This window comes from Chenopodium album, chromosome 14, assembly GCF_948465745.1.
Source record: "Chenopodium album chromosome 14, dcCheAlbu1.1, whole genome shotgun sequence".
In the NCBI taxonomy this organism is placed as follows: Eukaryota; Viridiplantae; Streptophyta; class Magnoliopsida; order Caryophyllales; family Amaranthaceae; genus Chenopodium; species Chenopodium album.
Genome location: NC_137847.1, coordinates 1,729,802 through 1,794,704, shown reverse-complemented (window position 1 = coordinate 1,794,704; position 64,903 = coordinate 1,729,802). Strand labels below are relative to the sequence as shown.

General features: G+C 34.1%; 9 protein-coding genes and 1 non-coding gene across 12 annotated transcripts in view; 2 read left to right on the top strand and 8 right to left on the bottom strand.

Moving 5' to 3' along the window:
• The window catches only part of LOC145578496 (uncharacterized), a 2,461-nt gene extending 284 nt beyond the window's left edge, over positions 1-2,177 (bottom strand). Inside the window, exons 1-8 of the mRNA XM_081635805.1 lie at positions 2,023-2,177; positions 1,559-1,692; positions 1,197-1,278; positions 879-961; positions 654-692; positions 471-541; positions 287-401; positions 1-44 (exon numbers count right to left, since the gene is read on the bottom strand). The exon at positions 1-44 is cut by the window's left edge and continues 284 nt beyond it. Coding sequence (XP_081491931.1) covers positions 1-44; positions 287-401; positions 471-541; positions 654-692; positions 879-961; positions 1,197-1,278; positions 1,559-1,692; positions 2,023-2,071 — 617 coding nt within the window. The 5' untranslated portion in view covers positions 2,072-2,177. The remainder of the gene's footprint in view (positions 45-286; positions 402-470; positions 542-653; positions 693-878; positions 962-1,196; positions 1,279-1,558; positions 1,693-2,022) is intronic.
• Positions 2,178-4,366: 2,189 nt separating this feature from the next.
• Positions 4,367-6,909, top strand: LOC145578494 (protein BUNDLE SHEATH DEFECTIVE 2, chloroplastic-like). The gene is made up of 5 exons (XM_081635804.1): positions 4,367-4,522; positions 4,625-4,713; positions 5,701-5,779; positions 6,423-6,519; positions 6,624-6,909. Exons 1-5 carry the CDS (start codon positions 4,462-4,464, stop codon positions 6,709-6,711), a joined length of 414 nt encoding a protein of 137 aa, XP_081491930.1. The 5' UTR covers positions 4,367-4,461; the 3' UTR covers positions 6,712-6,909.
• A 149-nt stretch (positions 6,910-7,058) lies between these two features.
• On the bottom strand, positions 7,059-7,131 carry TRNAR-CCU (transfer RNA arginine (anticodon CCU)). Its single transcript has one exon. It is a non-coding gene; the product is annotated as a tRNA-Arg (tRNA).
• Positions 7,132-7,721: 590 nt separating this feature from the next.
• LOC145578493 (embryo-specific protein ATS3A-like) lies at positions 7,722-11,022 on the bottom strand. Its single transcript, XM_081635803.1, has 4 exons — positions 10,800-11,022; positions 10,539-10,649; positions 9,831-10,071; positions 7,722-8,010 (listed from the first exon to the last, which is right to left on the bottom strand). Exons 1-4 carry the CDS (start codon positions 10,923-10,925, stop codon positions 7,913-7,915), a joined length of 576 nt encoding a protein of 191 aa, XP_081491929.1. The 5' UTR covers positions 10,926-11,022; the 3' UTR covers positions 7,722-7,912.
• Positions 11,023-12,231: 1,209 nt separating this feature from the next.
• On the bottom strand, positions 12,232-16,820 carry LOC145579808 (heme oxygenase 1, chloroplastic-like). Of its 2 annotated transcripts, XM_081637065.1 has the most exons (5): positions 15,802-16,820; positions 13,727-13,950; positions 12,766-12,873; positions 12,371-12,495; positions 12,232-12,283 (listed from the first exon to the last, which is right to left on the bottom strand). In XM_081637065.1, exons 1-4 carry the CDS (start codon positions 16,217-16,219, stop codon positions 12,403-12,405), a joined length of 843 nt encoding a protein of 280 aa, XP_081493191.1. In that variant the 5' UTR covers positions 16,220-16,820; the 3' UTR covers positions 12,232-12,283; positions 12,371-12,402. The 2 variants fall into 2 exon arrangements, with proteins under 2 accessions (XP_081493191.1, XP_081493190.1); XM_081637064.1 differs by having other exon boundaries at positions 12,232-12,495.
• A 3,505-nt stretch (positions 16,821-20,325) lies between these two features.
• On the bottom strand, positions 20,326-24,241 carry LOC145579807 (carbonic anhydrase, chloroplastic-like). The gene is made up of 9 exons (XM_081637063.1): positions 23,889-24,241; positions 23,287-23,339; positions 22,496-22,642; positions 22,352-22,400; positions 22,146-22,262; positions 21,726-21,865; positions 21,482-21,587; positions 20,956-21,114; positions 20,326-20,638 (listed from the first exon to the last, which is right to left on the bottom strand). The coding sequence occupies exons 1-9, from the start codon at positions 24,081-24,083 to the stop codon at positions 20,597-20,599; spliced, it is 1,008 nt and encodes a 335-aa protein (XP_081493189.1). The 5' UTR covers positions 24,084-24,241; the 3' UTR covers positions 20,326-20,596.
• A 3,697-nt stretch (positions 24,242-27,938) lies between these two features.
• LOC145579805 (peroxidase 25-like) lies at positions 27,939-30,054 on the bottom strand. The gene is made up of 4 exons (XM_081637060.1): positions 29,742-30,054; positions 29,311-29,490; positions 29,027-29,189; positions 27,939-28,473 (listed from the first exon to the last, which is right to left on the bottom strand). The coding sequence occupies exons 1-4, from the start codon at positions 29,946-29,948 to the stop codon at positions 28,052-28,054; spliced, it is 972 nt and encodes a 323-aa protein (XP_081493186.1). The 5' UTR covers positions 29,949-30,054; the 3' UTR covers positions 27,939-28,051.
• A 2,563-nt stretch (positions 30,055-32,617) lies between these two features.
• LOC145579806 (SPX domain-containing protein 1-like) lies at positions 32,618-36,970 on the bottom strand. The gene is made up of 3 exons (XM_081637062.1): positions 36,509-36,970; positions 35,806-35,935; positions 32,618-33,366 (listed from the first exon to the last, which is right to left on the bottom strand). The coding sequence occupies exons 1-3, from the start codon at positions 36,824-36,826 to the stop codon at positions 32,921-32,923; spliced, it is 894 nt and encodes a 297-aa protein (XP_081493188.1). The 5' UTR covers positions 36,827-36,970; the 3' UTR covers positions 32,618-32,920.
• Positions 36,971-53,166: 16,196 nt separating this feature from the next.
• On the bottom strand, positions 53,167-54,841 carry LOC145578492 (ethylene-responsive transcription factor WIN1-like). Its single transcript, XM_081635802.1, has 2 exons — positions 54,680-54,841; positions 53,167-54,092 (listed from the first exon to the last, which is right to left on the bottom strand). Exons 1-2 carry the CDS (start codon positions 54,757-54,759, stop codon positions 53,495-53,497), a joined length of 678 nt encoding a protein of 225 aa, XP_081491928.1. The 5' UTR covers positions 54,760-54,841; the 3' UTR covers positions 53,167-53,494.
• Positions 54,842-58,231: 3,390 nt separating this feature from the next.
• LOC145578491 (uncharacterized) lies at positions 58,232-64,098 on the top strand. Of its 2 annotated transcripts, XM_081635801.1 has the most exons (10): positions 58,232-58,668; positions 59,031-59,123; positions 59,928-60,032; positions 60,144-60,278; positions 60,363-60,452; positions 60,586-60,714; positions 61,747-61,929; positions 62,084-62,200; positions 62,420-62,509; positions 62,601-62,721. In XM_081635801.1, exons 1-9 carry the CDS (start codon positions 58,393-58,395, stop codon positions 62,483-62,485), a joined length of 1,194 nt encoding a protein of 397 aa, XP_081491927.1. In that variant the 5' UTR covers positions 58,232-58,392; the 3' UTR covers positions 62,486-62,509; positions 62,601-62,721. The 2 variants fall into 2 exon arrangements, with proteins under 2 accessions (XP_081491927.1, XP_081491926.1); XM_081635800.1 differs by lacking the exon at positions 62,420-62,509 and having other exon boundaries at positions 62,601-64,098.
• Positions 64,099-64,903: the final 805 nt, after the last annotated feature.

Here is a 64,903-nt window from a genome sequence, read left to right as displayed (position 1 = left end):
GGACCTGCTCGCTCTACCATGACATCATAGAGTTGTTTTCCGTTCTGTTTATCAGGGGGAAAAAAAAATCATATCAACATTTACATCTAAATTTGTTCTGCACAAAGGAGAATTTCTCATTTATTATGACTCGGACAAAAGGGCTTCCTGGGATAAAAATGCAAACACAACATATGAAGTAAGAACAACTGAAAACAAGATCTTCCTGTCACTTTTCTTCAGCATACTTTTTTCTACTCATTCAAAAGAAAGACAAAACTAAGTGAAATTAGAGATTGTTACATACAAATATTATAGGGAAGAAGTGAATTTGCCCTTCAGGCTTGGTTTGTGTTTCTTTGAAATACACCAAGATAGGGAAACTAGGCCACCAGAACTCCCAATTTACGAATGTGGAGTACCTACAACATGTCTCAGTGGTTAACTTGCTAGCTATGGATTTCATCGATTGTTAGTGTAGATGTACTTACTTCCAACGATTCTTGCCGCCCACAAACACATTTTCTCCAGATTCTTGAAGCTCAGAACCCACTTTCACCTCCTACAATCATGCATTCATACAATCAGGAAAAAGTAGAATATCAATGTTTTATTGCAATGTAACAGATGAAATAGAGAACCACATTATATTGGGGAGCTTATTGCAGACTAACCAGAGCTTCATCATCAAAGACAAATCTAACCCTTGTAGCCTGGAATTTGAGGAATTGAACACAGTTAACTGCTTAAGTCAATGTTATACATTGCAACACAATCTTTCAGAAGAAGAAAAAGATTCGATATACTAGGCTTCCGAAATAAACTGACACATTAGGAAGAAATCAATGATCAACAGTGCCTTCATATTCACCTATGAAATGTGATAATCCTTATGATACCTGAACAAGGAGAAGTAAACCAAGAAGACCAACTGGTACTGCTGCTACTAGATTGTCAGTATAAACTAAAGCACCTGTTGCACCTGTTACCATAGAAAAATCAAAAGAAAAGAAATTCAAAAACAAATGATGGCAGGCAGAAAATACATGTATAACATGAAATTCTAATGCTCAAGATATGATATGCTTCAAAATGTACCAAGGGAAAAGTTATAATGCTACTAAAACAGTATCAAATGTACAAGCACTTATTAGTACATAGGAGCACAGACAAAGCAATACATCAATGAAATGCAAGGAAAAGGCAGAATAACCCACCAAGTAGAACTATAGGTATCCGATAATCTGGTTCCGGTACCACAGTTTCCCTCTTGGTCTTAGCTTTCACTTTCCTTCCAAACTGCAAAAATGTCACCTCACTTTCATTACTTGGCTGATTTTTGTATAAGCACAAATTCTTCTATATACCAATCAAGCTATCCTGAAGCAACTCTCATATTTCATTCCTATAAGGCTAGAAATTGATGCTATTAGTATGGCCTAAATGAAGCACCCCTCAACTTCCATCGTAAAACCAATTGGCAATAGGAGGAGTTGCCCACTATACTTTTACAGGTCGAGTTGAATAAAATAATGCATCACAATAATACATCAACATGAAAAGACAATATATTCTGTACCAATGAAGTAATGGAGATACTCTTATTTTTGTAGCTCTGATTAATTCCTTTGTGAACAAGTCTTGGTTGCCTAACCAATTCCCCAAAAATTGAGCTATTGAATTTACATATAGCTTTTCCACTTACTTCTCTATCTGCATAAAACAACACATAATCAAACCCCCATTTTCAACTGTCAAAATGTTGTCAAAAGATTTCAAATTTTGTTGTCATTCCAAATCGTCAATTGGGACATGAAATTAAGCAAAAGATAATGTTTTTTTACCCATAATTCCAAATTTTGATTACATAAAAACATGTACAGAGTTAAACAAAGATGACATTTTTAAAGCTGTAATCACAAAAGGATGGGGTCGACCACATAAACAATATAATACAACTATATTACAGAAATTAAAATTATAAAAATAATAACAAAAAAGAAATTCTGTATTATAAACAGAAAAAAGGGGAAAATGACATACTCTGAGAAGGTTGGAAAAGTGGAGTGGCCAAGAAGAGAGCACTGGCCATTTTCTCTCTTCTTTGGCTTGTGATGAAACTGAGGTTTACACTCTTTGATTTTTGTGCCCAAAATATAAATGGAAGGTTGTTGTTTTCCTGATAAAAAACAGTTAGCTTGAGGGATAGGAATTTACAAATTTGCCCTCAGTTTTACTTCATAATATCAACAAAGCAAGCTTAAATCTTGCAGATTACTGAAGTTTGATGAACACTACTATGGTAAAACTCCATAAACACCCAGGTAACTTACCTCATTACCTGAGGTAAGGTTCTTTCTTTGTCTGTAAAATAAATTGAATTTTCTGGTAATTTGTCTTAAAGTTGAGCTGTCCATTTCTTGACCAATTGTCTATGTTCAGAATACACTGTGTTCCATTTTGTGAATAATAATCTTCTAATATTACCCTCGGAGAACCGTTTCAGACTTAACGAGCTGAGATTAGGCAATTACAAAACCTTGGGATGCTAAGTTGGTGATTGAAATTACCTCTTGATGAGGTTAGACCTTAGACATTGAGGTGCTTCTCGTTCTCTTAAATTACTATAGAACCTCGATATGCCAAGTTTATAATTGGAATTGAACCACACCTTATTCTTATAGTCTTGACTACTAATGTAACATAATTGTAAATAATCACGTATTTTCACCAGACTCATTCTTGAGACTTTATATCTATTGAAAGGTCTATTATGATTTTAAACAAATTTGCATGACCTTAGAAGATACCCATCACGTTTACTTCATCTTCGGCAAAAATATTCTTGAAATTGGTATGAAAGCGTGAAATTTAGACTTACAATTTTTTACTTATTTGAGTTTGAGCAAGGAATAAAAGATGTCGTGGTATTTTCCACGGGTCCATAAGACCTCGAAGGGCTGGAGGACCTCTTATGTGATTAGAACCATCCACACCTAAAAAATATTAATTTAGTTATTTATATACACACTTTCTTTCATTAACTCAAGCCCACCATGGGCTTTTATGTGATTGATTGTGGTCATAATCGGTTCCAAAATCATTATATGACCTAGATGCCTCACTTACTACCCTACCAATGTTACCATGTATTACTTGAGTTTTTGATTAATAGTCCAATTTTATGAATTGTAGCTTTTTAATTTTGCCTTCAGAGAACATTTTCGAACCCAATGAGGCTAAGCATCAAGGTGCTTCCCTAATCCCAACACCTTATTATAGAACCTCAGGATACTAAATTAGTGAGTGCAACCACCCCCTCTTGCAACTTTCGACTATCATGAGAACATAATTTCGAAACAGCCACGTATTCGAACCAATCTCATTCATGAGACTTTATAGAGTTATTAATAGGCCTATTGTGGTTCAAACACAAAAATGTATGCCCTTGGGAGACCCTCCATACATTCACTGTATTCTATTTTTTTTTAAATTCCAAAATCGGTCCAAAAGCATAGATTATAACCTTCAAATTTCAGATAATTTTATACTATTTCAGGCCTAATAAGGAAAGAGGTTGGGGTGCTTTCCATAGTCCCCAAGAGGCCTTGATAGATTATTTGGGTGGTTGGAATTATCCCATTTGCCTTTAAACTATCACTTTAATCGATTATGTATGCGCCTATATTATATGATTCTGTGATGTCTCCCTGCCATCATCTGAGATTTCTACACAAGGTTTCAAAATCCTTAAAAATGGTCTAATTTCGTACTCCAAACATTTTTAGAGTTAACAAAATGATAAGGTTAGGCATATCGAGGTACTTTCTTTGGAAACTTATTATAGAATCCCAATGTGACAAGTTGATGATTGGAACCATCTCTTACAACTTTTGACTACCAAAATAACAAAAATTTAGAAACAACCACATTTTTTTCACCAACCTTATTTTGGAGACTTTGTACAATTGTACATCAATTGAAAGGCTTGGGGGACACTGGGCACCTAAGACTACATTCGATCACTAGTCTCTTACCATTGATGAAGGATTTTCACTACCACTCAAGTATGAAATGATAATTTCACAGTTTATCGAAAAAGTACAAGTTTGAAGATGGAGTTAACATAAACCTATACCATCATTTATTATCCATAACTATAAGTCTTACTACATAATAATATCTAACTATTTTTTTTTTTTTTTTTAGAAAATACTACAAGTATCTAAGCATCTATTATTCCCTTGAAAAGGAAATTTGAGAAAGGCAAGTAGGCAACAAAAAAATAAAATAAAAAGGTGAATATCTAGATATTTGAGGTGATCTTGAAATTCAGATACCACCTTACCTTATCTTAGCTCCTTTATTTTCCCTTGCAACCACCAAACTACTCTACACTCAACACACTCTCTTTCTCTTTCTCTTCCTCTTCCTCTTCCTCTTCCTCTTTTTATTTCTCTCTCTTTCTCTCTCTACAATTCAATGGCGCAATCTCTATGTTTCACTCCCTTAACTGCAGTTAGCAGCACCCCATCAAAACCAGGTTCATAATTCATCAATCAAAGTTATTAAAATTGCTGAATTTTGTCATAAAGTTGACTACTTTTTATTAACATTTCTTTTTGTTTTATCACTGTTGTTGTAGGGGTTTTGATTGGTAATTCTAATATTGTAACGTTTGTTAAAGGACAACCCCAATTGGGTTCTGAGAGATTTCAGTCTCTTGAGGTTAAGGTGAGATACCCTCCTCAATAATTTTGGAAGTTCACTTCATTTTCAGTCATGGGTCAATTTGAGTACTAGGCATATGGCAAAATCTGTGTATATACGAGTTTATCGTATACAACATGTTCTATTACGCGTGTCACTTAAAAGTTAGTGTTGCAACGGATTGACTTATGTGCGATTAATTAGATATAACTGGTGTATTGTATACAATATGTTTTGTTGCCAAATTGATTAAATGTTAATTTCACATAGGATTGAATTGTATGTGACTTGGAGTGACATAAGACACATAACTTGTATGCAATATACTAGCTCGTTAATGGAGATAGTTGTGTACTGTGGAGTTGCCTAAGATAATTCTTTGACATATGATGTCTTTTAATGTTAAATTAATTTGTATAGTATGTTAGTTGTTTGATTAAGACCTTCATGATGTAAATTTTTGCTAATTGTGGAAATGGTAATCAAATTAGCACTAAATTGGATGAAGAGAATGCCAACAGGAAATTCAATGAACAAGGAAGCTTCAATTTTGTTTAAAGATTATCTTTTTCCTTAATTTGGGAATTTGAAGCAGCCTTTATCTAATCCTATCCAAAAATCTTGGTATAATGTGTTAATTATTGCACAATACTCTAAGATGAAGCCATTTATAATGAAAGTCACTTTATGAAATTAATCTACTAATATTTCACTTTTGCCTTATGTTTTGTTCTTTCATTCATCCAAATGAATGTCTTTACTCCTAGGATCAACCAAAATTTTTCTAATGATTTGAACAGCTGTCAAATTTATTTATTTTTTTTTATTTAAGGATGGCATTTTGTCTAGGAATAATAGAAAAGCTAGGTAGTCTTGACTATTGAGAATCATATGTATGTTGAGCTTGTAAAGATTGGTAGATCTTGGTTTCTTTTTCGCTTCATAAATACTCAGTATGTAATTATATGCTTAGTTTTTCACAGTATTAACCATATTTTCTGGGTTGAACAGGCAGCAGATCAAAAGTCTTACAGAGGCAGTGCAGGTACCAAGGTGAATAGCATAGTGTGTGCTGCATGTGATGGAAATGGTATGTTGAATATATTATTACAAACCACACTTATTTTGCTCTTTTGTAATCATACCTTCAAATTTCGGCAGTGTGTAGCATCCACTCCTTAGTGATTATCATTTGACAACTCTTAGTTCCCATATTATTTGCTAAAAATTAGGAGCTAAAATCTCTGAATTCTTACCCATCTCGAAATTCATTCTTTTTGTTTTTTGGCCGGAGATAAGATAGAAACAAGGCTTAGACTGCTTCCTGGCAATAGTAGCACCTACACTAGGAAGTCTTTTACAGGAACACAAGACTTGTATTATCCACCCATTGTTTTAAGTTCTGTTCTAAAAATTGTCTATGACCTGTTTGCTACGAGGGAATGTTAAATATGATCCCTTAGGAACGGAGACATTATAGGCAGTCAAATCCGGAAATCTGTTTTGCTCTAGTCCTGAACTGATAGGGGATATAAAGTATAGGCTCATTTGGGGGGGGGAAAGGCTGATAAACCATTGTTCATTGTGATGTTTAATATTTTTGGACAGATATCAAAACTACAGCTTTTTTGTTCCCTGCTTCTATTCAATGCATGTCCTTTGAAAATGCGATGAAATGATGGGACTAATAATCTTCTAAGTTCTAACATCAACCATTTTCTTTAAACTGCTAGGTGCTAAGGTATGTTCACAGTGTGAAGGAGCTGGTGTGAACTCCCAAGATCATTTTAATGGACAGTTTAAGGCCGGTGCATTATGCTGGCTTTGCAGGTATGCTATCAACCAATATTACTATGTGTAGACGTGTTTATGCATGGAAGTACTTACCAATACTTTTCACCCAAAAACTTAAGCAAATATTTTCTCGTTTTCAGAGGTAAAAAGGAGATTCTGTGTGGAGACTGCAATGGAGCTGGCTTTATCGGTGGATTCATGAGTACCTTCGATGAAGGAGGTCTTTGAAAGGATTAAGCCTACACATTTGAAGCAGGGGTATAGAATCACTACAGATCCCTAGATAGTATTTTCATCGTATCATTTGATAGTTGCTTGATGTCTTTCTTTACTAAGCTAGTATTCCGTTGTAACTCTGTATGTTGTAGCAATGTACAACAGTTTTGCAAATTGTTATCGTGTTATTGATTAGTGTTTTTTCACTAAGCTAGTATCGCGCTTTAATGCAAAGTACAAATGTTTAGCTTGTTAATGCAAAGTACAAATGTTTAGCTTGTTAATGCAAGAACATTAAAGTTCATTTGATCATTGATCATAAACGTTAAACAAGTGGCAAAAAAATAATAAAACTTATACGCGTCAGGTAGGGGTCGAACCTACGACCTTCTGCTTAGGAAACAGACGCTCTATCCACTGAGCTACAGACGCTAATGATATTAGTAAATAGCAACTAAAAAATTGAATACCAAAGAATGGAAATCTATGGATATCATTTAATCCAATGAAGGTAATCCTCAATGTTAACTAACCTTTAGAATTGTACAATCATTAAAGGGCCATTTTTCATGAGTTTTGAGGAAGGTCACAAGTCACCATGTTATTTTAGCGAAGTACATACATATGATACATTAGACAGTACTGCTACTGAACTTACCAGTACCTCATTCTTTATAGTCGGTTGTGATATTTACAACCTTCAAATTTGCATCAACATTGTTAATGTGTAAATTAAGATTGCGGATCAAGTTTTCATTTTGAGCTATGATTTGTCGTGAAATAGTAGCATCCTTGTGTTTAGTTTGGTATCCGAAAGGTTTGAATTTGCTAGATGTTTGAGTCTAGTTTTTATAGTCCACTCATTGTTTGGTTCTGTGAGGATTATTTGGGCAAATTTTGCTACACTTGGTAGATATTAACATATAGAGTACCTATTATACATGTCCGATAAGTACAAAATACATGAGCTCCAAAAACAACCTTCTCCAAGACACATCTTAGAATTATTTACAAAGTTTACCCGAATGTAACTATAGCAGCAAAGTAGACATACAGAAAGAACAAGGTGTCAAAATCTAGAGTAGAACCACTTGTAACCTAGTAAAACACAAAGCACACACCACATTATCCTATTTTGTGGTTTAATATCTAGCAGCATAAGGCAATAAAAGAACGCCTTCTGCTCTAATAAGTAATAACCAATTCTAAAGTTTCAAAACAAGCACCATTCGAGCACAAAAAACAGCAGAGCTACAATGATCATGATAAGGGTGCTTAACTGAGGTTTATTATACCCTCGAGAGGATGATCCTGCAGTCACCAAGAATAATAGTGGGTCAGATCATGTATAAACTATAGCTGAAATTATGGTGACTTTAAGCTAAGCTGAATGTGGGATTACTGGATTCATAGAGGACATAGAAACGAGCATAACCAAACCTCCTTGGCTTGGCTCATGTTATCTGAGTGCCTTGATTTTCAGATCATCAAATGTTAAAGCGCTCAGCCAAGAGGTTTGGCTGGACCCTCTTCTGAAGACCTCTACTCAGATGTTATCAAATCAGAACATATATATTCCAACATGGTAAATATAGGAAAATGACTAAAATAAGATGCTAATGTGCTTCATTATGAGGTAATCCAGAATCCAGTAACTGAAATTTGTTGGATGTGTCATGGGGTGGGATCATAACCAATGTTCCACTTACTTTATACAGTAATTTACTTATCTATCTAACAAGCTAAGAGAGGAAAGGGTGAAGAGGATTCTCTTTCCTCTTGCTATTCAATAATTTGCCCCGAAGTTTACTTGAAAAGGAACTTAAGGAAGGTGAGAGCATGAAAACAATTGAGAAAAAAATGACAAGATGCTTTCTTTCTTAAACCCTTCCATTTCAATGAGGTAGTAGGGACAAGAGAGTAGGGAAGGAAAAGGCAAGGTACTCTCTTTCTTGCTCCTATTTAGATAATTTGGCCATTTCAAGACAAATGAAACCTATATCTCACGTGATAACATGATACAAGGGATCAGCTAGCAACACGGGCCACTGTGTTTGTCGACTCTTTACTCTCCTCTTGCTTAATGCTCACTATACTCTATATACAAACAAAACAGTAGCTTCTTGAGGAATGAATTTGAAGTTTGGATCTTTCTGCAGAGACCAGCCATGCCAATTCAAAGGTTTTCTTTGTCGGGCATCATAGTTCATTCTAACAATGAATCGTTCTATCCACTCATTGCTATGAAGGTTATCATTGTAGGTTGAACCTCAAGAGACCAGTCTTTACAACCCTACCTCTCACAAACTAGAAACAGATTTTTGAAACCTTAGCAAATTGATGAGACAATATTTCCTTCTTTTTTCGCACTCCAAAAGAAAAGAGATCATAACACCATAACACTAGGGGGAAGAATAATTTCTCATGCAATTCCTACACAAGATCTTATGTCCAAATGCCTCACAACTTACAAAAATATGACCAATAATGGATCCAGAATCCCTATAACAGCACGTCAGCACAGATAAATATAGATGCTTATTGCAATACTAAAAGATATGGTCTTACGAAGTTATCAATTACTAACAAAGATCAGATAAGAAGCTTAAAAAAGAAGCTAAGTAGGACATCACGTGCCACATGAAAAGTAATCCGAATAGATTTAGCATGAACTAACACCAGGCCACTTAGCACAGGTATTGAGATATAAGTCATCTAACAAAGTCTAATTTTACCACAAGTATTAGCTTTGTGTGGTAGAGTCAACATAGAGATAAGAAGTCCATGGCATCAGTACTTCAAATTATTCTACTCCGTAGCTAAAAAACATGGAGGTAACAATTTACAGGCATAAAAATAGAAGAGGCACAGAGCAATGTGTAAACAGACAAATCATCAACAAAACACAAATATCCAAGATGAAATCTCAATCTGAGCATATCACAATATAAAATCTTAAGAGCAGCATTATGTTAACTGATCAAAGGTGCAGAATGATCTCAAATACACAACTGTCAAAAAACATAATAGTACTAGAAAGATAATTAAGCAAGAATTTGGTTTTATAGTATATCATGACAGCTCAATTACGCATCATCTCTTGATCTACATTAACGAAGAGGCAGACGCACCATTGCAATAGTTGAACCCGAACCAAACATCGTTTGGTATCCATGTGTTGTATTTGAAAGTCACAGTCCTTATATAAGGGCTGGAAATTTGCACATTCTGTACCTTCCAGCCATCACGTCCCCTCCGGTATAAGTACACATAGCATACATCATATGTACATGGTCCGTTTACATCATATGTATCCGTGGAGCACGCCTCGAAAGCACGAGCCGATGGATTATCAATCCTCGGCACATACACCTATTATTTTACCAGAATGTACCAATCATTAATACATATAACATACCCTCTAACCACATTTCAATGTTTCTTTATGGGTTTTGTTAGAGATATGATATCATTAGTATCGGAAAATATATATCTGATTTCCTCAGTTTTCATCTTATTCTACTTATCTGCTCCAAATTTTCTGCAATTTAAGGTATTCCTTATTCATTCATCATTAATCAATCATACTAAAATCTGCAAAATACTCACTAAACAAAATCTGATTTTCTCCTCTTTCCAATTGCAGGGTATCAATCTGATTATTACCAAATAACAATCACTAATTAAGTCAACAACTAAAAGGGCAAAACCCCATCATCCCAAATTTGACTTTGCAATTTTGCATAATTAGGTGGGCATTTAATCCAGAAAACAAATAAAAATCAACAATTTATCATAAAAATTGAACAAATGTAACATCAAAAATTAGAGTAAAATACCTGATTTCCATAAGCATCACCAAAAGAAAGACTAATTTGATCTCTAGTGTATGATACAGAACTGCAGCTTGTTGTAATTCGAACTCTAAATGTGCATGTTGAAGCAGTAGTCTAAAATTTAGATAATAAAGAACAATCAAATAATTAATCACAAAATTAATGCACAAAAAAGCTAGAATCTTGTAAAAGTGATTAGATCATACTTTAATCAAAAAAATTAAAATTAAAAAATAAATATAATCAAAGATAGTAATCAATCACCTGATTGGGCTTAATCCTGAGAGAAAAAAGAGGGAGTGTTGATTCAGTAGCAGGAATGGGTGAGGATGATGAAGCGTGGATGAAAATGATGGAAAAAATGGCCAAGAAAATGTGAAGTCTGACCATTTTTTCAAAGAAAAAAAAAAGGAATATACTTTTTTTGGTAAAATTTTTCAGGAAATTTGTGGGAGAAAACTGGGGATTTTAATGTGAATTAAAAGCAGGAAGACAGTTCTTATTTATACATAAACATAACAGATGTTAGCAGTCAGCTTCAGCTACACGTTTTTGTAATAAATCCCACATAAATCCTGAGTCAAGTACCATTTTTTTTTTTTTTTTTTTTTTTTTTTTTAATCAAGGTTTCAAGGGGTGAATTAATTATATAAGTACAAAAAATTTCAAAAAAAAATAAAAAAAAAAATGGCATATACTTGTATTCTTTGTAAGATCTTTTAAAATGACTAAATGTCTAATGAGCAAACTTTTCATAAGTCATAGGGAGTTGGTTGTAATCATTGATATAATAGACAATTTTATTCATTATAATTCGAAGTAATCACATGAATTTTACGGAATATTATTTTTAGTTAAACAGAATACCATCTTAACATGTTAAGAGATATGAGATTTAATCAATATCGAAATTATATATACTACATAATAATATGGTTCATATATTAAAATAAAATAATGATCATAATTTATTACAAGTATGATTTTAAACTTTGGAGAACTTGAATATTATTACGAGTTATTCATAAGCGTATCGACTCATTGACATCCTAACCACAATAACCGGTACTCGGGTAAAACTTTTGTTCGAGCTGGTTTGTTTACTCTATTGGGCTACAGCCTACAGGGTAGTCACTTGTTAACACATCATAAAAGCTCGTGTTGCGCGTGGCACTCCAGGGATTTCACGTGAGGTTACTTAAAATAACATTTTTATTCCTCTTTTACACGAGGAACAATGTTGTCTTCATCAATCCCAAAGATTTATCACCAACTACAGTACTATTTTTTACGAGTACTATGGTAGGAATAGAATTTTTAAACTTCAGTAATTTTGTAAAATACTTAAATTTGTTTGTGATTTCATATTATTATTATTACAATATTACTTATTACTGTATCTATTAATGAGTTATGAATTATATTAATACATTGTCAGAATGGTATAGAGATTAATGAATTGCATCTTATTTGTTTATACATCCAAAGTTTCATTAAAACTGCAATACTACAGCTAAAACACAAGTTTATAGCTTGGACAAAAGGATTATATTTGCGGCTGATATTTGAGCATGCTTGTGTGCGAAGCCGTTGTTACACCAATGGTAGCTTAGCTTTAGTAGCTTTCAAAGTGGAACTTAATGTCGAGACTCGAGAGTATAGGCAAAATTCTCAACCAGACCAAAGCAACTAAACATATTGAAACAGCTTCCTGAAACTTGAATTTTGATATATGCACATTTGTGAACCTGAGTTTTCATACAGAATATTGGAAAAACAAATTCAACAAAGAAAACATATGTTGAGTGATATAAACAAGTGATTGAAGGACCTACGAGAAAACCCAGAGATGAGGCAGCTTCACATTTCATGTGAATATAAGACGCAGGATTTGCCCTGAGTACATGAATGACTTCTCAGTTTCTTCTAAACAATGATTCTTTTCTTCTCTTGTCCAGCTCTGCAAAACCAATTAACATGAATTTAATAGAGCTTTCTATATTCGAGTTGTTGAACTTTCATATCAACTCTTTTTCTCCAAAAGGGAGTTAATTACGAGTAATACACTAAACATCTGGGGTTAGCTAGATTAATACTCAACTAACTAGCAAGATAGGATTATCCCAAAAGTTGCCCAAATCGTTGTACAAGTTATTTGAAGAAAGGGAAAATACTGAAATAATTGAAAACAAAGTTTTCCAAATATGGAAGGTAAGAAAACGAGACATACTTCAGCAACTTTATTTAGCTTCACCCTCACACTCTGGAGCAACTGAGAAAGGTCACCATCCCACTTGTAGAATTCCAAGTCCTTTTTGTTCAGTATCTTCTCCGAAACCTAATACAGAAGGGATGATAAATTAATGGAGCTGCGATCCTCAAAAGTAGACAAGTCTACCTCATCTTATGATATCTTGTCCAGAATTTTTTATGACGACTACCAGTCTACCACCATTAAATTAGGTAGCAAAATGATTTACCTAGTTAGAAATCCATTATTTGAATAAAAAAACAGTAAAATGAAAACCCATATGCTTATTTACTTATTAGTCTCACTATTACAACCCATGGGTGCAACAGCATTCAGACGACAACTTTTACATTTTACAGATCAAACAAACAATTAACATAAAGCATGAGAGATGTATCCCATGAGAAGTAGAAAAGCAACGAATATCCAAAGACAGTTGCATTAGTAATGACCCTAGTCATAAGTCACAGTTGATTGATGATCATAAATTGGTGCATGAATAAAATTTTCTAGTACAAAAGAACCACAGGCAAGGATTTCGGACGACCTAGAACAGAAACTATGACACCTGGTCCATGTTGGAGGAGGTATCTTTTTTGCAGATCAGGGTATGAGCAATGAAAGAGGATTCCAAACCACAAGTGCACTATAATCTTTAAACATTAGGCACAAAGATATCAGGCTGCTGACATTTAAACAAGAGCAACAAAAGCCTATGCTACTAAGAGTCTTCATGTCACCTCAGATCAAGCATAGGATCATGTAAACAAAAACAGGAAAACTGACACATGCAGAGGAGCTATCAGGCCCCAAAATAATATCTAGCAGCACATAATCTTAAGTTCTTAACAGATTCAAGAATCAGTATTTGAAAGTTATATACAACTGCATGATAGATATGTAATGCAAAGCTAGGACTACTAAACACGTAATAACATACCTTCCTTCCGATCATGCGGCCCCCAGCAGAGTGGGCAAAATATACATTATAGAAATGGCAAATGAATGCCTGAGGATCCTTCTTAGCTAATTCTTCGAGATAATTAGCATATGTAACACCCGGCTCGGAAGGCTCAGGAATAGAATGGCCTTGCTCTTTGAACCACTCCAGATCTTTAGCCAAACACTGTGATCGTTCCAATCCTGTGTTCTTAAACTCAGCATCTGAAATTAGAAGTTTCGGGTCAAAAATAACAGGCAAGTTCAGCATCCAGGGACCAGTGACAAAGTTACAACTAGACTGCAATTCTAATTATCACCAGCCTCCAAAGACATGAAATGCGGCAGGCTTGTCCAGAAGACTAGAGCATCATGTAAGAAATTCCAAAGAATTATACAATCTCAATTGTCGAACTAGAGGAAAACAGAATGCATCTGAGCGTGCATTCAGAGCAAAACCAATCGAAAAGCACATCTTTTTCCCTAATTGTTGGCAACAGTAGCACATAACTTATAACTTATAGCTGACTTTTACGGAGTACAAGACAATTCTCTGATGATGACATGGTCCATGAGAAGAGAGGATCTTTGCAATAATGAAAATTAACAATCTCAAAGTGTCTTAAGGCCAGTCTTGACAAGTGAAAAGCTGATATTTAGATTCGTGCCCCAGGCACAGCAATCAAAACAGCTATTCTAATGTGCTAAAGATAAATTTCTAGAGACCAACTGTAAAATATATCTTTAATGACGGCCAAAGGAGCTTAATTTCCTATTTATGCAACCCCGCAATTATGCCAATATAGTGCTGGTAGGGTGATACCTTCACAGAATTGTCAGGATGGGCATCAAGGTCCATACTCTAAAGCCTTAGAAGCCAATGAGATAATAAAAACAATGGATGTGGATCATCATAAACAAGTTACATGACTGCTCAACATGACTTCACTTCACACAGAGACGTGACGAAAAACTGAATATTGCAGCTCTTAACTTTCTGATGCCAAATAAGATCAAATGGCAACTAACGAATAAGATAATTACATCGATATGGCTACAATATGAATGAAACTATAATTTGAAGGAGTTGAGACGATCAACCTAAAAATTTGAAAGAGTTGAAGATACATGCCAGAGGTAAAATATATTAACTGGAAAAACCTACTTAGCATTTAGCAACCTATAATATAAAGTTTAGATCATCCAGAAAATTAGCCCCAATCTAACAGCTAACAAGTGACCAGTCTCAAAATCACAAAACACAATTCACTGAAAGGCAATTCAACCTAGACCAAACTCCATAGACTTATCTCAAACACCTGATCTACTCTACAAGTATTTCCACACAACATCAGGAATATTCAATGAATGTAATCCTACAAGACTCAGAGAACCGGTAACACTAAAAGTATGAATCGGGTACTGATCTCAAATTAGTGATCTATTCTATAAGTGATCTTACACACAACAGCAGGTATATTCAATAATTTTAACCCTACATAGCATTCTTAGCATATTATTCTAAGACTAGATAACATGATAGATACGGAACAGGTACCGATACAAGGGCCTTAACCAGCTACACCTAAAAAGAGTTGCAACAGATTGGAATCATTGAATATAAGCACTTTGGTTAAGCATGATTACTTCAAAGAATACTCATTCATCAAGTAAGCACACCTCCTCACACCTTGATAGAGTATAAAACATATTCCTGGACCTCAACCATTAGCTTAAGCCATTCTATTCACTCTTCTCTCTAATTTGACACACCTCCTCAAGTCCTCATATAAGTACACAATAGGCTTATTATACTTTAACCAAAATTAAAAAGTATCTCATCATTAAACTTGTCAATCAAATTCCACAATCAACAAATAAAAGAAAATGATTAATAAAACTAAAAACGGAAAGATTATGAATAATTAAGCATTGATTACACCGATCAACACGTGTATTTCTCATGAATCCCAAACTTATACCAATACTCCAATTCCACAAAAGCAAATCAAGTCATCATGAAAATTCAATAATAATCAACAATTTGTATTCTAAACAAAAGAGAGATAATCTTACAATAAGAAACAGGAGCCTCATCAACAATCCTCTCCAAGGTGTCATAAACCAATTTACTATCAACAAGAAACTTCAGATACCCTTCAACAGTTGGGTCCCACTTAGCAGGAGACCTTTCTTCAGGACCCTTTGCCACCTTCTCCCCTTCTCTAGGAGCCTGCTCTTTAGTATGCAACTTCATTGCCACAGTTCTCATTTCATCCACAAAACTCTTCTTCACCTCAGCATCAGCTGCAGTTACAGCAACAGCTCTCAGGGGCATTTTGGTAATTTTTTCCAATGATCCAAAGTTATGATTTGGGGTTCTTCTGATGAAGGAAATTGATGAAAATTTATGAATAGGGTTGATTTTCTTGAGATTAAAATTGGGTTTTTTGGAAAATAATTGGGTTTGAGGAATTGATGCTAAGGAAGCCATTGAAACTCAGAATTTATAAGAAAATAGTATTTGGATTATGAAAATGAAAGTTGACTAGGAAAGATTAAAGAAATTTTTTTTAAAAAAATGAGGTTGCTTGCAAGGAACTACAAAAGAGGGCTAAGTATTTTTATTGAAAAGATTATTTTTTTTCTGATTTTCTTAATAAATTGGAATAGGGTTTCTAGATTAAAGAATTATTATAAACCCTTAGTCTATTATAAAGCAAATTGTAAAAGGGATTTAGGATTAAAGGAGAATAATTTAGGAGACTAAAAGAATTAGTCTCAAATATTAAAACAATTATTAGTGGAAAGAAGAGTTGGATTAAAGATGGAAAGTTTTGATTTTGGGTATAAAGATGGAAGCTTTAATTAGTGGGAAGAAGAGATGAATAATTGGTGTGAATATGGAGGTGTGAAAAATGTTTGGAAGGTATAAAAGTATGGTGTTGTTCAGTTCTATGTTTCTGCTTTTAATTTAAATGGGATTTTTATTTGTTTTTCTTTTTCTGTGCTAATGGATGAAGATGATGGGTGAATACGGCGAAAAGTTGGGAAAATGAACACGGTGTCTCTTCGACCCAAAATCTAGTGGCTTGGATCCGGTGTTTTTTCTTTCAATAAGTTTGCGTGGGGCGGACTTTAACTTTTATAGTAACATTAACTCTTTAAAATCTTTTAATTTGTTGTTAGTTTGAATTTTATTTTAATGCATATTTTCTTATAGATTCATGATTACATAGATTCATAACTACATAGTATAAGGACTAATATGATTAATCTAATACGAATACATTATAAGTTTATTGTAAGATAAAATTCATTGTTAGAAAAAAATAGTACTCCCTCCATTTCATAATGTTAGTCCCATATAGAATCAATCACATAAAATAAGAAAAGAAATATATTTGGAATCTAACATTAAAGTACAACATATTTCATAATTAGTTTACCTTATTTAACTTTTTTGATTTTTTATTAGGAGAACACAAGTCATAATTGCATAATTTAAGGTAAATATTTCCTTACTTAGAGTCATGTCATCAATCCACAACCAATTAATTCAAAAAAAAAAATCAAGTTATAAACGAAATATATTCAATATGGGTAGATCTTTTTGAAACGCCCAAAATAGTATATGGGACTAACATTATGAAACGGAGGGAGTAGTAATTTTTTTTAGTATAAATGGTAACTTTAAATACTTTTAAGATAACTTTAACTCGTCTAGTCGTCTTGCAATAAATTAACGTATAATTGCTTTTTTTTTTGGAGAAATTTTTTTTTCTCGTTATGAGAGTATTTTTAGTTTTTTTTTTTTTTGACAAGACGAACTAAGAAAAAACAACACGGCTAGAAAAAAAGAATAAAATTCTAGAAGGACCAAAAAAGAAAACGGCACTGACGAGCCTGAACTGCCAACCAATGAGCCGGAGACACCCATTGACAAGGGACCTTCCGAAGTTCACAAGCTAAGAACTGGAGGATAATATCCCTGATATCCTGAAGTAACCAGAGACATGAAATATCTCGACCACTTTTATGATGAAGAAGAGTACACAAGTTCGAGCAGTCGATGTAAATCAACAAGCGCCTATACCCACGACGATCAGTTGCCTTAAGAGCCCAGAGACAAGCTTGTAATTCCGAGTGTAGAGGAGAAGATGAAATAAAAGCTCTTGAGGCACCACCCAAAACCAAATTTGAATCAGGATCTCGAAAAATCCAACCAGCACCAACAATATGATCTTGAGCACCATAAGCACCATCAAAGACAATGCAAATATCAAATGAAGAGGAGGAGGGACCCTGAAGATAGCAAGATGGAATTGAGGATCTAGGCCTATTACAAGACCCAACATTTGACGAACGAATCATAGCCCTGAAATCCTGAAGTGCAAAACTCCTAGAAACCTAGTCCTACATGTGATGAAGAACTAATCCAGGAGAAATCACAGCCTGTCGAAACACCTTATGATTTCGAGCAATCCAGACAGCTGAAAAGAAGGAAACCAAACTTACTAAAACCTCCCAAGACTTGGAATGCCTCAGAGATAACACCACAGCTGTAAACCAATCAGTGAAAGACTTGTCTCGACGTGCTTCAATGACGAAAGAGTTGGAGCAGAATTCCAAATGGTGGAAACAAAGGAGCAGTTGCAAAAAAGATGTTCTATGGTTTCCTGACCACCAAGACAGAGACACAAGTTGGATCCACTGGAATTCCTCGAAACTGCAGAATTCCTTTGAGAGGAAGAGCGTTGTGAAGAAGTTTCCAACAAAAACACTGCATCTTCGGTAAAAGAGGCAGACCCCAAAAAGACTTCCACCATGAAGAGGGAAAGGAGTGCGCTTCATCTGAAATAGCGGATTAACAAAGCAACATAGCATAAGCCGACTTAGTAGTGAAATTACCATCCCTTGAAAATTTCCAGTAGACAAAATCATCCATCAACCTACTGGGACGTCCAAAGCCAAATGCGACTGTCTGTCGAAGAATCGAACAGCCTATGGACCAAAGTCGATCCCACGCATAAGAACGCGGATTAATGATAGAAGAAACATGAGACGGAAGAGGTGTCTCACCATTATCACGAAAAGTCAGAGGTTTTCTTGTTCGGGATAATATTTTTTGGTTTCTTTTAGGTTTTCTTGTTCGGGATAATATTTTTTGGTTTCCTTTATGATTTCCTCTTAGAAGAATTTTTCTGGTTCCCTCTATAATTTCTCGTTTGGAAGGGTTTTTTCTAGCCTATATTGTTAGGTTTATTTTTACTGTTTTTGAAAAGTTTTCCTTTACTTTTCTAGATTTTCTCTCATTCTCTTTCATCTATTTTCTTCTTGGTCTCAAGAGTGAATCTTTGTAGGGACTTTCATTGGTATAGTGGTTATTTTAATGTGCTAAATTTCTTTGTAAATGATTTTATTTATATAATTATTGGAAGGTTAGTGAGGGTAAATTGTTATTGAGGAGTTTAGTGGGTAATTTAGCATTTGAGTTTTTGAGCAACATGATTAATACTAGAGTTGAAGTTGAACCCAATCGCTGGCCTGAATATAAATAAATTCTTGTTCTAATTATTGCCAACATGCCATGTTTCCTATTCTGACTTCACATACTTCTCCCCTTCCTCTTCTTCTTCCTCTTTATTACTCAATTCAATCAGCATTTCTATAACATTTTTTTAAGTATATAAAAGAGACTAATAGAGTAATAATAAACTCTTCAATATTAAATACTTAACATTGTTTGTACTTCATACTATGGTCCAAATTTTAGATATTTTCTACTTGGTATTAATTTAATACCAAATGGCATAGAGCCATGGACATAGTTGGGTCATAAACTTTGAAAGTAACAATAGTTGTGTAAAACAATACTAATATATGGCCCGTTTTTTATATGGGCTCGTTCATATTACGAGGTGAGGTGGTCCTGAACTTGGGCTTGCGTAGCAATTTTTGAGCATATCTTGGAATGGTCCAAGAATCTATACACATGGACCTCATCTTTATGTGAACTTCCACGATCCGCATCAACTTGTTGCTTACTTTTAAAGACTTAAACCATCCAAAGGCTCATATCACAGGAAGTCTGGCTAGCAATGTCCGGATAGGGTAAGCCGGTAAGAGGATGGAATTTGAGCCAAATGAGAATCGAAACTTGCACCTCAAGGATGCAAGGCGACCTCTGGACCACTGCTCCGAGAGGCCTTTCTCCCGAGGTTTGTCTAGAATTATCGAAATGGTAAAGGATGTATTCAGAGGTCATATAATGTTGTTTAGAACCAACCATATCTGACCAATAACCCGTCAGATAGAAATATGTGTGTGGTGGACTTGAGTTTTTCTATTTAAGAGAGGTGTGTAAGTAAACAACTAAACTAACGGTTTAAAAGCGGATTGGATGTTTCAACCGCCCAATTTATCTTTCGAGATGTCATGGGGTTCATGGAAAGAACATCGACCTCTTTCGCTATAATAATATACTAGTTGAGTATATAGTCGATGTGTAAAGTCTTAAGGCTGAGATTGATTCATATATGTGACTATTTCGCTATTATATATGTTACATAATAAAGATGGATAGGTTAAAGATTAACATGATATTGTAATTACTTAGTTTTTGTTGGTATATAGTCGATGGGTAATGACTTTAGAAGGTCAAAGAAGAAAAAAGACAATTTTGGGACAGGCCAAAACTTTGAAACTTCATCATCTTTTATGAACGAAGGGAGTAACATATACATGGTTGAGAGAATATCCCGAGTTGTTTAGAGCCACTCAAAACGAGAATCAGAATGACATGTGAACACAGTAGCTAGATAAGATAACCATTCCCCGTCTTGGCTGCAAATCCATCTCTCTATGTAAGCTAATAGAGCTTCCAATGAAGTATCGTGGCAACATCTTTAACCTATCAATAATTAAGGAAAAAAAAAAAGAGCAAATGCAATGAAGTGAATGAAGTTATCTAGCTAATCACTTAATTACTTCAATTCAAACAACAATTGATGACATTATAAACATTTATGTTGAGATTGAACCAAAGAAGCCGTTTAATTATCTCCATATATATATTCATTAACATTCACAAACTTATTATTTGCTCGAACAAGGTGAGTAGTACATACAACATGATACAAAGAAAATAGAAAGATCATGAAGAAAAGATCAGATGAAGGTAAAGGGATGGGTGCATTAGCATGCAGTCAAATGGTTGGTTGTTCATACAGATTGGGAGGGAGAGATGCCGTATTCGAGCCCCCATAGCTCGAACGATCCTTTGATAAAGTCATAGTAACCACCCTTCAAAGCTAGAGTCTTCTTCACCAAACCATCTCTTACAAAGGGGTATGTCAACAAGTTTCCTAGTGATACATTCACAGCTTCCTGAAAATGGTACATATAATAGGTCAAGTAAGCATAACGTACATACAAAGCACGATTAGTTTATTTAAGACTTGTGATAATTTAATTAAGCTAAGGATAGAAACTAGTTATCTCACAAACATAATGTACAATATGTAATTGTGTTACTTCTCGATCAATTTACTATTATGTTTGAATTGATTGGATTAAAAATGTACGTGTTACATACTTATTCAAAATGTGTATGTGGTACATATATAAAGTAATAATGTTCACTCCAACTAGATACGAGTTCACCATTTAGAGCTACACGTGTGTGGTGGTTTATGACATATATAAATATTCGAGAATGAAGGGAGTATAATATATATGGTGAAGGAGGCTTAACCTTTTCACAATGGTAGCATTGTTCAGCGAAAGGTGCGGAAGCATTCTCAGCTAACACCTTGTGCTTGGCAGGCAAGCAGATTTTGACCCAATCCTCAATGAAGTCACTAGCCAATCAAAGTGATAAACATCATTAGTCCAATATTAATATGTACATGCTCATTAATTACTTTAATCAATTATTTATGTAAGCTTCAAAAATTAGATAAAATTGACAAAATTAATTAGTAGTATAATCAACTTACGTTGAGGTTGGTCCTTCATCAGGGAAAGACATAAGCCCCTTGATTCCACCACAAGCACTGTGTCCAATCACAACAATGTTCTCAACCTTAAGGTGCAAAACTGCGTATTCAATGGCCGCGCCAACTCCAGCATATTTGCTCTGCACAAAATAAATTAAATACATCAACAAAATATCTTTGATAGAGTATATGAAATGTATCCTGATCTTCAACCATCTGAGGGGACGTAATAGAGTATATAATTTAATTCAATCATCAATTTTTGATTGAGTACAATTATCATTTAAATCATAGTTAACTTAACTATTTTTGTAGAAAAGATCGAAGTTTTTTAATATTTATCTTTTGCTATCATTATGGCATAATTAAAATTAACCATAAAAATTTTATCATAAAAAAGTCTTAAAATTTGATCATTACCTTGTCAAATGCTGGGACCATGTTGGCGATGTTGCGAACCATGAAAGCCTCACCAGGCTGGAAATCAAGAACGTGCGAGGGACACACACGGGAGTCTGAGCATGCAAACACCATAAACTACACACCATTTTCGCAATAAAAAATTAGATGATTTGTCTAGCTGATTAGTTACGTTATAAGAATAATTAATTGAAAGTGAAAATTACCTTGGGGCTTTGGCCCTTAGCTAGTTCACCATAGAGTGCTGGATTTGTCCTACAATAAATAGGTGCAAAATTTTCTCAATTAATTAATTTTAACGAATCTGTCTTTTACTTAAATTTTAGACTTGAGAATAAACCATAACTTACTCGTATTTCTCCTTCTTGAATTTGATAAAACCTTCCTTAATTCTCTCGACCGGGTAATCCGATGATGGTTTTCCATCAACGGTTTTTAACTCAGCTGTTATCTGCGCAACCTTTGATGCGGCTTCATTTTCAAGCTCGCCGTTCTCACTACAGTCAATTAACATGTCACATCAAATCAATTGCATCCAAAACCCCCTTTCATACAAAATTTATTAGATGGTCCATGACCACCAAATCATCATCCATAATCTAACCATTCATAAACCGACATGCACAATACTTTAAAATTTTTAACCATATGAATCACAAATCGACATATGTTATAGCTCCTTTAACACTTTTTACTACATTTTCCATGGATCGATTCAACCCTTTATCATACTTTAATCTATTACGATGTAGATTATACATAGCCTTTTTATTCCCTCATGTATGTCCAATAAAATGGGAAGTTTTGGATATCTTATCCAATAAAATTTGAATAGAAATTTCTAGGTCAATTCAATATAATATACAACTTATGTTTTTGGTGCAAATCTAATGTACAATATGTGGTAGACCTTGTCTTTATTTGCTTGAATTTAGACCACCCCTTTTCAAAATTTATTAATTTCGTCCCTACCCATGCACAACCTAAACACCGCAACTTTATTACAAGTTCGTTGAAGAAAATGGCATGCTCCTTCAAAAATTCCAACTTTATTAGATTAATACATCAAAATATTAACATATAAATCAATACATAATCATGATTAATTTAAATTAGTGCAAAAATAAGAAGATTTACATACATTAGGAGCTTCTTAAGGGCGGCAATGGCTTCTTCGTATGCCATATCTTCCTTCTGCTTGAACAAATTTTAGAAACGTTATAAAATTTTGAGATGATCATGAAAATGATTGTAAAATGTAATATTTGTTAAATTTGTATTAATAGGAGTTTATCTCATATGACGAAGAAAATGGCCTACTTTTTCTGTTAGCTTTGCAAACATATTGTTTGTCCTAAAGAAGTAAAGAAAATGAATGTACAAAAATGAAGTATATTATGGAAACAAACTATGCTAAAAGTTTCTAAAATGTAGTTCTCTTACTCATATCACTTTAATTAGCTAAGTATTTTAGTTTTACTACTAATAGTACATTCTAGAGGTTTTAGTTGTACACATTTCATTCCCAAATAATGTAACATCTCTTATCTTTTGAACAACATGTAAAATACCACCCCAAAAATTGTATTACTTGTAGACAATACAAGTTAGTGATGAATGTTGACAAACTATATATTTGATAAAATGTCACATGATCTAGCTTACTTATCCATACATGACTGTCTAACACGAGAACTACAATACTGAAAGGAAAAAAAATATGATAAAACATAATGTACGTACCAAAGTAGGGGTGATGATAGGGACGGGGGCAGCAAAAACGGGTTGGTTCCGAATAAGGGCAGGGGGGACAGAAGAAGAAGGGTTGAGCCTATTGTTAGCAAAGAAAGTAGGCCTTATAGTGGGTGTGTTCTTCAATTGAGAACGAGCGGGGGAGGTGAGGCACCACCCGGATATAGAAGAAGCAGCGGTCGACATTTACGTGTGTTAATTAAGAGAGAATAGAAGAGCTCTCTATGTAAGTAAGCTAAAACTTTAATACAATATAATGTATGTTATAAATATTTAGTACATTTATTTTGTAAGGGGTGCAAGATTATATTGGTTTATAAATGTAAGAGAACCTACATTTCCACGCCCTTCAATTTAAGGGATTTTATCTAAAATTTATCAATTTTTAACAATCACCACTAAAATGGGTCCTAGGGTAGATAATATAATGAAAAAGACATCTAGCTAAATGAGAACTTCTTATAATTTTTAGAGGCTATGCCTTAAAATTTTATTGGTATACATTCTCATCTTGATAATGTTGGACCTTAATTTTTGTGTTGGTTATATTTGAAACAAACAAACAATTCAAATATTGTATTGGCATGTTATACATATATTCATGGATTCATCAACCTCATATATTGGATAATTAGATAATTGGTGTATGCATGGAGTTAATGCTTAAATTTAGAGTTATGGAAGGTCGTGTGCTTTCTATGGATTTTGAAATTTAAATCTTTTTGGTAAATTTCAAATAAAAAAAAATGTGTTTTGTTTTTGTCTTTTTGTTTTCTGTGATCATGGTCATGGATGAAGATGATGGATAATACATGAAGAAGCTAAGGTGTACGTATGGTCTATGGACGATGTCTTTTCGCCCCCAAATCTAGTGGCATGAGAATGTAGATTGAGTTGAGGCCAACAAATGACACGTATACTTGAAACATAGGACATCATATGGTTTACATCTACTTCCTCCGCTCTTCTCTACTTGACTCAGTCTGACTTTTACACTATTCATATCTTCTCTTTTGACAGTATTTTGTGAATTATATATAAGAAAAAATATATTTATGTGCGATCTTATTAGAATCGTCTCAATAAATACTATTATAATATTTTAACTTTATACTCCGCAATTTTTACTTGTCGAGGATTAAAGCTATTGATAATTAAAGTTATGTGTTGGAAAACATGACGATAAAAAAATAGGTCTAGTAAAAAGAATGGATGAAGTATTTTTATTTTAGGATTTTTTTTGTGAAAAACTACCTTTTATATACAACTTTTTGTGAAAAACTACCTTTTAAAAAATATATTGTAAAAGATTACCTATTTTGAAAAAAAATGTTGTAAAGGACTACCCCTTGTCGAAATCTGGCCGTTGACTCACTTTTCCGGCGTTGACCACCCACGTGCCGGTCACATGACCTTTAATTTTTTTTCTTTTTTTTCTATGCATGCACCACCAGCAATGCCGCCATCTTCACCACCGCCCCACCACCACAACACCTCAAAACACCCTTACAACGGCCCTCACGCATCCCAAAACCAACCCAACCCCACTTGAAACCGCCTCCACCCCGTCGAATCCAACACAAGCCCTCAATCGCTCCGTAATTCCGCGACCTTCAAACAACAGCATTATTAACTTCGTTCCCCTGCCATCACTGCACCACCACACTCCATCTTTACAATAATAACACCACCACCCCACCAAGCTGCAAGTAGCAGCCATACTAACCACCATCCCAACCACGGTACACTAACAACAATAGCGCAGCAGTCAAATTTAAAAATTAATTATTGCAAATACCAAACAATTGAGAAAAGGAAGGGAAGGGTTCTGGTTTTCGAGGGGGTCGAAGGAAGGTGGGCGGGATTTCAACGGTGAGAAATGCATGGGTGGGATGAAATTTGACCGGAAATTGATAATTTATTTGAGGGGTGGCCGAAAATCAAGAATCGAGGGAAAGGGGTAAAGAGGGCTAGGGATCAGAAAAGGAGCGCTGCAGGGGGTGGGGATGGTCGGAAATTGGAAAAGGGAGGCGGAGGGGCAACAAGCGCGGTAGTCGGCAGGTGTGTAAGGGTAGTCGGAAACTGGACAAGGGAGGGGGAGGTGACGGCGAGGGGGTAAGGATGGTCGAAAACTAGAAAACGGAGGAGGAGGGGGTGGGGATGGTCTAAACGGGAAAAAGCCGCCAAGTGGTCTAGTCAACGCCGGAAAAGTGAGTCAACAGCGAGATTTCGGCAAGTGGTAATCATTTACAACATTTTTTAAAAAAGAGGTAGTCATTTACAACAAATTTTTTAAAAGGTAGTTTTTCACAAAAGGTTGTATATAAAAGGTAGTTTTTCACAAAAAATCCTTTATTTTATGATAAATATAATTGTGATCTGATCGAATTGAATTGTTATTCTGTAAAATGTATTAAATACTCGTTTGTTGTAAATAATAGGAAACGGATGTAGTAATTATTTTTTATGATTCTTTTGTTTCGACTGTATTTGTTTTTAGGGTGTTTCATTGAGATTGCTTTGTTATTTCATTTGGTAAACTCCCTTTCTCTCTTTTCTGCCTCATGACCTCATCATTCTCACTTACATCTTTATCTACACAATTTTGCCTTGTTTGTAAGAAAAAAGTAAACTATTTACATCAAGACAAATAAAAAGGGACAAAGTGAAATACAATGATACATTTGATACTATATGGTTTCAAAAAAAAAAAAAATACATTTGATACTATATCCACTGCACATTAATTCGAAAATTAATTGATATACAAAATTATAGTTTGTATTATCTTGTTCTAGATTAATCATAACAAAAACCTTGTCGCCCACCCCCAAAAACCCCCTTAAAAACCAAAATATTTGGGGGCTGCCATCGATGGAAAATTCCATGGTAAGCCCCAAATCTCCTTGTTAGGGTTTGTTCTGATTGACTGAACTGAATATTTTACGAGAGAAGAAAATTAAGAACTGAACTGAAAATAATGTAAAGAGAATAGGCCCTTAGTTTATTGTTTATGCAGTTTTTGTGAAAATAATGTGAAGAGAATAGGCCCTTAGTTTATTGTTTATGGAGAAGTATGTTGGTCAATAATTATGTCTCTCGTTATGAGAGTTAAAAGTCCTCTTTTTTGGGTAATCAGTTCTCTTCTAAGGGCTTGTTGTGTTTTTAGTCTTTATGACAATTTTGTGGTACTGTCTCTTTTTAGGGAAAATGATGATGGTTTAAGAAGGTATAATTTATGGTATCGTACAATTTCTCCGTTCAAGACAGTTATAGCACAGGTTGTGAAAATTTCCGCCCGTAAAGATGCACAGACATCGATGTTAACGAGGATTTTCATCTTTGAATCCATCCTCCAGGAGTTGCCCTCGAGTATGCTTTCATTTAGTTGTATTGGATGTGAATCTTGTTTCTGTATTTTAGATCTTATTGATTTATGTACTCATATTCAATGTAGATGTCGTATGGCTACTTATTAATGAAATTCATCCTCCCTTGTAAAAAAAAAAAAAAAAAAAAAAAAAAAAAAAAAGATTAATCATAACAATTTGACTTTTGTAATATTCATAATTGTATATTCTTCTCACTATACATATTTTTTTTTTTTCAAAAGAAGAAGGGAAAAAAAAAAAAAAATGCCGTAGACTCGTAGTAGATCAACTAATTAGATGTCCTTAACGTTTTGGGCTGATTGGTCTTTTACTTGGGCTTGAGCTCCACTTGGATATCTTGAAAGTGTTGAAACTAATATCATGGACTAGGTTCATCTGCCATTATGGCCAATCAGCAAAATACCCCACTACGTTGCTACAAAGTCTACCATGCTACCTCTCTCTTTTAAGCTACCAAAAATTTAATCTATGAAATGTTATACTTCCTCCGCTTTTTAATGTTTATAATATTTTACGATTTCATGTAAGCATACAGAAGTTGGGGGAGAGGGAATTAACGGTAAAATTACAATAAATAAGTTCAGATAAATTTAAATAATATAAGTACAAATTAAATAAGTTAATGAATCAAAAAAAAACCTATGTTTAAGTAAAATAAAACACACCGTGACATTACAATAAATCGGCAGAACTTGTGCAACATTACAATTTATCATTTGATAAAAGACACAATTGATTTATTGAGAATAACCAAACTTACATTTAGTTAAACTTAGAACACACCTTTCTAATCTCACCATTAGAACCAGTTTTAACATCAATAGTACTCATCTTAATCATAGCTTTAGGGAAATCAAAATTGAACCTAACACCAAACAATCCTCTAATATTTCCTGCATAATTTTGCACAATTGCACGAGTTGCATCATCGCCCCATAATCGTTGATCGGATTCGAGCACAGCATTGCCATCCCTAATGTTCTTGAAGAAATTAACATCAAATCTAGTCCAACTATCTTTGTCCAATGCTACCTTGGTTAAACCATTGCCATTTTTGGGGCACAAGGCTTGTAGTTGGGCTAGATTTGGTGAGCTGATTGAAGGGTCAGAGTTGCCTGTTGGTGTGAAATTGTAGAGCCTATATTGAAAGAATCTGCAATCGGTTTGTCCAATGGTATGTGCACCTAGAGAGGACACAAATTTGAGATCATATGTTAAATTATGTTACAAGGAAATTGAGTTGTTTCAAATAAAATAAAGGAAAATAGTTATATGCATAGTTTTTTTTTAGGAAAACTTAATACTCAAGTCTAAATGATCTTAGATTTTCTATGAATGAAGCTTGAACACAGTATTTTGAAATGATAATTTAAGGTGTTATTTCCACAACCACATATAAGGTTGTGCGTGCATAAGGTGCGCTACATATAAAAGGAGGCGTGAGAGCCCTAAGAGGGGCTCATGTGGTTAGGAGCATTCCTCGGACCCAAGGTCATACAATTGTATATTAATAATATGTCTTGGAAGGACCCAATCCTATACCTTCCAAATATTAGTGTCGATAATCCTATAAATAAATAAAATTAAAGTTGTCACATTCAAAGTATTAGGTAGATCCATTGTAAATCTAATGTGAAAATCTACTTCAGCTCCCTATTTATAAAGGGTTGTGAAAGAGTTAAACCAATATGTGATGCATCCGTTACACTAGAAAAAGAGTCAAAGGCGAGGGCATACCAACAAGTGTAACTAGATCGTGATCATTGAGACCTTTATCAGCAAATTTTTGTCTATGAACAGCAATAGATTCCAGAGGAGATGGCAAGTTTAAGGCATCGGATGCTGAAGATCTCTTGCCATCCAATCTCCCAAGTGGAACTCCCCAATTTGGACCTCCAGTCTGTCCATTAAAATTCATGTCAAACAAAAATACTAAGGAAGAAACGTGCATAGATATATAACATGAGACGTATATCTACATGTACATGTATAATAAAGCATGTTAGCATTTGAACAATTACCAAAGCAACGGAATCACGAGCAGCTAAAGCTAAGATATCAGCACAAGAAACAACTCCTGGACACAATGACTCGAGTTGTGATTTTGCATCATCAATCACATCAAAGCCATTCAATCCGATGTTTGTAAAAGCAGTTCTTTCTGATGAAGGCCCCGAAATCAACACTGAAGCATCACATCCCTATATTATCACCACATATAACACTTATTACATAAACAAATCAAACAAAAGTGAAACATAATAAACTATTGTGGTATGCATAATCGTCAACAAGCTCTCCTTAGACCTTAGTTAGGAGTAAAACAAGAGTTGACTATTGTGTAATTATCTCCAGGTAGTCAACTCATGTATAAAAATTTCTAGTTTCGCCACTGATCCTAATTACCCACTAATTACTAAAACAAGACAAGCAAAACAAATACACAACAAACCTGAACAAAACAATCGTGAAAATGCATTCGTAGCAAGCCAGGAGCAATAGTAGAATCAGAATTGAAGTGAGATTGCACAGTTGATCTTACTACACCTTCTACTTGTGGACAACTTGAAGCATAATAGTTAGTACTTAACTGAGATTTAGCAGAATTAACCAACTTACTTAGGACTAATAACAAGCATAAAACTCTAAAACCTTCCATTTTTGTTGATATGTTAACAAATGAACAAAAAAACTAAGAGATTTATAGTCTCAATTCAAGCAAGTTGGGTACCAAAATTTGTAAAACGTGGTGTGTTTCACTAGCTACTCAGCTTCCACTACAAATTATGCACTATAGCTGGTGTTTACTTATAAATATGGTGCATGGATATGATATGGTTTGTTATTGATGTGACTGCTTTCATATAATTCATCAATAATTTTTTTAATTATGGTTTAAAAATTAGACAATAAAAGTGTCTAGTCGTACTGATTATGGAATGAGAATGATCATTTTTAAATGAACAAATATTACATTTTTAGCTACTACATGGGTTTAACTCGTAATTTAAGAGTGTCTCTAATTTGTATTTTTATTTTATAAAATACCTCTAGATAATCATCACCGAAACACTTAAAAGACTGAGTCATTACATTTTATTTCTTCAAAGGGCGCCACACATAGTCCCTCGTACCCAGTGCAAAAACTTCCACTTGAAATAAGGGGTGAATGAGATTTGAATCAATGACCTTTTTATGTCATGTTGCCTTTAGATACCATATGCATGTTAAAGAACCAGCTAATTCAATCAAAAACTTAAAGTGGTGATTAAAGCTCATGATTGGTTTATATAATCTAACAGAAACCATACACTAATACAATGATACTATATCTAAGATAAATAAAGTGTCGGCCGACATTCTTGATAGAGTATAAAACATATTCTTAGGCATCAACCATCAGCTTAAGTTTTTGGTTGAGTTGGTCCTCTAGCATGGTATCGGAGCTAGCGTGACATAAGTCACGGTTTCGAATCTCATTCACCCTCCATTTTCAAGTGGAATATTAAGCGATGGGTATGAGATGAGCCCATTCTGCATCCACACTTCTAGTTCAAACGGGCTCTCGTTAAGCGCTGGGTATGAAGAGGGCTCATGCTGCATCCACACTTCTAATCCAAACGGGCTCTTGTGTGAGGGGGCATGATAGAGTATAAAATATATTCCTGGGCCTCAACCATCAGTTTAAGCTTTTGGTTAAGTTGGTCCCCTAACAATTCTATCAAAATATATACTTATTTTTTATTATTATATATCTTTAAGGTGTAAGGTGTTTTTAAAATCCTGCATCCGTCACTTATACCTTTAATTATTTATGTTTTATCATTTGTATATTAGAAGTACAACATTATGGAATTAATCATGCTCTAAACTATTAGGAATAGAAGACGCGTAGGGCCATTCATATAGTAGTGGTGGATTATGTCTTTTATTGACTTTTTTTATTTTTATTTTTTAATTTTAAGTTTGCTTAAAAACAGCAAATGGATATATGGGTGCAATGCAAGCTTTTAGCTGGCCTAATGTGACTGATATTGTGCATGTAATGCGTAATTGAAAAGGGAGAATATAAATATATAGTGATTAGTGAGTGGCCGAGTGGGAGACGTAATATACTATAGACAATTAGGCAAGCCATCTTCTTTCTTTTCTTTGATTCTTTTTAAACTCTTTGTATGTAACGCGTTTACGAAAATATCACATCATTTCATCCTTTTGATCTTCCCTTTGTTCTTTTTGTGCCTTTATGTACCATATTTATGTTCACATGACTTCTAACACCTCTTAGTTTTATCGCCTTTACTTCTTATTTGCGACTTCATGACAACTATAATGTATAAGGTTTCGACCTAGAGATTATGACTACTATTGATTGATAACTTATGATTACTAATGACAGATTTAGGATTTTGAACATGAAGTGTTAATTTATACTCCGTACAAGTATATGTTTAAGAGAAAGAAAAGAAATATATCAAAAATTTTAATTCTCTTTTAACTAAGTGTCAACTGACACCCCATGCACCTTCGTGGCTTCTTAATGATAACACAACTTTAAATGTTATGCGGGAATAGTTTCATTATTTTTTCTATTCCTTCTTGAAAGTATACTCTATAAAGAATATATTTTTTACCCTTCATTCACTATAACCTTTAACCCTTTTTAATCACATCTATTAATTTTCATTAAACGTTATAATTAGTAATATAATTTCCCTTTTGTCTTTCCTTCTCTCTCCTTTTTTTTTTCTAATTTCTATCCATCCAATTGTCTTTCTTCTCTTTATCAGTTACTTTCCTATAGTATTTCATTTAAATTGTTTTGCTAGTGGATGTGTTTTCCCATTGATCGAAATGACTCACAATGTTTATAGATAATAGGCAGCGACTATATCATATGAACATATGTTGTCTTTCTCTTACAGCTTATACATTTGTAAATGATCATTTTGATTATCTACCACTGAAGTATCGTAAAACATCTCGAAATTTAATTAAAAATTTGAGAGATTGTTATATATACTCAGGTGTACAATACACCCATGAGTATTTTGTACTTATTTTGATGATCATTTTTCATTTAATCATTAAATGAAAAACATAAACTAACCTTGAGGTAGTTGGGTGTATGGCGTACCCGAGTGTATATAACAAATTTTAAAAAAAAATTACCACGACTAGGCTATGTGGTGTTTCCTATCTCCTACAACAGCTTACTGTATCTTTCGAACACGTCTAACAGGCGTTTCGAGTTTTGACTTGTTAGATATTGACATGTTTGGTGTAAGAAGCCTTGAGTTACTTATAAATAATACAGCTAGCTGGATGAACAAGTTATCAACAAGTGATTTCTTCTGAAACTTGTACATTGTGCGTAACATAATCTTTATCATACAGCGCATAATTCATGCTCTTAGTATACTTGATAGACAAACCTTATCATACAGTGCATAATTCATGCTCTTAGTATACCTGCTAGTGGTAGTTGAAGTAAGTTGTAGTATTACATTTTGTGTTAGTATTCTATGAAGACATAAGAGATCGAGGGACAAAAAAATACAGTAAAAAAAAATACACTAAGGAGACGAGAGTAGCGTCTCTTCCCTAGTCCCCTCTAGAAGCAAGTGCTGCCTACTTGGCTACTTGTTCAAGAATAGGTATCTTCTTCCATGTCTCCTCTGCACCAGCGAGTTGCAGGGGAGGCAGTGAGAACATGCTCACAGTCGAGCTTTTGCTTCTGATTTCTTTTAAGGCTCTCAGTGCCGAGATAGTGCTCTTCATATAGAGGCTCTCCATGTACTCGATCTCTGCAAGTTCCTTCGGACATTTGAGCAGACCATTACTATCGCTGGTGGAACTGATTGTAGGGTCGCACCTCTCATCACCATCGGCTGAATAGGCTGTGGTTGGCTCATTATCAGTGGGAAAGAGAAGGTCGAGCATTCTTTCACATTCTTTGACTAGCTTGTATATTAAGTCGGTTGTGAAGAAAGGCTGCTGCAAGACCCTCTGAATAAATGGTAAGCGAATGAGTGCGCCAGTTCTTTTGTCGTACTTCTTGAGAATTTTCACCAAACCTGCAATTAAAAGTCCGGATTTGATTGAGAAAAATGCTAAATAAGAAATTAAAAGGGGGTTTGTACAGCTTAAGAAGCTAGAAGCAAGTTTATATCCTGTTATTGACAAACATATTAAGCCAGAAGGCAGAGGCCACCCACACATAAAGTCACAACAGGACTTTGTTAGAAATAACATTTTAAGGGATCAATTTGCTCATCTTCCTTTTAATTGGAGCATCTAGAGTCAAGGCAATCTACAGTCACACAGAAACAAGCAAGAAGACAGACCATTTACGTATTTATATGTTAGCTATGAAATTATGGAACACACCGTGATTTGCAATATGGACATGAAACATTGCTCAGAAATCTCACCAAAAACTTGGTGAGTAATAAGAAATTTCATAAACTCATGTCACAGAAAAATGTCCCTCGGAAGTATTCAGCAGCAAACTAGGTAAATTGTCCTGTGCCAAGAACAGCTCAACGTACTTGAAAATATATAGAAAACAGTGAACTCATAAGGCCAATAACTTCAAATAAGGTCACTAGAAAAGGCATTTGTTCTAGAATTTCTAGTCTTCCTGAAACTCTTGATCTCCAATATTTCTGTTAGGGAAGCAGAAGTGCAGATTCATGACTTTACACTAACCCGGCTATGAAAGTATGAAACATCCACCAGTCCAACTCATACATAAAGGCAAGGCACATGCTTCAATGTATGTATCTCGATATCAAAAATAAAATGGTCCAAGCTCAAATCAGTAGAAATCTAATTTTTCTAAACAATATTAAGCTACATGCTTTTAAAAGGGAAAAAAGAATAATATTTGGAACCTTTATTTTCTTGAAGATTTTGTAAAGAAAAGAGTAATTTTTGTACATTATTTTATTTATTCCTTAAGATTCCCTTCTTTTATTCAATCATTTGAATTGCACATCAAGACAGGTTGTGATGCAGCTGAGAAGTCTGATCATGATCTAGTCCAACAATACCTGCAATTTAGCAACCACAAGTCTTGTATATCCTTAAATAATGTCTTGTATATGTGGCTGTTATTGAACATTGTAGATTTATCTTATTCACATCAGTTGTGCATAGTGATATTACTTCAAATTTTTCAAATATGTTGTATAGGCATGATCATCAAAACTATTGTTATAAGTAAATGCTACACTCCATTCCATGTTCACCCTCTCACTATTCCCATCATTTTTGCTTTAAGATATACTATTAACCTAGTCTACAAGAATTGTAACTAGGAATTTAAATAATAAATCATACACACAGCACTACATCAGGGACCACAATATCCTATTAAGTGCCTAGTCTGAATAGCATCAATTTTAAACACAATATCAGTGAATTGTCATATTGCTTTTATTTTTTTTCAAATACTTGTATGTTGTATAGGCATGAATGCATGATCATCAAACCTAATGTTATAAGTAGAGGCTACACTCCATTCCATCTTCACTCTCTCGCTATTCCCATCATTTTTGCTTAAAAGATATACTATTAACCTAGTCTACAAGAATAGTAACTAGAAATTTTATAATAAAATTCATACATACAGCAGGGACCACCATATCCTATTGAGTGCCTGGTCTGACCAGCATCAATTTTAAACACAACACCAGTTAATAGGCAATTTTAAATAAAATTGAAATTCGAATCACAAAATATTAAAACGATCCTTATCTACTCGGTACACACGTGTTTTTATATTAATTTTAAAACACAAATAAGATACATATGTAAATTATGATTGCACTATATTATGAAGGTCAGTTAATTAAAACGATTATAATATTCATGATTCAATAATAACACTTGCTTAGGTTTTTCTATTTATATTTTATATTGAAAGACTCGTCAACAAGATAAACATAGTCAACAGACAGCAGCACACCTGAAAACATAATCAGTTTTTCTATTCTATTGTTGACTCATTGACAAGTGATAGTGTCACACTATTTAACCCATGACGAAATATTCACAATCTAAAAACAATACTAGTATTATTTTCCTTCAATCATCATTGATCTCCATTTAGTGTTTACTTAGTACAAATATTTACCTAGTAAAATGCAAGGGAAATCCTATTGTGAGACCCGATAAAGGTCTCCTTTGAGTCAACCCATAGAGAACATATTCAAAGGACTATATTCCATGTGCTAATGGAATATCCAACTTAGAAAGCGACAACCTCAAGGTCATCAACTATCATTTCACATCTACAATTAAGCAACCTTACCAATTATGTTCATTAATAGCTTCTAGAGTGGAATATTATCCCAAAATAAAGCATCTATTAACTATCATGCACCTTTCTAAACTAGTATTACACTACTTCCGTGCAATCTAGTACTCTATCCATTTCAAATTAATTGCAACATTAAAGATTAAGTAAAAATCACAACATCATTAGCATAAAAGTCTGACATGGCAACTACCTGTATAATTGAGGGCACTGTAATTTTCCAACAAAACCATCTCCCCATGAAAATCAACAATCTCTTTCCTAACTTTGAGCATCTCTTCATAATTAAAAACCTTTGCCTTTGCAACTCTGTCTTGCAATTCCTACACTCAAACCAACACAAACAAAAACCAATCAACATCCAAGTATCAACTTCAATATTATTAACACTAATTATGACTAAATCCTAATTAAGCAATTTCAGTCATAATTAATCAAACTAACCAAGATTAGCTACAGAACACCAATAATAAACAGATGGCAAGTTTTGAAGCCATTAAAGTATGGATATTGATAGCATAACTGGCATAACCGTCCACTAACAGTGGGACCTACTATTTGGCATCAACTAAGAGTCACTAAATTTGCAAAACGACATACATATTGCATGAAAAAAATTAACTACTCAACTAAATTTAACACAATTAGATCTTCATATTAAGCAAAGAGTCAGATTATAGTAGGTTTATCCAAAATCAAACAGTAAAACGACGTAGTTTAAAGCCAAATTTCCAGCTAAACGCTTCGTTTTCCTCCATTTTTACAGCTCAACAGAGCACCTAATCACAAAATAAACAACTCAAACCTTAAAATTCATCTGAATTTCACTCAATTCATCAAAACATAACCAAAAACTTCAAAGAATTCGAAATATAATCAAAATTATTGATTTATACCTTTAATCTGATGATATATTCTTCCTCTTTCTCAACGAAAAAAGTATTGAATTTCTCAAGTTCATCTTCCAACAATCTGAGAAAATCAACCTCTTCCTTCGTCATACTTTCCTCACCGTCGATCCTCTGCTTCTTCATCGGACGGTCATTACAGCTCTCATCACCGCCGCCGCCACCTCCGCCGCCATTGTTACCACCATTATTCTTCGGAACAATCAACTTCAACCGTTTTTTCAAATCTTTATACGACAAAAACTTATCTCGCCATTCTGGCAACGTTTCTTCGATCTGATTGCTCAAACTCTTCCCAAACTTCATCTGATCAAGAATCAATCAATCGTAAAATCACAAAATCGTCGCCGAAAAACGTCAGAAAATCACGAATTTGAAAAATTAGGGTTTATTGGAGGAGAGAGAAAATGGAAAGTGAAGATGAAGGTAGTAGAGGAGAGAGAAAAAAATGGAGGAGGTAAGAGGCGTAAGAGTCATATAAACGGTATGAAGAGAAAAGAAAGGAGGGAAGAAAGAGTAGAATATTCGAAATTGTTACGTGCGAATATCCTTTATTTTTTTTATTTCATGCTTTTGTGTTAAAGTATATTTCTTGGTTTTATTCCTTTCTATTTTCAATATAAATTAAAATATAAATTGGTTGGCATTAGATTAATATTAAAATTTTATAATTATAATAAAGAGATAAGAAGAGTGGCTTTTGTGAGGTGGCTTAAGGTAAGGTGTAGTTTGGCTTGAATTTTTGAGGAGGGGTTAGTTTAGTTAGTTGGAATAGTGGTGTGATATAATTTTTGTGTGTTACAAGAAGTTTCCATGTGGAATATGCTTTTGGTGTTTATGGTATCTTCTTCTCTTCATGATTTTAAAAAATGTTATGATTTGCTTAAATTGGGGGTGCTTGTCTTTCAAATCTTAGCAAAGATGTATTATAATGTAAAAGTAATGCGAGAATATGAATTTGTGATCTGTAGTTGTTTCAGTGTAAGCAGTATGTATGAACGTTTCAGTATTATGATGAGAATATCCTTTGAAATGTGTAATGTTTAATATTAATTTAATAAGAGGACGTAACGTATATTCACGCTGTATACATGCAATTGTTCTCATAACATATACTTTTTTTTTAAGCTAGGACTATTAAAATATGCAATTCTTAGTGTTCTTTTGTGGACTTCTTTTGAAAAAGCAAACATCTCATCGATGGATGGGCACTTTCTTTGTGTCCTTAGTTTATGGATAGCTTCACTAGTAAATAGGGCTATAATTTAATATAATTATTCTAGCTATATGTATGTTCCATGTTATAATACTCTGTATGTTGTTGGCATATTGATAGAATATTCTATCTATCTTTGAAAAAAGTTATATAGGTATGACTTTAAAAGACTTGTACTTTTAGTAAGACTTGTACTTTTCATACGATGACAATATATTATAGATACCTTTAAATTAAATATATAATATATATCATATGGGTACATGTTAAATCACACGATAAAGCATATTTAAAGTCATGTTTATATAAAAAATTATTAATTTATTATATACGAAAATAAAAGGGTCTTACATGGATTTAAATGACGTTATTTATAAAAAGAGGAACGTACGTACTTAATTCGAATGTCGTCTACTTCATATTATATTTATTTACAGTGCAATAAATACAGTTAATTTCTTATATAATCATTTATTACATTTAATCATTTTGAGCTATTGATAATAAGAGTTTAACAAAGAACTTACTCCAAAACCTACATACTGCTGTTTTGAGCCCTTTCTAATTTAACTAATAACTATAATCACGTACAATATTTTCAAAAAGAAGAACTCGATGGTCCACACTTTGGATGAGGTTTAAATGTTTAATAATAGGTAAAATTGAAAATACAAAAATGATGCCCCGTTCTATTCTCCTTATTTCCACTTATTTCATGGTTAATAAGTTCAGATAAGGGTTAATAAGTTCATAAAAAATAAGTTCATATAAGTTGTGATAAGAGTTAATCAAGGCTATTCAATTTAATTTATAGCTAAAATAAGTTCTAATAAGGGCTAACAAGTTCAGATAAGATACAATAAGTTAAGATAAGTTCAGATAAGTTAAAATCAGGTGAATAGAACGCACCCTTAAGTGTTAATAAAAATTATAACAAATTAATATCTTAAAAGGTGTACATTAAGGCTAATCTAACAAAATCCTACATCACTATACTTTTACTTAAATATAAATCATTAAAGATAAAGATAATGTGTAATAGTAAGTGAAGAATTGTTGCAACTAAAATAAAGTCAAGAAATTATAAATTATGTCTTTTTTTTTTTGAGAACCATCGGAAAGTGCCTTATATTGATAATTTATCCATCAATACATAGGGAGAAACCTCACAAGGGATATGGTTTTCCCATCTTTGTTCATGACCAAATGGCACTATACGGGCTAAATTATGAGCAACCGTGTTGCCATCCCGTTTTACATGACACCAAAAAACCGAACATAAGAAAGAACTAGAATAAAGAATATCATCAAGGATAGCATCAAGATCTGTGAAGTAAGTCGTGGCCTTGCATAATCTGTTAGCAAGCACTTGCTAGTCGGTCTCAATAATCACCTTGCTTAGACCATAATGCCGAGCTAATCTTACTGCCATAGCCACGGCTTTTGTTTCAGCAATTAAAGGAGGCCAAAAAGCCTTGACACGCCTGGTAGCAGCAAAAAGAACTTCACCCCTGCAATCTCGAGCCACGACTCCAAGACCCACCCATCCTTCGTCACATAGGGAAGCATCACAATTAATTTTGTGGTAGTCTTGGGGAGGTGCCAGCCATTTCTTCGAGCTGCTGCTTACTTTTGTTCTAACCCCTCCACAAATCTTTTCCGAATAGGTGATAACATCTGATGCAAGACGATATACTCGCTCAATTATTACGGGGTGATAAGTATCTGAGCCATTGAAGATCATTTCATTTCTCCTACCCCAAATGTTCCACAGCAATATTGCTCCCCTGCATTTCTTCTTCTGCTCAATATTTCTCCAAGAGTCAAACAGCTCCAAAAAGTTCATATCTTGCGCCCAAAAAGACATCTCAGTGCACTCACAATCGATCCATAAATTTCTGACAGTGTGACAATCAAATAAAGCGTGGCGGACAGTTTCAGGGCAACCAACACACCAAGGGCAATCATCAATCTCTGTCATATGGCGATATTTCAAATAAGCACGCACGGGGAGAGTTCCTGTGCAAATTCGCCATAGGAAGTGACGGATTTTTGGGATTACATCAAGCTTCCAGATTTCTGTCCATGTCTTATGATAATCATCAAAATTACATGATTTACCAATCATATTTAACAGAATAATCCCCATCCATAGAGAAAGCCCAGGAAATGCTGTCAGGAATTGGTCTTGAGCTGAGTGGAATAGCCAGAATGCTACGAGCATCATCATCATTAAAATTGCTAGTAACCCGATCCACATCCCATTCTCTAGTCTCGTGATTTATAAGGTCACTTACATTCTCTATCCCATCAACTCGTGGGGAAGAAATGAATCGGCTGTCACCATTAACAACCCACGGGTCCTCCCAAACTGTCACTGAGCTGCCATTTCCGATTCTCCAAAGCACACCCTCCTAGATAAGTGATTTGGACGACCAAATGCTGCGCCAAGGGTAGCTCCCACCATACCCCAAGCTAGACTCTAGAAAAGATTTATTTGCGTAGTATTTAGCACAAAAAACCTTGCCAAGAAGAGAGTCCGGTCTAGTCAATAGTCTCCAAGCTTGCCGACCCAACAAAGCATCATTGAACACGCCAAGATCTCTGAAGCCCATTCCCCCCAGGCATTTAGGGGTACACAGATCACGCCAACTCTTCCAATGAACTCGTTTTTTTTCTTCTCCTTGTCCCCAAAAAAAACGAGCCATCATTGCATGAATGTCATCGATAACACCCAAAGGGAGCTTATACACTCCCATAAGATATGTTGGGATTGATTGAATCACCGACTTAAGGAGAGTCTCTTTGCCGGCCCGAGATAAGAGCTTTTCCTTCCAACCCATTAGCTTCTTCCATATTCGATCCTTGAGCGCCCAGAAAATCATTTTCTTTGACATGCCAACTATAGTCGGAATTCCCAAGTACTTCGAATGTCTATCAACTCGTCGCATAGAAAGAATACTCAAAAACTCCTCCTGCACAGTATTATTAACCCCTTTGCTAAAAGAAACCTCCGACTTGTCATAATTAATTTTCTGCCCGGAAGCCGCTTCATATGTGTTGAGAATATCAACAATTTTTGTGCATTCCCTTCGGTTGGCTCTTGCAAAGAGTAAACTGTCATCCGCAAAAAGGAGATGAGAAATTTCCGGGCCTCTACGGCTAGCCTTAGCTCCATGTAAAGAACCTTCGGACCTAGCCTTCCGCATTAGCCCTGAAAAAGCATCAGCAACAAGGATAAACAAATAAGGGGATAAGGGATCCCCTTGTCGAAGTCCTCTAGTGGGGGTAACCGAACCACACACCCCTCCGTTGACAATGAATGAATATTTGACCGATGAGACACAATCCATAATGATTGCCACCCATCTCTCCGCAAACCCCATCTTCAAGAGCAGTTTTTCCAAGAAATTCCACTCAACTCTGTCATAAGCTTTGCTCATATCCAGCTTCAAAGAAACCAACCCTTTCTTCCCAGTACACCTGTTCTTCATAGAATGAAATAATTCCAGTGCAGTGAGAGCATTATCAGTGATCAGACGACCCGGAACAAAAGCGCTCTGATTTTCCGAGACAATTCCCGGTAAAATAGATTTCAACCTCATAACAATAGCTTTTGAGGCTATTTTATACAGCACATTACAGAGAGCAATCGGTCTGAATTCAGACATCAAAGTGGGAGATTTCACTTTCGGGATAAGAACAATATTAGTATTATTAACAGAGTCAAAGGATTGATGGCCCTGTAAAATATTACTAACAAGCAAATAGACATCGTCACCAACAATATGCCAAAATTTCTGATAAAAGATAGCATGCATACCATCAGGGCCCGGGGCTTTGCAGGGATGCATTTGTTTGAGAGCAGCATAAATTTCATCCTTAGAGAAAGGGCGGAGGAGATCTCTATTAATATCTGGAGTAATCACTTCCTCAATGGATCCAAGAACAGTGTCACAAGCTTCATTAGAGGGAGTACCAGTCGAAAAGAGAGTTTGATAGAAATCTTGAACAATATTTTCCAAGTCTGACTCATCATCACGCCAAATCCCAAATTTGTCAAACAGCCCAACAATTTCATTTTTACTCTTCCGCTGAGAAGCTTTGTGATGAAAGTACTTTGTATTCCTATCTCCATCTTTGATTTCGGAGGCACGCGAGCGGAGGTACCAATAGGCTTCTTGTTTATCTAGCAAGTCTTCATGTTGTTTTTCAAGCTCTGCACAAGTAGCCAAGGAAGCGGTAGAAACATTATCACTTCGAGCCTCCTTAAGAGCAGTTTCAATATCTTCAATTTGCTTCCCCAAATCCCGAAATTTCCTACCACTCCAAGCCTTCAAAGTATTTGCCACTTTATTAACACGGAGCTCCACACCACCCACCATTCCCTGCCATGCACACCGCACCACCTCCTCACACTCCTCATCTAATAGCCAACAAGTCTCGAACCTAAACCCCTTCTTCTTTTTTCTCTTTTTCTTCCTATGCTCTCCAAAATTCAGAAAAATTGGAGAGTGGTCAGATTTTACTTGAGATAGATTCTCTACCACCGGACGTAACCCGAGATTAAGCCACTGATCATTTGCCACAAAACGATCCAATCGTTCACGAATATGAGTTTGCACAGTTAATCCCTTTTCCCAGGTGAACCATTGTCCCTTAAACCCCAAATCTCGTAAGTTACAGTCCTGTAACACTTCACGGAAATCATTCATGGCATGTCTCACATTGTCCACTCCACCAAACTTCTCGTCGTAACTTAATATTTCATTGAAGTCACCCCCTATTACAATCGGACCATCAACATTATCACATAAACTGTGAATTAAAGACCATGTCTTACATTTGTTTTGAGTTTCAGGCCAACCGTATATCCCCACAAACCTCCAAGATACCCCCGAGACAAGTTTAACATCGCCACAAATATGATTATGAGAAAAGGAGATAAGATTAAAATCAATATCATTATTCCAGAATAAACATAAACCTCCTGCTCTACCTACACTATCAACACCAAAAGCATTCGAATAACCAAATCTGAATTTATTATTTTCAACAACAGATTTTTTAACTTTAGTTTCAGATAAAAATAATAAATCAGGGGCAAGAGAAGTGCACCATTTTCGAAGTGCCCTAGCTGCACGAGGGTTGCCCACCCCTCTGCAGTTCCAACAAAGGGTACTCATTGCATAGGGCGGGGTTGGACATCACCAACCTCCGCCGGAACAGTAGAGTGAGGAGCAATCTCAGAGTGGTTTTTAATCCGCTTCCCAAGTGATCCCTCCACATTATCTACTTCAATAGAGTCCAAAATCTTCCTTTTGCCAGAAACCAATGTTGCCTCTTCCATTGACAAATCAATATCCCTATCGTATCTCTTCCACTTCCTCTGCTTCTGATTATGTTTGTCATAGTTTGTTACTTCCTGAGAAAAAGCTGCTGACTGCAAAGAGGCTGCCAAAAGGGGAAATGGTTGTGGGACTTGGGGAGAGTCCACAACCAAGTTAAGCACGGATGCCATGTTGGGAGAGGGTTCACACTACTAAAAATTAAGGTTTTTACGACCGCCTCTAACGGTCGCAGAAAATAGAAAAAACGGTCGCAATTACTAATTGCGACCGTCAACGGTCGTAAAGGGGTGGTCGTTATTTACCTGGTCGCAAAAAAAAATTATTACGACTGTTTGACGGTCGCAGATTTATTGCGACCGTTTTTATTATTTTCAACGACCGTAATAGAAACGGTCGTAAAAATTAATAATTGCGACCGGTAAAAGAAGCGGTCGCAATTTTGGAAATTAGCGACCGCTTTTGGCCGTCGCTAAAATTTAAAAAAAAAACAAAAAAAAAAAGAAAATACACACCACCCCTACTGTTCACAACCACGCCCCCAGCCAACTCCATCCACTTCCAGACTTCCTGTACGTCACAGCCTACCCCACCACCACTGCCCACCCTAAAACACCACCAGTCACCACCCTCGCCAGCTTTACCCACCACCACCATTCTTTAACCCAAAAAAAAACATTTAGATTTATGAAAAAATTAAACTCACAAAAAAAAAACAAAAATTACCCACAAAGTTTCGAACAAAAATTACACAAAACGAACCAGAAATTGAACAAAAATTAAATCAAAATCAACAAAAAATTCGAACATAATCAAACGCACAAAAACTAACAAAAATTTGAACAAAAATCGAACAAAAACAAACCCACAAAAACTAACAAAAATAAAAATAAACCCACAACAAACAAAAATCACACAAATTTCGAACAAAAATCGAACCAACACGAACAAAATCAACAAAAACCAAGGAATACAAAATCAACGAAAACCCTCAAAGAATATTAACAAGTAAATTCGAAAGCAAAATCAACAACACCTTAACCCATCCTAAAAAATCGAACAAAACTAACGAAAACTCAAAATCAAAATCATACCCAAAATAAACGAAATTCGAACAATTTAAAAACTCAAACAAATTTGGAACAAAAACGAAAATAAATACAAACAAACACAATTTTCAGAAAAAGAAACATACCTTTCCTAATACTTCTTCCACTTCTTCCTCTTTGGGGTTATATGATCAAATTTGACCATAAAAACTCCAGATCTGGAATTTTTATGGTCGAATTTGACCATGAACACCACTTGTTGCTCAAACCCTTAGACCAAAAGCCGAAAAGAAAGAGGGAGGAAAATAAGGAGAAAGGAAGCGTGAAGGTGAGCGCTGAGCTCGGCCTTCATAGAACAGAGGGAGGAGAGGCGTTGAGAAAAGAAAGCTAAGAGAAAAAAAATGAAATTGGAGTTTGAGAAAGGAAAGAGAAAGGAGGAAGAAGTAAGATGAGCAGCGTGAGAACTGAGAAAGGAGGAGAGAGAAAGAGGGAGGAAGTAAGGAGGAGAGAGAAAGGGGGAGGAAGTAAGGAAAGAGGAGCGGCGTGATGAGAAAATAGGGTTTAGGTGAGTAAGGTATGCTTTTATACCGTATTTTTTTAATTAAAAAAAAGGATCTTTTACGACCGTCTCTTTGACATTTACGACCGTCTCAGAGACGGTCGCAGATTTTGACATTTACGACCGTCTCTTTGACGGTCGCAGATTATGACGTTTACGACCGTCAGAGACGGTCGCAGATTTTGACATTTACGACCGTCTCTTTGACGGTCGCAGATTATGACGTTTACGACCGTCAGAGACGGTCGCAGATTTTGACATTTACGACCGTCTCTTTGACGGTCGCAGATTATGACGTTTACGACCGTCAGAGACGGTCGCAGATTTTGACATTTACGACCGTCTCTTTGACGGTCGCAGATTATGACGTTTACGACCGTCAGAGACGGTCGCAGATTTTGACATTTACGACCGTCTATTTGACGGTCGCAGATTATGACATTTTACGACCGTCTTTGACGGTCGCAAACGATTTATTTTAATTTGGAATTATTTTTAATTGTTCAAACATCCTAGCGACCGTCTAAAAGGCTAAAAACGGTCGCAAATTTGCGACCGTTGTCAAAGCAGTCGTAATATTGCGACCGCATAAAAAACGGTCGCAAAATATGAATTTTGCGACCGTTTTTCGGACGGTCGTAAAAAAACGGTCGCAATTTAGCCGAATTTTAGTAGTGTCAGTTGACACTGATTCAGTTAGAGGGGAGCTTGTGATCAAAATTTCTGGCTGTTTAATCGGAATATCCTCCCTCCCCTTGCTAGTAGCCTCCTTTTCCTGCTTACTATTTCCTGCTGCAACCTCTGTCGAGGTAGGAGAGAAATACAGTTTACGAGCCACTCCCGGGGGACCCTTCCTCACAGCATGTGGGTCAAAGTATCCTGGGAGTTTTGGAGCACTAGCCTTCTTAAGGTTTGCCAGCCAAAACCTCTCCTTTTCTCTGTCAATGACTGTTAATCGCATTTGTTTTTTAGGAGAAGCACCAAGCCAAGGACCATACTCGTAAACAACTTCCTTGCTGATTTCCGAAGCATCAAAAAATTGACACTCATTATCAGTATGATCCATCCTTCCACAGTAATAGCAGAATTCAGCCAAGCGCTCATACTGTATGCCACACCATTTTGATGTTGAGGGACTTGTAGCAATTTTGACTCCTCGGCGCAAAGGTCTGTTAATGTCAATATTCACCTTAATTCGAAGAAATTCATTCCAGCCTAGAGGGTCTGAGTCATCATATTCAATGAAGCCTCCCAAATGCTCGCCAATTTCGTAAGCAAAATCAGCATTTCTTCTATTAAAAGGGGTATCTTTGATGCGTAGCCAGAAAGGGGTATGGGTGAATCTGACCTCGGAAGGTTGTTCATCACCATTAATGTCCTTTAACAGAAGCAATTTTTTGTCGAAAAACCAGGGGCTCCCCTCTAACACCCTAGTCTTGTCTTCGACATCGAAAAATTGGAAAACGAACAGATTTGTTTCCACCATGCGAATTGCAATGTTGTGCCTTCCTTTCCACACATTCAACAAAGTCCTCTTCATCGCTTCTACATTGAAAGGCCTCACTGTCAACAATTTACCCACCAGCGTAAGAGAGATGCGGGTTTTTGTGTCTTCATCTTCTCCTATACAAAGGTTGTTTCCAAATACAGAGTTTTCATCCTCTGTCAAACGTAGTTTCTCCCATTCATCAATCAATTCGTCAGCCATGGGAAAGAGAATCAGGAAAATCCAATCAGAAATCAAGAATTCAAGAAAAATTGCTCGGGAAATCACAGGACAATTAACAACGAAAACAAACGAACGAGAAACCCTAATCAGGGACGAGAGAGACTTTAACCCTAAACAGGGACTATTAAATAAATTGTAGAACTGCCCTTATGTATTTACTACAATTGTGTTTATAAATTATGTCTTAAAAAGAGCATTTTATATGTTCTAGATAGACAATAGTTAAAATTTGTAAAAATTAGCTCATAAAATAGAGGTATCATTTTAAGTGGGTATTAATTTCAAACAGAAAAAGTGTTGCTTCGATTAAAGTCAGCTTATGCTGAAGCTGACTTGAGTCAAAAGATGACTTTTAATATCATATATAAAATGCAATTTCCATCGAATACTCATATTACTCATTCGTAAAGATAAACATAAATATTGAACGTAATCGCACTCACTAAATATTTCTGTACACATAATATTATACTAATTTTGAATCAATATCACTATCATAAAACATTACAAGCCCTCATAAAACATATATAAAGTTTTTATTTTATTTTTATTTTTTTATCATCAAAATACTCGAGTAATTGTAACTAGTATTCAACAAACTAAATTTTAATTATTCAAATATTTGCCAAAAAAAAATTAAAATCCATTATTCGTGTAATGGCGCCAACACGCTATGTTAATCTTTCGCTTAGCTTGAAGCCGAAGCTAACTGAAAATAAATAAGCCTCATACAATAACACTAAGAATAATAATAACGTGAATAAAATTCATAACCAAGAACAAAATATGCATAAATTTTTTGAGCAACTCATTTGTACAGAACTCCAGGCCAGCTTATAGCTGATATAAGCTCAGTTTTAAGAACTCAACATTGAATACAAAGAACTTGTAAAGGTATTTAAGTTCTACAAACAATAACTTTGAAATTATATATTTTTGTCATTTTTTGCGAGGAAAATATGTTTAGGTTACTTGAACTATAGAATAAAATCAATACACGCCAAGAAATTCAGCTTAGCTTGGACAAACCGGCTCGAGCCAAGCCGAGTCGAGCCAATTACACCGTCCTTTGCTCATTAAATAAGTATGGTATAATTCTAAGGGCATAAGAATATGCTGACTTTCGTCCCCACCAACTAATAAAAAGAATTTTATTTAATTAATAAAATAAAAAACGAAAATCGGCATTTATTATTCAAAGGAAGTGACATCTTCAACGAAGAAAAAAAATGATTAAAATAAAAAGAAAAAGAAAAAGAAAATTTCAAATGTTGAAAGTTTGAAGAGCATATTATTTAGGCACGAAAGTTTATACTTTACTCAATGAGCATATTATTAAGGGACATTTTTACTTTACCCAAGAAGGTCCGGATTTTTGCTTGGTATATTCTTGGATCAACTAAGGAATCTTTTATTATTGAGCTCTTAACCCACTTTTTTTTTTTTGTTCAAAATTTGGCTTTTTGGCCCTTTTTATTTTTCTAGATCTAAGTTTGAACTTTAGTTGTCTCTATGATTAAGGAAGAGAAGGTTTTGAGAGGGGTTGAATGATAAGATTTGTTCAAAATTCGATTTGATATGTTTTGGTTGCGGATGTTGACTTTATGAGAGAGTGTTCAGCTCAAGTTCAGCTTAAGCATGAGTATAAGACTGCTATTATCATAATTTTATAATGTTTTAAGGATATTTTTTTCCCAAGATCTGGTATGTGACATCAATAATTGAAAGTGGAGGGTTATTTATTTTAAAGTATGAATGTGTTCTGTACGAGGATTCTCTGTGTCATGCAGATCTACGTTCTGAATTGAATTTATATTTGTTTATTTGACGAGGAATATGCTTTAATATTTAGCTTTTTTTATAAGAATGTTTCAATGTTTTTCAGTATAATGAAACGAATTCTTCTACTAGTTGATGAAATCAATGTTTCACTATCATTAGATTACATGACTATATATAAGATGGATTATTTAAGTTGGAATAAATCACACCATATGCTTAAGATATTGATTTATGATACTTAAATTGTTTTGTTAGAACAATACGGTGCAGGTATTGTGTTCCACTAGCAAAATTATTATAGCATATATGGAGGCATTATTACTTTGAATTACATAATATTTTCCAACTTGTAATTCAAGATTGTGCCATGAAATTTATTTGAAACAGGTGGGGATGAACTACTCTCAGTATAATATCTATCTATATATATATATATATATATATATATATATATATATAATTCACACCAGATATAACATTAACATGAAAAAAAAAAAAATATTGGCCCAATAGTAAACTAGCTTATGTGGTTCTTAGGGGAAAGATTTAAATAGATAGTGTTATTAAAATTCAGGGTTAAGTCTTTTTATTGTTTTTGAAGTTAATTTAGTTTAATGCTATGCTAGTATATGTTACTTTTTTTTTGTTTTATTTGAATTGTGCTTACAATCAATACTATATGTTAGATGTTAATTGGTATTGATTTGGAATGTGCCTAGTATTAATTTTATCAACAAAATTTGGATCTAGATTGTTTTGAGTAATTTTATAAAAAAAATAAATTCTCTTCGGAAAAAAAGTGGAATACATTGTTATGATGCAATGTCAATGATTCCATGAAATAGATATAGTTATTGTATGTCATGAACTGTACACCATTAATATATCGATCCAATTAAATTACTTATGTTATAAAGGACGCATCTTTTCTTTTGACTTCTTGAGCACTATTATATGTTTGAAGGGGTAGGGATTTTTTTTTTTCATAGATTTTATTTATTATTTAGCAAGTACTCTACTCGACTATTCAATTAAGTATTAATAAACTAAACTAATTATAATTTAACGTACCATAATATTTAACTCATCTTCTATGCACGATGAATTCGTAATTATCCCACTATGATTAGTAGGTTTTATTTGTTATAAATTAGTAACACCATCATCTATCAACCTATCATTGTAGTTATAAAAGTTGGAGTTGTGACTCAAACTCTAAATTCTTATCGCTAATATAAGAATTGAATTTTTGTTTTTCACACTACGTTTAACTTATTTTAATTATTTCTTGGAAAGTTAACTATTTGAATGTTATGACATACTCGCACACATTTTTCTACATGCGGGTATCAAGTTTTATCTTCTATACAATGAATATGTATTTCAATATTATATCAATCATATAATATTGAAATACATATTCATTTTAACCATTAAAAAAAAAAAAAGTAATTATATCCAAATCCAAATTATCCCTTTTTTTTGTGTGTAAGATGTAGGTAAGTAGGTTGCCATGTCACAATATTAAACCTTATTACACCTCCCCAATAAAGATAAAATAAACTAAATAATTTGGACATCAAAGCTCCAATTAAAGAACCACTGAACCAGATAAGACCAAAGGATAAAATAAAGTAAAAAAAAAAAAAAGATTAAATAAAAAAGAGAACACATTATTTCTTTTTGAGCATATACGGAAGCATATCCAAATATCCAATATTTCCAACCCTACATGGGCCAGGCCCCACAGTCCACAAGCCCACAGCTTGGGAAAATACTGGTGATTTGTTAATAAAAAATAATAAAGCGGGTATAAAGTAAAAGTTTGTTAATTACAGAGTAAATTTTTAACTAGACTTTTGACCCATGAAATACAATGGACTGTTAAAAGTTAAATTCAAATACTCGTAAAAATATACTCCATAATGAGTTTTTTTTTTTTTTTTTTTTTTTTTTTTTTTAAAAAAAAAAAATCATACGGGCTACGGAGTATCATATACTGAAAGAGTGAACATTATACTATACTCATAAAAGATATTAATCACGAGGAATGTGGAAAAATAAAATTAACATTATTAGATTTATATAAAAGGGTGAAGGATATATCTATTGCGTGAAAAAAATAAAAGATAAATGAAAGATAAAAGGTAGATGAGACAAGTGGCACTAATGGTTTGAGTTTTAATACAATTTTCCATGCATTTCATTATTAGGTATTGGGTACCTACTACGTGATAGAAAATCAATATTTCTAATGTTATAACAAGACATAACAAAATTATAAGTCAAATACGGAGTATAATAAAACCCATCAACTTTAGCCTAACTCTGTTTATAAAACACATAGAGATAATTAGATAAATGAGGACATAATGTAAATCAGAATAGTGGAATACTTTATACTTCTTTTATTCCAAAATACGAGTAATTAATTACAATTTCTTTTTAAATTTCAAAATTAAGTTTGGTCGGTACTCCGTATAAGTTATTATTTTTTCATTATTATATTTAATTTATCAACACAATTACTTAAGAAAAAAATATAATTTGTCAACACTTCACACTATAACCTATACTTTGGAAGCAAAAACAATAAACATTGGCCTATACTTGGACTCTGATATATTTATTTAGTAGTGTATATTTTGGGCCTGATGAGCCTTTTGTAACATATGCCCAAGCAAGCATTATTTTAATTTTTAACTTGAGCCTGGTTTAATGAAGTTTCATACCTCATAATACGAAGTAAGCATAATATTGATCTAGTCATCTAAAAATATATGACAAAATTATATGTCGATTGATAAAATGTTTAGATATCTTATATACTATTCCTATTTTAACTCTTACGGTGTGTTTGGATTGAAGGAAATAGAGGGAAAGGAAGGGAAGGAAAATGGAGAGATGGAATACCTTTCATTTGGATAACAAATGAGGAAGGAAGGGAATTGAAGGAGAGAGAAATGAAGGGATTAAATTGTTGGAAATTAATCCCTCCGACAATGGAGAGATTTGAAAGGAAAATTCAACATACTTCCCTCCCCTCCTCTTCTCCTCCCTCCCCTTCTTTTCCTTCCTCCTTTTTTATCCAAACACGGTGTAAGAGTACAATCCAATTATAATCTCACTGAAATAGAAATTATAAGATCCAAATGCACGTCATCCTATCAAATCCGTTGAAATAATAGCAAAATTACTAACTCGTACATTATATTACTTAACATGAGCACATATAATTTTAATTATTATTCACATAAGATGAAGACACAATAATAGATTTTTCCTTAAATGAAAACTATATATAAGCTTAATTAAATTGGACATGATAAAATTAAAATGGAGTAACGACATACATAAGAATTTGAAACTTTTCATTACAATATGATATGAATCCAAATTGTCATTTCATTAGCTTATGATTCGCAAATCATACATGTTAAACCTTTAATCACACAAAAAGTGTAATCTTTTTTTTTTGACAAAAAGTGTAATCATAACCGGCTCTTAGCCTCTTAATATGGTTGAAGGGGTATCCTTATTTCGAAAGTATGTATACTTGAAATAAAATTGCACCCCCAAAAAAAAAAAAAAAAAAGAAGATATTTCATTATCAAGCCAATTAAATGACATTGGTGTTTTGCGGTGCATGATGTTATATTTCATGTTTGGACGGTCATGTAATTGTTTACAACAATATTTTGATTAATCAAGGATTGTTATAAAAATGCAATATGGTTCACTTTCATGAAACGATGATTTTGGTGGTCATAAGTTTATATTTTATCCTATGTATGTGTTTTATATATGTATCATAACATTGATTAATGAAAAAAGATATTTAATAAATGTGTATGAGACTTAATCACTTAAGGTAAAAGTTTTTGAGGTAAAAGCATGTAAGGTACGTCCAATGTTCGAGTATATTTAGTTTATGTATTAGGTTTACTCATGGTTAAAACCTATACTTTGTAATTAATTACCAATATATATATATATATATATATATATATATATATATATATATATATATATATATATATATAAAATAAGTTGTTTGTAACATTGAGGTCATAAATTCGAATCTACCTAACTCAAATTATTGGGAAAGAAGATTCCTTTTCCCTCCTAAATACAAGGCCGTAAAATCTATCTGTAACGGTGGAAGACTAGTCCATGGCTTGCATTGTAGATTTTTGGTCATTTTTGTGTTTCTAAGGCTAAATTATATAGGGTCTTGAGTTTTATACAAGTCCTATAATTAGATTTGGATTCAATCGTGTTTCTACAAACCCAGCAGCACAATTTTATTAACTGGATCCATATATATCTCACATTTTATGCATGTTTGTAGACTTGGTACTATACAATATAAGTACATTTCTTGTGTAGGAATTAGCTAGCTAGGTAGTAACCTATTGTAGGGGTTGTGATGAACTAGTTTGCACCAATTACTTCCCCCAAAGTTTAACCACTTTGACGGATCTTAGAACTTTCTTAATAAATTCCCCAAAAGAATAAACATTTCAGTACACGGTCCAAAAATATGAGAATATTCACGGCCAGATACCATGATCCACATATTCTACTGCACAACTACTGATTGTACAATAAAATTGTCAAAGATACTCTTATAGCAATCTTGGGGTGATGCTATAAGATAAATTCATATATGAGTCAATAACTTTGATGATCATTGCATTATTAACGATGTGATATAATTCATATAACCAATTAGCATAAATTCTTCAAATCTCATGACATCCAAACAACACACCCAAATTAAAGGCATGCTAATCATATACTCGTATTCATATTCCTTTTAACGAATACAACTTTTTACGTAAATGTTGTGAAGTCGAGGGACTGGTAAAATAATATTCATTCATAAAAATAAGTTAAAAAAAATATCTATCAATCAATAGTCCACAAAATCATGTAAAATTGTACTCCATAATAATTCATTACTCTGTGTATGAATGTATGTTACTTCCTAGTACATACCATTTTGATAAATACCAATCGATCTTAAACTTGCCTTATCTATGCAAGTAAATACAATAATTGTACCCTCCATTTATTTAATTTATTTGTTTTATTTTAATTTTTTTGGTAATATTGCATCCCTAGTCCTTCAATTTATAGTCATGTAGAAGATGTTCACACTTAGTAAGTACTTTCTTACATAATATACTATCTTAGCATCATATATTACTATGACATATATCTTGAATTATAACAGGCTAAACAACAACCAAGAGGCCCAAATTAAACCTAATTACATAAAGGCTAGCTTAGTTAGAGCAATAATTTCTACTAAGAAGTTCCTCTATCATTTGCAATGCAACCTTTTCCTCTTCATCCAACACATGATGAACATGATCATGATCATGAATTATACCAAATGTACCAATACTAGGAGAAGCTCCTCTTTCTTCTTGACCCTCTTGTTCTTTGTTACACTCTTCATGATCAATATCACCAACCTTGATATTTTTATTATCCTCGAATGTAACTGTTTTGACCCATTTCGAATTAGGGCTTGGACCAGCTTGCTTTTGCCAAACACCAATGTGGGAGTTCTCAGTGTCGAGCCTTAGGCAAGTTAGAGACGAGGATGGCACCTTGTTGGACTTGCAAAGCTTGGCATGAAGTGCTTGGGATAACTTCTCATGTGTGTTAGAGTAAGATGATTTTAGGGAGTTAGGGTTACTACCCTTGTAATTGAGCTTATTATTATTATTGTAATTAAGCTCTTCTAGTTCATTTATATTTTGAGAAAGTGGAAAATTGGTCTTGGCATTTCTTCCACACATTAAAATTGCTGCTTGATCATAAGCTTTTGCTGCTGCTTCTGCTGTGTCAAATGTGCCTAGCCACACCCTCTTCTTACTTTATCATTATATATTGAGACACATGCAAGAAAAAAAAAATGATTATTTGACAACTAGCTTATAATAATGTAACAAAATTCAATAAAGATGAATTAAACTACATATCGACTGATTAACAAATCGTATTAATTGCATATTAATTTACATTGAAAAGGTTCAACCATAATAATAGACATGTATACCTAGCTACCTACCTACCTAAAGACCGTCAACAATAACACTTATTTTCTTCTTCTAATAAGTTTAAGATACAATCTTACGAGAAAACAATCCTAACTTTATTTGTATACTTATGTCACTCTAAAAGATATAACCTACCTAATTAAAGGAAACATGTCCATAACAAAGGAAATAATATTAGAGAGGACCATCAACTAGCATTTTAGCAATATTGCACAAATTAAGAATGTATGTGCATGCGATAATTACATATTTCATGATGAATGAGCAACGTTAATTACAGTGTATATATATATATAGCTTATACTCCGTATGTATTAAATATATTATGATAGATATAATCACGTGAGGTGGATATCCTAATATTTTACGAGTATATATACTTAAAACAAAAATTAGGCTTACAGTAAAGGATGACGAATTTCAGATACCCAAGATCCCCATTGTCGTTGCCTAACGCCTCGAAATTTCTTGGAATGTACCATTATTGCTTTCGATTGTTACTTCTTTTCTATACTTTGATGGAGAAAATTCATAGAGAAATACATATAGAAGAGAGAGTGAAAAAGAAATGTAAAGATAATGTATGTTATAGACATGTTTTAATTTTCGTGCTTTATATATATAAAATATGAGGCGTATAAAGTGTGCAAAGAGTCACTATGGACTGTCCCATTGTGACTTGGAGAGGGCCTAAACGTATTAAGTTGTATAGTACGAAGTTTATTTCCAGCTCAAAATTCATTATGATGAACAATTGTTGTAGTGGTAGCACAGTTGTAATTAAAAAGGGAGATACTCAAATAAATTAAACATCCTTAAATGAAATCTTATGTACTTAGCTAGCTACATACATACATATACGACAAAATAATACGTGTACATACATATTTCAGTCTTTAAATAATCGCAGCACGTGTTTTTGTGATCAGTGTTAGGATATTAAGACCATTATAAGATTTGCAACAAATTCAATAATGCTGATATTAAGACGATTATAAGATTTGCAACAAACTCAATAATGCTAGTAATTAACTTTATTTCGCCAGTAAGGCTTGAAAAACGTTTTATTTAGATGATATTGTGCACGATCAGCCGAGTGTTTAGTATTATACTGTGTACATCATGCTTAATAGAATCCCTTTAAAACCTTGTACCTTTAATTTGTGCAGTACGAGCTCTTGTCCTTTTTACTTCCATTTACACTACTTTACATCTTAATCACTGATATTAAAAAGCGTACATGTCAAACAACAACTACGAATACATTGCAAATATTTAGGATTAAGAGAGTAACAATCATGAATTAGAAATAATATATACACCCATATTACTTCATCCAAGTATTATATATACTCTCAATAATTATGAAATATATATAGTGCCAATTAATTTGTTGTCGTTGGCAATACTTATACCGTAGAGAATTTATAGAATTTTTTAATTCAATTTGTTACATTACAAACCAGACATATTATAGGTGCAAACTTTATGGATGAATTTGAGCAAATGTCCCATCTTGGTACTTATTAGCATTGTTAGGGCAAATGGTCCTCTATCTAAAGCATTAATGTCAGTGTACAATTCCATGAAACAAATTTATTGTTAATGAAAAAGATAGTTTTATGTTAGAATATATAGTGATTGGATCATACTTGTTCATATGGCAGTATATATCAATCGTTTTTCAATTTAAGCCATATATTCTTGTCTCACCGCAAAAAGATGGTTGAAAAAATTTCATATGTACGTGTCGTGTCCATCAATAATATTTTATGTAAATCTCATGTGAATGCCAAAATATGAAATGAATTTCGCAATCAAGTTGGATATAACATATATCTCTTCTGATTTATATCCACATCTTATACAGATGGTGGAGTAAGAATCAGCAATAACTGAAGATGTCCAAGATGATGAATATTCATATGTACATTATTCAATTCAATCTTCATGAATTGGTACATGATATTTCTTGTAAAAATTACGTAAAAAGTAAGTAAATCATTGAAAATCTCAGTAATATTCGTTCCTTAAGTTATTCACTAGCAGTAGCTTAATAACATATGTCACCAAGTACAATTAATTGATACATGTAGTCAGAAAGTGGCCAATCTGCACAAAATCACTTCAAGAATGGCAAAAGCATGCAAATTTTATACTCGTATTCTCTATTAGATTTCGGGAAAACTCCTTGGCCCGGAGTGTGTACCATTGAATAATATATATAGTGTTACAATACTAGTCCTAATCATGTTAGGAAACCTAGTACGATAAGAATACAAACTATATCACAAATATATACAAATATATCCTACTCTGCGACAAATATTATAATAATCCTATAATATCTATCACACCCCCGCAGTTGTAGCGGGAGGAGGGCGTACGCTAAGACTGGATCTAAAATCCAAAAATAAATCTCGTGGTAGGCCTTTAATGAAAATGTCTGCAAACTGATATCTTGAAGGGACATGCAGAACCCGAACTTCACCCAAAGCAACCTTTTCTCGAACAAAATGTATATCCTTTTATACTCGTATTCTCCTTAAATCACAAATTGAATGTGGCGTATTATAGTAATTTCATTGGTTATTATTTCTTCCATGCATATAGAATTATACTCGTATTTTATACGAACTACTTTGTATTCTTTATAAAGGGCTCTTTGTAGTAGATGGATGTTTGAATATTCTGTATAAACTATAAAGAGGTCTTTGTAATAGATGGATATTTGAAATAATAATAGATGGTTTTATAGTTTTAATTTATCCATAAACATTAAAAGATCTAACTTTAACTGATACTCGTATAAAATACAAAGAATGTTATACAGGTGACAACATTTTCAGATTTCATAGAGACAACATAACATAGAGTAATTATATGGAGTTAATTAATGCTCTTTGAGAAAACTTGCTTGTCTAAGAGGTCGTATTATAAGCCTTGAACTTGTAGCTAGCTTTAAATTTTAATATGTAGTAGAAATTACGTACATTGCTCTCTTCAAACACCGATGATGATATAAGAAGTGAAATTAATTATAAAGAAAAATACTCCCTTCGTTTTTAAATACTTGCTTCATTTTTACTTTTTGCACTATTTATTTGTTATACTTTAACTATGTTTGTGATTTATACGTAAGAAAAAATGTAGTTTTGTGGGAACTTGTTGAAATCGTTTAATGAATAGATTATATTATTAATTTTCAATTGTTAGAATTTATACTTATTGATAATTAAAGATATTATTAATCAAAGATTAGCATCGGCATACGTGCCCAAGAAAAATAAAACAAGTATTTAAAAACGAATAGTGTATATCAATAATTATCAAGTTCGCATATTATATATGCATAAGAATAATAGGATTACAACAAGTATCATATAATGAGTTATCGTTACAATGTTACATGTTTATTGTAAAGTGAAGCATATATCTTATACATTTAAATCTAATTATCCATAATACAATATGAGGAGTGGGTGATCAACTAACTTAATTAGTTAAAGTAAAAGGTACTCAAATAATATTTAAAACTTTAGATCAAATTCTGTCTATATCATCATCCTTGTATATCTCACTCTACCCAAATCATTGGATGAAAGACCTCAACTTCGGATGATGACTAGCTAGGATTAGATCAATACAAAATATTTGTGATTTAAATTAACTAAATTACCCTTATATTGAAATTTGGAAGATTCCTCTTTGGGACACATTTCCATTAAGAGTGTTAGAGCCTGTTCTCATTGACTGAAATGAGCTGAACTGAAATGAAGTAAAATGAATATTTTATGATAGAAGAAAATTAGGAGATGAACTAAACTTATTAGAGCTAAATTGAACTGAATTGAAAATAATATGATGAGAACAGGTCTTAGCCTTGACGGCTTGAGTGCTTGACCTTTCCTAGGCTCCTACCATTCAACCATACATATAACAGAAAAACCTACCTTTCTTCAGAGAACCACTGAGTCAACAACCGAGTCATGGATTGCAAAAAAGCCCAAGAACCCATTTTTCTCTCTCCTCTTTCATACCCACAAACTCCATTTTCGTGGACTCGCTCACCAACTCAGTCCCACCACTGAGTCGTGCACCGAGTCACCAAACCCATGCTTAGAAAAAAGTTTAATCTCTCCGAGTCACCTCGTAAGGTGTCATCAGACCATCCCGGAACCTCGGGGTCCGAACCCGGGTTAGATTTGGGCGAGGAGCTCGAAATATTGCACCCTCTTGGGGTCGGATGGTCCAATGGGGGTGCAATTGAACCGATTGAGGAGGAATGGGAAGTGGTTAGGGTTCCAACCCGGGTCCCTAAAGATGGGTTTTGTCCTAATTCGAGGAATTTTTTGGAGGATGATGAAAAAAGGTCTGATCTTGAGTATGAGGTAAAGAAATGACAATTAGGGTTTTCTGTTTTTTTTTTTTTTTTTTGTTGGTTTGTGTTGAATTTTTATAATATTGAAGGAACTTGCTTAATTTGTTGTTTAAATTGTTATGAAGGGTTGATTTAGTTTTTCTATGAGTAATTTTTATCATTTTTTTTTTTTTTTCCCTTCATAATAAGCACAAGGGTTAATTGTGAATTTATGATCTTATTGGTTTTGTAACATTTGAGTAATGTTGAAGGCTTACTTAAATTTGTAATTGGAATCTCTAATGGGTTGGTTTTGGTTTTTGCTTGAAGTATTTTGTTTTTCTTAATTGATTTGGTTGATTGATTGAGGTTTTCGTTGTGTTTGATGGATAGTTGATTCAAAAGGAGATTAATTTGGAAAAATTGCAAAGGATTGCTAGTACTGGGATACCAGATGGTGGAAGTCTTCGTGCAACTACTTGGAAGGTTTGTGTTTTAGAAATGCTGATTGTTTTTTGTTTGTTATTGTTGACTACTGAGAGTGCTCACACAGTCACACTATAGGCTAATCTAATCGAGCTTAAAGCAAACAAGATCTTATTTTAATGGTTAATATAACTTCTAAGTATGTTGTTTGCTGCTTGAGCAGTTCCATATTTTGGTTGTTCTTGTTTGAGCGATAAGCATTGGCAGTTTGAACTTACTTACCTCTCTATCATATAGTGTCATGGAAGATGAGAATGCATTTAGTAAGAGAAAATCACGGGATGTGATTTTGCTAATAATTGTTCTGAAGACATTGATACGTACTTGTCAATCACGAGACATAACTCGAATTTACCTTCTCCTGTTACTTATGAGTTATGACTTCATGATAGGCAGATTAAGGGGTTTGGCTGTCTACATGTAACATTTTTACTCCTTAGGCAGTTAGGCCTACGTCAAGGGCATCATACTTGGTGGACTGCTGTTGTAATGAAATTTAGTTTTGGCACTGTACTGGATAGTTTAAACTATTTTAAAGTATGTTCATGTAAACGCTTCACATCTGCAACAAGCCAACAAGGATATTTCTGAATAGTGTTTTTTGGTGTCGATTGGTTGGGTCTTTAATAAGGTTGAATAAGTTATTACTGACAAAATGTGTAGTTTCTCGTTAAAGCTTCTTTACCTTGGCCTAAACCGAGCTCTAATATTGTAAATATTATGTAATGAGCTGGCTTTTTTATGTTTGGTGGTTCTAGTGATGTAAGTTTCAATAGTTCTCATACTGTTATCTGTTGCTAGCAGCTTCTCTTGGGTTATCTACCTCCCTCCAGAGATTCGTGGCAGAAAGTGTTGAGTGAGAATCGTGTAAAATATTCAAAGCTCAAAGAAGAATATTTGTTCAGTCCTGTAAGATTAGAATTTTAACTTTGTTGAAAATTAAATATTGCAAGTTATATCAAGAAGCTTAATTTTGCGGCATTGTTGTAATAACCTAACAATTTTGTTTTATGTAGACAGTTACAAGTTTCAAGTAGAGAAGAAACTTCAAGTTCAGGTGAGCATGGTGACGGGCCACTTATACGGCATGATGTATCTGATGAAGATCATCCACTAAGCCTGGGTGAAACTAGTGCCTGGCAAAAATATTTTGAGGTATATCTCCTTCTTAAATTAGAGACTGTTATACTTATTCTTGGCCGTATTACTTTATGATTTCAACAACTTGTATGCTTTTAGTTCACAGAGATTGCAGAGCAAATTGACCGTGATCTGCAACGTACACACCCAGATTTAAAGTTTTTTACATCACTTAGCCAAAAAAAGAAGGTATGAGCCACACCCTCCTCATTTTCTTTTGATTTTAGAAAACCATGCAACAATGATTGCAAGTACCACATACGTTTGGTTGTATTTGTGCCAATAATACTTCTTTTATGCTAATTTGTTTATCTTAACTCAGGAGTCAATGAGGAATATACTTCTTTTATTCGCTAAGCTCAATCCTACAACTCTCTATGTCCAAGGGATGAATGAGATTTTGGCACCAATATACTATGTGTTCTGTACTGATCCTGTCGAGGAAAATGCTGTAAGAACGTGTTTACTTTTCTTTACATATACATGTATTGTTAACATTTTTGACGCAACTGCCCTCCTCATTAGCTTTCCTTTTTAAGCATTGAGCTTGTATTTAGCTTCTCTCGATGACTATTCTAGATTTCAAGGCCTGGTGAAGGTTCCCAGTGTCATAAGTCATTAAGTCCTTGTATGACACCAACTTTTTGGTCTACCGCCTTGGACAAACTCCTCAAGTTATTGTTAAGAGACTCATCCTGCAAATTTCCCAACAAAGTAGAGCCGCAGAGAGAAATCTCCTCTACTACTGAGCCGCTTCCAGGCTCTGACATATCAAGTTTAATGTAATACCCATGAAAGCGTCCATAATTAAACATTGGGATCAGGGATGCAACATTTGTGTGCCATCAATAGATATTAGGATAGTATTGGCCGACGAGTGATAGCTAGCTTTATGGGGTTGACAGTAAAATGTGGACAGTTCAGGTGGGAACATATATATATGTGGTTTTTGGTATTGGGATTTGTTGACTAGGATCTGTTATTGTTTAATTCTTGATATAAGTGTGACAATCATTTTGTAGCCCCATAGTACTGGGATTAGTCGACTAGGATCTGTTATTGTCTAGGTTTTGCTGCTATTTTTTGATATGAGTGTGACAATTATTTTGTAGCCCCATCCTTACAATCTCCGCCTTGTTAGTGATATGCATTTCTACCTTTCTAAGTTGACTTAAGTCGACTACTATTTGTCGAAACTTGAAATGTCATAAGGGTGAGACACTAGACTGGTATCAATTAGAAGGGGTTTGGCTAAAGTCTCTACTCTGTTAAAATTAGATAGGATAGGGCTAAAACACTCTTTGCCATAATAGGTAAAAAAGACCTTATAAGTATAAAGGTTTTAGGACAGATATACATCTATTAGGGACATTTTGAGTTCTTTATATGAATGAATATCTGTTTTTTCCTTTTACCTCTTCATTGCCTTCTCTGATTTTCCAGTGAAGCTCACATTTTTTTGAGTTGATATCATGTTTTGCAGGCCAATGCAGAAGCTGATAGTTTTGGTTGCTTTGTTCGACTTTTGAGTGATTCAGTGGATCACTTTTGCCAACAGCTGGACAATAATAGCTCTGTGGGAATCCACTCGACCCTATCAAGACTCCAAGAGATGCTAAAAGTCAATGATGAAGGGCTCTGGCAGCATCTTGAATTTACGACCAAGGTATGTCATTATGATGGAGATAACAAGTAATACAGAAGTAAGAATTTGTTTTCTGTGAGGAAATCCTGAGCTATATTTTCCTATTTTGTGTGTGTATTTGTGTAGAGTAACCAATATGACATTTTAGAGTGAATTTTAGCTTTTGATTGTGCAGGTTAATCCACAATTTTATGCATTCAGATGGATCACATTGCTATTGACTCAGGAATTTCAATTTAATACCATTTTGAGAATATGGGACTCACTTTTAAGTCATCCTTCCGGTGTTCAGGTGTGTAGTCTCTCTTTCTAACTACATTTTCAAGGACTGTGGTATACATGCCAAATCTTAATTTTCATCCCAGTATCCCTTGGTTGGAGATATTTTCTCTTCCTTTAAACGTCAAAATTACCTAAAATATTTGGATTGTTCGCCTCGATGCCTTAGTTTCCTTACTCTGGCAAAAAAGTAGGGGAAAATTGTTCATAAAAATCATTGTATCTGCACTAGGTGTTAGCGCTGCCACTGAAGTGTGACAAACCAAAATTTGGTGAAAAGTTTTGGAGGCATATTTGAGAGACCAATTCATCGAAAGGGGAGGTGGGGGTTGATATGGGTTTGTACTTTATACTTCCTCTCCCAAGACCACTCGCAACCCTACTCACTAAAATGCTGCTTCCTTTTCACCCAGGACATGCTTCTGCGCATATGTTGTGCAATGCTAATACACGTGAAGAATATATTGCTAAAGGGCGATTTTGCAACCAACTTGTATCTTCTACAACACTATCCCAAAGTTGACATCGAACAACTTCTTCAGGAAGCGCGAGATATCATTCCTGATACCTCTACACACCGTGTTTCTGTAGATTAATTACCTTGTACACATGGTAAACAGCTTCAGCTGCTGCTTGAAATCCTATTTTGATCAGACAGATATCAGCTGAGCACCATTTTCCAAAAGACAGCACTGATTTCTCCTGCATGATAAACTTTCATTTTCTTATATGTTGTGGATTGTATGTAAATATATGTAATAGGTGCAGACCTAATTTAGCTTGAGCCCACTTCTTACTTTCTTAGACTGGTTAGAGGCAATTCAAGGTGGCCATTGGCCTGAGGTAGCTTGAGCTCATTTCTTTCGGCCTGCCACCTATTAACCCAATCTTCCCAAGTTCGTTCATAAAGAAATAGGTGGACCATTATAGTGGCCTGTTTAATGCTCACACGAGTCACATCGATCCATAACCTGCCAGCCTAGCTGCATCGTGGTTTGGTCCCCAATCTCAAACCACCATCCTCACCTGCCTTGTGACCTGGCTCAACCCATCTAGACCAGCCTAGTGGCCTTTGCAACTTGTCTTTCTGTATGTTAAAATGCACTAGTCAGTGAGTCCAATAATGAAATTTTCTCAACCAATTCTTCCTAATTCTCTGCATAGGTGTAAGGTAATACATCCAAATGCAAAGTATTGCAAGTTTGCAACTGCCCTAGTGACATATACCAAAAAAAGACAAACATTATTATTTTTGTATCCAAGCATCCAATTGTGTACGTGTGAGAATCTTAAGTGATGGGATTAATTTTATTTTTTCTTAGTGGTTACTTGATGCAATGCTCACTCGTTGATTGATTGATTCATCACCTTTCATGACGGTCAAATATATGATTAGTTGAATGATACGGAGTACTCCCTCCGTCCCATAATATAGTTTCTATTTTTTCTTATTTTTGAGATCCAAAATGTTGTTCCTGTTTCTATTTTTGGATAGTATGTAAAGTCTATCATAACCTTACTTTTTTTAACTTTATTCTTTGTACAACCTAAGTTACCCTTGAATTTTGCACATATCTTACATTTTTTTTCCACTTTCTCTCTCTCTAACTTTTATCTATAATTTGTACTTTTCACTTTTATTAATATACTTTATCCACTTTTTCCTCCTATTTTTTAAATACCGTAAAAAAACACAAATAAGAACTATATTACAGGACGAATGGAGTATTAAAAATTGAAACAATAATTCAAATCAACATACAAAGTAATTAATTAAACTAATGAACGCATAATTTTGTCATGTATTTCTAAATTGATATGTCATACTTTATTCAAGTAATACTTCGTATAGAATATGCTCCAAATGATTCATATGTTACTTGGTATTTTGTATGGAATGAAGGTGTTACAAGTAACTTAATTGACACAAAAATTCAGTGCCATAGGATTCCTAAACCTCCCTTGTTTTCTCCAAGAAACTCTTTTTGTCTTCCTAAAAATCTGTTTCGTCTTAATTGTATGGTTGAAAATCCAGATTGAGTGAACATACTCTTTCACTTTGAGCACGTTTGCTTTGTTTATTCCTAAAGTGTGGATTGGTGGGTCCCATTCATTTTATTTATGTCACTTTGTTGGACGTAATTACTGCGAGTACTTTCAATAGATAAATGCTTACTTCATTACCATCCTATTAATGTACGAGTACCAATTAATAGGGGTGAGCATGGGACGGGTACCCGTACCGTTAGTACTAACGGTTCGGGTACCCGATAACCAAAATCACTAAAAGTGATACCCATAACCGGAACCGATAAGTTCGGGTACCCGGACTTCGGGTACCCGGATTTTCGGATCGGTTATCGGGTACCCAATAAGATATCCAATAATGATAATTATACTTAATTACGTAGTTATTATGATATAATTTACAACTAATTAACAACAATACCATATGATCTTGACTAAATTATTAATAATATTACTAATCATTGATATAATAAAGTGATTATGAAGTAAAGTAAAAATTTAGATTTATATTAATAGATTTAAGTAGGGAAAAAAAGCAAAAAAAATGCTTATCGGATCGGATCGGGTAACCGTTAATTTTAAAATGATACCCATAACCATACCCGATAACAAATTATCGGAACGGGTACCCGAACCGTTATGGTTATTGGATCGGGTACCCTAATTTTCGGAACGGTTACGGATCGGT

What these genes read in the sequence shown, in the direction of transcription:
- LOC145578494 (XM_081635804.1), top strand. Translation starts at nt 4,462, where the DNA reads ATGGCGCAATCTCTATGTTTCACTCCCTTAACTGCAGTTAGCAGCACC. An exon ending in CAGCACCCCATCAAAACCAG is followed by an intron (nt 4,523 to 4,624) that starts GTTCATAATTCA and finishes CTGTTGTTGTAG; the next exon opens with GGGTTTTGATTGGTAATTCT. An exon ending in GCATTATGCTGGCTTTGCAG is followed by an intron (nt 6,520 to 6,623) that starts GTATGCTATCAA and finishes TCTCGTTTTCAG; the next exon opens with AGGTAAAAAGGAGATTCTGT.
- LOC145579806 (XM_081637062.1), bottom strand. Translation starts at nt 36,826, where the DNA reads ATGAAGTTTGGGAAGAGTTTGAGCAATCAGATCGAAGAAACGTTGCCA. An exon ending in AATATATCATCAGATTAAAG is followed by an intron (nt 35,936 to 36,508) that starts GTATAAATCAAT and finishes GTTTGAGTGTAG; the next exon opens with GAATTGCAAGACAGAGTTGC. An exon ending in CAGTGCCCTCAATTATACAG is followed by an intron (nt 33,367 to 35,805) that starts GTAGTTGCCATG and finishes TTTTAATTGCAG; the next exon opens with GTTTGGTGAAAATTCTCAAG.
- LOC145579807 (XM_081637063.1), bottom strand. Translation starts at nt 24,083, where the DNA reads ATGTCGACCGCTGCTTCTTCTATATCCGGGTGGTGCCTCACCTCCCCC. An exon ending in CTATCATCACCCCTACTTTG is followed by an intron (nt 23,340 to 23,888) that starts GTACGTACATTA and finishes TTGTTCAAGCAG; the next exon opens with AAGGAAGATATGGCATACGA. An exon ending in GATGAAGGACCAACCTCAAC is followed by an intron (nt 21,588 to 21,725) that starts GTAAGTTGATTA and finishes TTGATTGGCTAG; the next exon opens with TGACTTCATTGAGGATTGGG.
- LOC145579808 (XM_081637064.1), bottom strand. Translation starts at nt 16,219, where the DNA reads ATGGCTTCCTTAGCATCAATTCCTCAAACCCAATTATTTTCCAAAAAA. An exon ending in TGAGGCTCCTGTTTCTTATT is followed by an intron (nt 13,951 to 15,801) that starts GTAAGATTATCT and finishes TTCTAATTTCAG; the next exon opens with ATGCTGAGTTTAAGAACACA. An exon ending in GCCGCATGATCGGAAGGAAG is followed by an intron (nt 12,874 to 13,726) that starts GTATGTTATTAC and finishes CTTCTGTATTAG; the next exon opens with GTTTCGGAGAAGATACTGAA.
- LOC145578491 (XM_081635800.1), top strand. Translation starts at nt 58,393, where the DNA reads ATGCTTAGAAAAAAGTTTAATCTCTCCGAGTCACCTCGTAAGGTGTCA. An exon ending in AAGAATATTTGTTCAGTCCT is followed by an intron (nt 60,033 to 60,143) that starts GTAAGATTAGAA and finishes TTATGTAGACAG; the next exon opens with TTACAAGTTTCAAGTAGAGA. An exon ending in ATCTTGAATTTACGACCAAG is followed by an intron (nt 61,930 to 62,083) that starts GTATGTCATTAT and finishes TTGATTGTGCAG; the next exon opens with GTTAATCCACAATTTTATGC.
- LOC145578493 (XM_081635803.1), bottom strand. Translation starts at nt 10,925, where the DNA reads ATGGTCAGACTTCACATTTTCTTGGCCATTTTTTCCATCATTTTCATC. An exon ending in TCAGGATTAAGCCCAATCAG is followed by an intron (nt 10,650 to 10,799) that starts GTGATTGATTAC and finishes TCTAAATTTTAG; the next exon opens with ACTACTGCTTCAACATGCAC. An exon ending in GTGATGCTTATGGAAATCAG is followed by an intron (nt 10,072 to 10,538) that starts GTATTTTACTCT and finishes GTAAAATAATAG; the next exon opens with GTGTATGTGCCGAGGATTGA.
- LOC145578492 (XM_081635802.1), bottom strand. Translation starts at nt 54,759, where the DNA reads ATGGTACATTCCAAGAAATTTCGAGGCGTTAGGCAACGACAATGGGGA. An exon ending in GAAATTCGTCATCCTTTACT is followed by an intron (nt 54,093 to 54,679) that starts GTAAGCCTAATT and finishes ATAATGATAAAG; the next exon opens with TAAGAAGAGGGTGTGGCTAG.
- LOC145579805 (XM_081637060.1), bottom strand. Translation starts at nt 29,948, where the DNA reads ATGGAAGGTTTTAGAGTTTTATGCTTGTTATTAGTCCTAAGTAAGTTG. An exon ending in TTCACGATTGTTTTGTTCAG is followed by an intron (nt 29,491 to 29,741) that starts GTTTGTTGTGTA and finishes GTGATAATATAG; the next exon opens with GGATGTGATGCTTCAGTGTT. An exon ending in CTCGTGATTCCGTTGCTTTG is followed by an intron (nt 29,190 to 29,310) that starts GTAATTGTTCAA and finishes TTTAATGGACAG; the next exon opens with ACTGGAGGTCCAAATTGGGG.